This window comes from Centropristis striata, chromosome 19 (assembly GCF_030273125.1).
Source record: "Centropristis striata isolate RG_2023a ecotype Rhode Island chromosome 19, C.striata_1.0, whole genome shotgun sequence".
Lineage (NCBI taxonomy): Eukaryota > Metazoa > Chordata > Actinopteri > Perciformes > Serranidae > Centropristis > Centropristis striata.
Genome location: NC_081535.1, coordinates 7121089 through 7193177, shown reverse-complemented (window position 1 = coordinate 7193177; position 72089 = coordinate 7121089). Strand labels below are relative to the sequence as shown.

Here is a 72089-nt window from a genome sequence, read left to right as displayed (position 1 = left end):
TTGCTACAATTAAAGTGGTGCTCTTTAATTAAACCAAGACACTAAAAACTTCCAATTTTCCTGTGAAGTTAACAATTTATAAATGTTTCATTAAGTTCATTTTGGGGCCAAAGCAGTATAAAAGTCAGCTTATTCGCTTTCTTTAAATGTGTTTTTAGTTCTGCTGCTGAGAAGAGCAACTAAAACCATGAAATCTGATTATATTATCCAATTCTGACCTCCTCTCTTTTTCACAATTAAGCCTGATGTAACTTTAAAGTGCTTTTCTTCATAGACCAATTATTTCATGCACTTGCACCATCATATTTATCTCACTTCTGTCATCTTGGCTCTGCTGTCAGTTTGTGGGTTGGCCTCAGTCCCAATAGTGGAATGTATCTAAGTACATTTACTTAAGTGCAGTACTTTAGTACAATTTTGATTTAGACTATTTTTGTTTACTACATTTCAGAGGGCATTTTGTACTTCGAGTCAATACGTACCCTAAATAATGTCATATGTAATACTGTATTAGTCACACGGACCACATTTGTGTACAATCTGTTTAAAAATGTTGTTTTTTTTAAATGTCATTGTACCAGAGGCAATGAAAGGTAGCAGAGAAACATTGAGGGTGTTTTTGAATTTCATATTATCATTATCCTATATACTGTATCCTTGATCCTGTAGTTAAAACGTTAAGGTTAGGGTTACCTCTCAGCCCTATCAAGATCAGGGTTGAGGAAACATAGGGTTGGGGGAACATAGAGCTGAGGAAACATAGGGTTGGGGGAACATAGGGTTGAGGAAACATAGTGTTGAGGGAACATAGAGCTGAGGAAACACAGTGTTGAGGGAGCATAGGGTTGAGGAAACATAGGGTTGGGGGAGCATAGGGTTGAGGAAACACAGTGTTGAGGGAGCATAGGGTTGAGGAAACATAGGGTTGGGGGAGCATAGGGTTGAGGAAACATAGGGTTGGGGGAGCATAGGGTTGAGGAAACATAGGGTTGGGGGAACATAGAGCTGAGGAAACATAGTGTTGAGGGAGCATAGGGTTGAGGAAACATAGGGTTGAGGGAACATATGGCTTTGAAAGCATAGAGCTGAGGGAACATAGGCTTGAGGGTACATAGGGTTGGGGGAACATAGGACTGAGGAAACATAGTGTTGAGGGAGCATAGGGTTGAGGAAACATAGGATTGAGGGAACATAGGGTTGAGGAAACATATGGCTTAGAAAGCATAGAGCTGAAGAAAAATAGGGTTGAGGGAACAGGGTTGGGGGAACATAGATCTGAGGAAACATAGAGCTGAGGGAACATAGGGTTAAGAAACATAGAGCTGAGGAAACAGGGCTGAGGGAACATAGAGCTGAGGGAACATAGGGTTAAGAAACATAGAGCTGAGGAAACAGGGCTGAGGGAACATAGAGCTGAGAAAACATAGGGTTGAGGACACAGAGCTGAGGAAACATAGGGTTGAGGGAACATAGGGTTGTGGGAACATAGGGCTTAGAAAGCATAGAGCTGAGGAAACATAGTTTTAAGGAAACATAGGGCTGAGGAACCTGCTGAGAAAACATAGGGCTGAGGAAACATAGACATGCTCCTGTCAAACCCCTGCATAAACAACTGTATTATCAGCTGGCAAAACTCAATACGCTGAGGGCAACCATCCATTAAAGGCTCGCCTATTGTGATGCATCAAGTCCGTGTCCCATAGATAATGACCTTGCTTGTGTTATAAAGAAAATGAATACATACAGTATTCTTCAAAAGATGTTTATGTTGTGCATGTTCTGTCTCTGCCACCATTACCAACTTCATTTTAAATTCATACAACAAATCTAACAGGAAAAAGGCCTCATCTTACTGTACAGCAAAGATAAAGGTGCAATGACTGAAGGCATCTCTCTGCTCAGACTTGTACATTTTTAAACACCGTGCTAAGGGCTTTTCTCCCAGAAATGCAGAGCGGAGAAAGAGTGGAGACGCTCAGGGTGTAGATTGAGCCCATTTGCCTGTACCACGACCAGCATAATTATACAAGGTGCATTAAAACCTACTGTATCATAACTGACAGTTTTCTGGAAAGATTAGCTGTTTTTATTCCATCATCAATATTGCAACCCTTATTCTAAAAATTTGGGATGCTGTGTAATATCTAAATAATGATTAACTGGTAATCATTTTTGGCATATATTCATTTGAAAACTCTACAAAGACAATATACTTCACGTTCAAACTGATTAACTTTATTATTAATTGTAAATATTGTTTGGAATTTAAGGATGCCTCTTTTATGAATAAATATGTAGATCATAACAATATACATTCACACTTAATTTGATGCTTCAACACGTTCCAAAACTTTTAAAAAGTTGAGACAGGGGCATGTTTACCACTGTATAATAGGGGTGTGCCATATAATATCGTTCACAATAATATCTGTATATTTTTTTTATGGTTAAAAATGCATATCATGATATTGGCAACGTTCTTACTTGTTCATGTAGTGGTTAAAGTTGTTTTAATCACAAAAAGCTACTTACTCCCTGTCGGTAAACACATGCAGCTTTCAAAATAAGAGCACAGTGTGTTAACAGAATCCACCACAGAATTTACAAGAAGACTGTCAAAATAAGATGCCTTAAATAAAACATACAATAACCTTTATTCTCTTTTACAAAATGTCATTAAAATATGCCCCCGAAACCCCTAAATGGTTATTTTTATTATTTGCTCATACTCAAGAGTCAAGAGTAAATTTTTTTGTATCTGGCAACTATTGAGATTTGCACTTCAAACTACATTTTAGATTTTTAATTATTTATACAGACTTAAAAAAAATCATATTTTTTACATCTTTAGAAATATTTCCTAATATCGTCAAGAATATCGTTATCGCAAAAATAGCCTGAAATATCGTGATATTCTTTTAGGGCCATATCGCCCACCCCTACTGTATAATATGACCTTTTCTTCTAAATATACATAAAAATGTAATATTTAAATATAAATATATGGATAATATAAGAATCCTCAGGGTCCATGAATACATTAAGACTTCTAATACATAGATCTTAAAGAAGGATTTTGAAGGTGTTCTAGCAAGGACATGGTCTATTTTAAACGTACTGACAGAAGGTTTTGCTGTCTTTGCTTTGCTCAGTCTGTTCTTCCTGCCAGTCAGAGCAGCATAAACTCCCTGAACGTCTCAGACAGGGAGGTATATGACTCTTTAGACCTCTGCAAAATCTGCTAAGTGAAAGTTCAGTTGCATTGCAGTAAAGTCAGCGTGGAGGCTCAGGAAGATGGTTTTTCTCGACAACATGTCTGATATCAGCGATTAAAACCCTCTAACGACGTGCGGGGCGGCTCGTCTTTAGAGACACGTCTAGCGATCCTGCACTGGGAACAAGGGAGCAGAGTGCCCCCAAACCTTAATTATTCACCGCAGGGAGGCTATTGTCTGGCACTAAGGACAGAGACACAAGAACTAATCAGTAGGTGACAGTCCCCACAGGGCCCTTGGGAGCCAGTATCCTAGAATTTGATTTCTCCTTCAAGCTCCTTCCGTGGAAAATGTAACCTTCTGGGAAAGGCTTAATGGGGTTTTTGCTTTTGGGAGAAATCCATCATGGAAACATGACATTTACTGCACCTTTACACTTGTTAATAAAAGGTATTCACAAACAAAGCAGTTTACCTCTCTTCATGTGCTCACAGCAGAGCTGATGATCGCACAACACGCCGTGGCACAAAGGAAATAACACAATACACGGATCAAACAGCACTGAACTGCATTATGTATTGTGTAGCTATTTAGCCTCTCATGCAGTGTCAGCATTTTTCCAGCAATACAGGCGGACTCCACGTAAAACCAGCATAATACAGACGTGTGAAAGCTGCGTCTTCTGTGTCGCTGATCTGTGTTTGTGTGTCTAAATGCTGTATTCTGTTTGTGTGTATTGTTGTTGATGTAGTAGGCGAGGAGTCATGAATGCTGTTTGCTGTATACTTTTCTTAACACGAGTAAAATTGACTATATTTGTGGCCCTCACCTTGATATGAAAGTTTAATGTGAGTTTTATATGAATGCCACTTTACTGTGTTGTGTGTGGAAGGTCCCTTTAATCACTTTTTTTTTTTGTAATTTTGTGTCTTTTTTTGGTAATTTTGTCTTTTTTAAATATTTTTTTTGTCTTTTTTTAATAATTGTGGGGTTTTTTTTAAATAATTGTGTGTCTTTTTTATTGATTTTGTGTCATTTTTGGTAATTCGGTGTCTTTTTTTTTGGTCCTTTTGTTTATTTTTTTTAAGTAATTTAGTTTTTTTCTGTCATTTTGTCAGAAACTTTGTGACTTTTTTTGGTCATTTTGTGTCTTTTTTGGTCATTTTGTGTCTTTTTTTGTAATTTTGTGTCTTTTTTCGGTCATTTTGTCTCTTAAATAATTTAGTATTTTTCTGTTTTTTTTTAAATAACACAATACACGGATCGAACAGCACTGCACTGCATTATGTATTGTGTAGCTATTTAGCCTCTGATGCAGTGTCTAAATAGCTAGAAAGCTGCGTATTCTGTGTCGCTGATCTGTGTTTGTGTGTCTAAATGCTGTATTCTGTTTGTGTGTATTGTTGTTCATGAAGTAGGCGAGGAGTCATGAATGCTGTATGCTGTATACTTTTCTTAACACGAGTAAAATTGACATAAAATAAGCATTAGAAATTGAATTGCAAAGTGAACTGTTCCTATGCTTCAATACAATGGTTTTCCAGTCCGCCGTTTGTTTGACCCATCCTGCCATTTAAACTCCGCATCGCCTTCGATCATTACTAATATGTCCACAATATGGCGGCGGAGGACAGTCTAAAGCATGGGCCTCAAACTTGTGGCCCGCGGGCCAATTGCGGCCCTCGTGACGATATTTTGTGGCCCTCACCTTGATATGAAAGTTCAATGTGAGTTTTATATGAATGCCACTTTACTGTGTTGTGTGTGGAAGGTCCCTTTAATTACTTTTTTTTTGTAATATTGTGTCTTTTTAAAAAAAAAAAGTTTTGTCTTTTTTTTTAATAATTGTGTGTCTTTTTTTTATAATTTTGTGACTTTTTTGGTCATTTTGTGTCTTTTTTTGTCATTTTGTGTCTTTTTTGTAATTTTGTGTCTCTTTTTAGTAATTTTGTGTCTTTTTTAATAATTGTGTCTTTTTTAATAATTTTGTGTCTTTTTTGGTAATTCTGTGTCTTTTTTGTCATTTTGTTTATTTTTTTAAGTAATTTTTTTTTCTGTCATTTTGTGTCTTTTTTGGTCATTTTGTGTCTTTTTTTGTAATTTTGTGTCTCTTTTTAGTAATTTTGTGTCTTTTTTAAATATTTTTTTGTCTTTTTTTAATAATTGTGTGTCTTTTTTAATAATTTTGTGTCATTTTTGGTAATTCTGTGTCTTTTTTTTGGTCATTTTGTTTATTTTTTAAAGTAATTTAGTTTATTTTATGTTTTTTTTGAAATAACACAATACATGGATCAAACAGCACTGAACTGCATTATGTATTGTGTAGCTATTTAGCCTCTGATACAGTGTCAGCATTTTTCCAGCAATACACGTAAAACCAGCATAATAGAGATGTGAGCAAGCTGCGTCTTCTGTGTCGCTGATCTGTGTGTGTGTGTCTAAATGCTGTATTCTGCGTGGGTCTGTTTGTGGGTATTGTTGTTGATGAAGTAGGCGAGGAGTCATGAATGCTGTATGCTGTATACTTTTCTTAACACGAATAAAATTGACATAAAAATAAGCATTTATTGAATTTCAAAGTGAAATGTTCCTATGCTTCAATACAATGGTTTCCCCCACTGAAATGAATGAACATCTTGCAGCTGTCACATGGAATTATTACCACTTTCTGAAGGAATTAATCATGGATTCAGATAAAACTGCATTACAGAACACATCTTTATTTCACTGATGGTCACTGTGAACACTAGCTTATTAAATTTAAACAAAAGCTTTGTTCCTTTTCAAATATCTGCATATTGTCACATCAGTCGTGCGGAAGCTTGAAATCCTTCGTTTTTTCACTGTGACTTCTCTCATGTCACATTTGCTTTTGTTTGCGAGGAAAACATTCAGTATGACAAGTTACGCCTCGGAATACAAATTCTTCCATTAAAGCAGTTGTGATGTTGGCAGAGACGCTGCTACAAAATGACAAAATGTTATAGTCCAATGAGCTGCATCAACTGCAGTCAATCTGAGTGAAATAGACGTATTTGGTATCTACGACTTCATCTGTGAGAAGAAATCAAAGGAGAAACATTGGAACCAAAGGAAAACACTTTATAGAATTGCATTTTAATATAAAAATGGAGTACTTGCTTGTTTCGGTTATATCTAATACCATTAAGAATGAATTTACAGACAATCGTGTTAATCAAAGTCTATTTACCAGCTTTTACATGATGTCACAGCTGTATATGAAGGACGACATGACTGGAATAAAAAACTTCCAGACGATACAAACTGAATACCAATTGCATTAGCAGCATTCCTGATGCACTTAATTCTCCCCTGTGGATATGTATGTGCTTGTTCCACAATTAACTGATTGCTACATATACTGTGACAATTATCATGAGACATCTATAGGTTCATCATGCCTGAGTCTTCACTAATATGTCACCCAGTTACTTTAGGCAGCAGCAGAGCTAATCGGTACTTTGACAGGGTGACATGTTCAAGAGTATTAATATCTGTATGATATGTAAGATTTAGGGAGATCTATCACCTGAAATGGAAAATATTACTCCTAATAGGTTTTCTTTTGTGTATAATCACCTGAAACTAAGGGTGTTTTCATACACCTGGAACATCTTACAACATTCACTCAAACTCAACACAGTTATAACTATGGGCCAGTTTAAAACTATGGTAACCAATAACTCTGTTTTTTGTTTCTTTTTTAAGTCATTTATTTTTTTTCTGTCATTTTGGATTTTTTATTGGTTATTTTTTGGTCATTTTGTGTCTTTTTTGGTCATTTTGTGTCTTTTTTTTTGTAATTTTGTGTCTTTTTTGTTCATTTTGTGTTTTTTTTTAAATACTTTAGTTTTTTTTCTGTCATTTTGTCTTTTTTTAGTCATTTTGTGTCTTTTTTGTTCATTTTGTGTTTTTTTAAAAATACTTTAGTTTTTTTTCTGTCATTTTGTCTTTTTTTAGTAATTTTGTGTCTTTTTTTGGTCATTTTGATACTGTCTCCAGCGCCCGCCAGGTAATTTGAGTTTGAGACCCCTGCTCTAAAGCATAAATATGAGTCGTGTTTTGCTGCCTGTACAAAGGAATCCAAAAAACGGCACCTTAAGGTGGTTGTCTAAGTGCATTTGGAAATTAAATCTGATACGCTTTGTTTGTTGATGAAAACATAATCCGATCTCGATTCAATCCAACTGTCGGAAGCATTGCGCCTTTTTTGGATTAAACCAATTCCCATAGTCAGTTGGCAAATGCTACTGTGTGAATACAAACCAAAGTGTTACAATTTGGTCCCCGATTTTGCACCAGAGTAAACAAACTATAGGTGTGAAAAGACCCTAAAAATCATGTTTTTGTTAGCTTAGAAGGAGCCTTTCATATCTACAATGGGGTGTGGGTCTTCTCCCATGCACCACCATGTTTCTACATTAGCACATAACAGGCTGGGTTAAGAGAGGGCCTTTCACATTTTTATGTTACCTTAAGTTCTCTACATGCTGTCTGCAACCTCGCCACTAGATGCAACTAATTTCTACACGCTGCTTCTTTAATAGCGTTAGCTAGTTTGATAGCAGTTGACTCAAGTGTAGCTAATGTAGCTAATGCAAGCAGATAGTAAACAATTAGAATTTATATTATATCTTTAGCACATGATCAAATGTTAAGATCAACAAGGGGAACCCAAACACAGCAGACAGACCCAGTTGTTGAATTAATACGATTGTTTTAAAATCGTGATTTTCATATATGAGTGAAGCAGGTGGACAAAGGCTAATGAATGGAGAGGTAAGCCATAGTGAAGGAGTAAAGACATTGCAGTCTTCATTAAATATAATACCATTGTTGAAAGTAATGATTAGTTCAGAGATTAAGTAAATTTACCTTTCCCAGCTTTTTTTAAGCTTTTATTCATGAATTGGTCCATTTTTCTATGTACATATGAACATTGACGAACCTCAAAGTAGACTTTATGTAAAGTACTGATAAAGCATTATGAGGTCTTTTATTTGTTGATCATTTAAAATTTCTATTAAAAAAAATGTCTTTTGACTTGCAAATACAAAAATACTCAGAAATTTTCCTTTTTTAGGGGCTCACCTGCCTTGAATTGTTTCTCCTTTCATACCCAGCACTCACACTACTTAGGATGCAGGTTGAGTGTCAATGTAAAAGGGTTATCCTTTGACCTTTGACCCTGTGGATGATTCCCAGCATGGAGAGGTCTGGACCCACATGTGTAATGCGGGTTAGAGATCTAGGACTTTGCTTTTAAGACTGCACCTGGTTGCTCCTGCTGCTGTAATGCCCTCTGGCCTCGACAGGAGCTGAATTCCTGTAGATGTAGACACCTTTTCCAGAAAAGAACCGAGGAATCATTTTGTGTGTATGGGAGTATCTAGGTTACATAACTTAAAAAAAAAAAAAAAAATCATAACTTGACTTGAAAATGTCACAAGCATAGGGGAACATATTGATGAAGATGAAAATACCTAGTTTAAATTTTATATTACATTAACTGCAGGTCATAATCCCTGTTTGGATTTAAATGAAGCATAAACTTCCATCCATCCATTATTCATTATCCTGTCCAGGGTGTACCCTGGACACACAAAATTATTTAAAAAAGACACAAAATGACCAAAGAAGACACAAAATGACCAAAAAAAGACACAAAATTATTACAAAAAGACATTAAATTACCAAAAAAGACACAAAATGACAAAAAAACCCACAGAATTACCAAAAAAAGACACAAAATTACAAAAAAATACACAAAATTACCAAAATAAGACAGAATTATGAAAAAAGACACAAAATTATAAAAAAAAGACACAAACTTACCAAAAAAAGACAGAATTACGAAAAAAGACACAAAATTATAAAAAAAGACACAAAATTATATAAAAAAGACACAAAATGACCAAAAAAGACACACAATTACTAAAGAAAGACACACAATTATTACAAAAAGACATTAAATTACCAAAAAAGACACAAAATTATTTAAAAAAGACACAACATTATTTTGAGAAAGACATAAAATTACCCCCAAAAAAATAATTAAAGGGACCTTCCACACACACCACAGTAAAGTGCCATTCATATAAAACTCACATTAAACGTTCATATCAAGGTGGGGGCCACAAAATAACATCACGAGGGCCGCAATTGGCCCACGGGCCACGAGTTTGACACCCATGGTGTAGATTATCCTGCTGAACAAATCTCTAAGCATCTGAAATGTGTGTTTGAATCAGAGCAAATTTTCTGCAATGATCCAAAATCCAATGCAAAAATCCCACAGCTGAATCCTCAATGGAGCCCATGGTGATGCTACTTCTGTGTTGGCCTCCAAAAATGTGTCATTTTGTTTGCTCTCTATAAGAATCTTGGCCTCAGGCCTCAAGAATACCTATCAAAGTTGTCATTATCAGAGATCAGGCATGACGACATAATTTATGTCATTAGAAAAGTGAAACTATTTTCAAAGTTTTCTCATTTCATACAGTATGACAGCTGATCATTCTGTCTCTGTGGGAATGAATTGCTATGCTCGCTCACCTGTGAATTTATGTTTTGGAAGGAGTTGCTGTCACTTCTCTAACTGATGTTACATCTTACAAGGTGAAGAATAACCAGAAGTTACAACTCCAGAAAATGTGTACATTAGAATTTCAATGTCATAACATGATTACTTCACCACATACAGCACAAAATGTTCAGCATGATTTACACCTCCAGTTTCTTTTGCATTTAACTTGCTACACTCATGTCTTTGTCTTATCTTCCTTTGACCTTCTTATTTTATTCCCCTTTATATCTGTCCACAGTTCTCTCTTAGATTTCTGAACCTGTTTAAATCAATCGAACAAGACTTCAGGCAATATAAAGAACAAATCAGCCTTGTCAGAGGATTTCTCTCACTTTCAATTTCCTCCCTGATGTTACACGGGGTGTATCATCTATTTCAGGCCAGCTATGATATGTTTCTTTTTTCTTTCCAAAAAAGATCTATTTGAATTATCCACCGGCTTCCTGTGATTCAAAATACAAAAGTGACAGTGGGAATTAATTGACAATAATGAAATCAATGATGAAAAGAGACTTTGTTGTTCTTCCACAGATGACGGCTGATCTATAGTCTAACAGTCTATTTTCCTTTCACAGATGACGGCTGATCTATAGTCTAACCTAAATATCACTCAAACTCTTGAGTTTAAATAACCTAAACAAAGCGAGAGAAAATCTTTTTTTTTGCGTAAAAGAGTGAGACTAGAAAGTCTACAGCTTCGTGAGGCTGCAATGCCCCATTGAAAAGAAAACTAAACAGTTAGATAGATGAACCAAAGCATTCACAAATACCATGTCTGCACAAAATGCATTGTAATCCATCCAACAGTTGTGAAGCGTTTGGCTTCCAAACACAACCTGCTGGTGGGTACAGAGGAAAAATCATTTGATCACAAAATTAATTGGATTCATCCTCTAGGGAACATGAATGACTGTGCTGAAATGTGTGTCCCATCAATCTGCAGATGTAGAAACATTTCACAAGAAAACTTCTGGAGTAATTTAACCCTCTGGAGTCTCCAAAAGCACCAAAGCATGACTTCTTAAAGCAGCGTGGAGCCCTACTGTAAATTTACCTCTAAAGTTCTGACTGTAAAACTGGATGTAACCCTCTTATATGTTATATTTGCAACCTTTGATCACATTTGCAACATTTCATTTTTTTTATTGAGCATGATAGTGTTTTGAAAGTAAAAAAAAGATCCAAAATCACATTTTATGTTGGACTAAAGGGCTAAAAAAGACACAAAATGACCAATAAATTACACAAAATGACAAAAAAAAAGACATAAAAAGACAAAATGACTAAAAAAAGGACACACAATGACCAAAAAAGACACAAAATGACAAAAAAATACACAAAATGACCAAAAAAGACACATAATGAGAAGACAGAATGACCAAAAAAACAAAACACAGAAGACACAAAATGACCAAAAACCCCCACAAAATAACAAAAAGACATAAAAAAAGACACAACATTTCGCAACATTTACATTTTTTTATTGAGCATGATAGTGTTTTGAAAGTAAAAAAAAAATTCAAAGTCACATTTTATGTTGGACTAAAGGAATAAAAAAGACACAAAATGACCAAAAAATAGACACAAAATGACTTAAAAAAGACACAAAATGACCAAAAAAGACACAAAATGACCAAAAAAGACAGAATGACAAAAAAAGACACAAAATGACCAAAAAAACGACACAAAATATCTAAAAAAGACACAACAGACACAAAATGACAAAAAAAGACAATCTTAATTTAAGAAATCTTGTCAAGTGAAATTATGTGTCCATGCAGCAAGATAATTTCCCTCAGATTTAGTGTTTTTATCTTGTTTTTAGACACACCTTTTTTACAGTGTAGAAAGTGACACTACAGTGCTGTTGCTCCCTGCCTGCAGTGATGGTAAAGACTCCGACAGCATGGATATGGAAGACCTAGGAAAACTTTTACAAGAGTGTTTCAGAAAGAGGTTGAAAAAATGGTACATTCAGAGAGAAAGTAAGTAGACATTTTTTAGTAAAAGCCCGAAATATGATATATAAGTATGACCATGAAAATGAAGATAGTATGCCCCCTGTAAAACATCCAAACAATGGGTACCTTGACAATAATATTTTGTATTATATAAAGACACTGCTCTGCCCTGCCAGGCCTTGGCACCTTTGACTGTTTTTACTGTTTTGCTGCTGGTTGTTTTGAATGTACTTATTAACACTCTCATCCTATCCCCATCCCTTTAAAAGCGAAAAACAAAAGTCTTCAGTTTGTCACCTGTAATCAGTTAAGCCTGACACAAGGGAGGCTGCTTCTTGATCCTCATTGTCAGCCGCCTTTAGAACCAACAGATGCTCTGTGCCATTGTTAATGACCTGTGGATTCCTGAGTCTAGATCCTTGAGCATAGCCTTCTACGTGACGGATTGCTGTTAGCAGGTATCCTGGAGGTGTCTTTCTCCTCACGTACTGTCTAGAGACCAATTGTTCCTTCACTGAAAATTATGGGCTGCTTATTATATTTCACACATGAATCAGCGACTTGCTCTCCGTGTCTGGTAGACATCAGTACAGCACATAGCACATAGCGTTCCCAGCAGTTGCTATAGGCTACTAGCGACAGTCTACCTTTTTATGCTTTCCTCTCACGCAGCCAAGTTGGGGCCTAACTTAATTCCCCAGTTGGAAGTCTCCACACAGTATCAGCATCAGTTTCAAGAAAGCTACAAGACAAGATCACATCATGATACACTGATGATTGCAATAATGAAACACCATTCCCATGAGAGGTTCACTAGCTCTCAAATTGTCTCCATTATGGTACCAATTCCCGCTGATCCACCAAACACATCCTGCCATTCCCCCCTACAAAATGTGCTCACAGCTTCTGTCCTTGCGATGACTTAAGCAAAAATATATTTGGAAGACATTTTACTTTAAGGTATCCAATGGAGTTGTCTTGTAAACAAAAACAGTTAAATTTATATTCAATGTTTCTCTTAGAATGCACCGTGTGCATCCTTGAGGCCTAAAAAATGGGTTGAATGCATTTCCCTCCAGATAACACACTTGCAAAGCCAAGGTTTTGAATAAAAGCTGCATTGTTTGTATCCACAAATGCCAGCTGGCAGTCTTCTTCTATGGTGTTTGTTAGCAAATTGCTGTTGGCACATTACCTCCACCGACCGTTTTGAATGTGATAGTTCATTTTTGACCTTGGTAACAGAAGTTTGTCTTTTGTTGAGTTTTTACTTTGCTTTTCCAGCTGAGTAGTGAGGAAGATTTGAAAGCTATCTACCAAGTTCAGTCGCCACACAAGACAGTCTTAGAGCTCCAGATCATTTCAAGGCAGAAGTAGCAGAAGAACAGTGCAAAATAAACAATATAGCCGCCAGCAGCACTCAGCAGGGTACGAATAACTAATGGAAACTAACGTGAAATATATTACTCATGTAAATCCACACATGCTGCAGCCCGAATTTTGACTAAGATTGGATCAACGGATTTTAATATTCACTGTGACCCACAAAATCATGCAGATTTACACTTTCATGTGTCAAGAACCAAGACTGAAAAATGTAAATGTCTCTGTTGTATCCACTTTAGGCAATGAGGAGGCTACATTTGTGAAGCAAAATGAAAGTTTGTTTGTATTAAAAATGCTACTTGGCAGTTATACAGTATATCACCATATTTCAACATTATTTTGCCAGCGTTTCATAAGGAATTTTCCTTTTTACAGACTATTTCTTACTGGCTAATAGGCTGTTTCTTATCAGGGTTTACAGTACATGTGCAGCATCCAATCAAAGGAACATAAAAAATGGTTCATGTGAATATTTGATACATTATATTGCATATCACCTTCACCATATCCAAGGGATAGAATATTGCATGGTTTCTGGCTTTCAATACCCCCCCTGGATATACTTAACCAGTGAGTTTCATGAGGACCGCTTCTCTTTCCCCGAGATGTGTTTGGAGTTTGTATCTTAAAGCCAATTACCACACAGATTGCTGGACAAGTTTGATAAAAATTCCTTCCCTGAAAAAAAGAAAATCAGACTTGCCACCCTGCAGCATTCCTCTGATTTTCCCTAACTTATTAAACACAGCCATGGGAATATTAACCTCAGAAATGTTTTCACATGTTCAACAAGGAACGTGCAGAGGTTTGGAGAGGAGAGGTTTTTTTTTCATGAGCAGCAGATTTGCACGTATATAAATAATCAAGGGGTTTTTATGTATGAGACGTTGCATTTGTGTAGATACTTAAACATGCTTGTGCATAACCAGTTAAATGCCTGCATACAGATGTGTGCCTGTATGTTTATTGGGGGAGAGAGTTTGAGCACGGTGGTATTATAATTGTAGCATTCAATTAACTTTGAGAAGAGTGGTCAGTCCCCTGTGACAGTCAGAGCTCTGTTTCTATTAGACCAGGGGGTTTAGGCAAAGCTCCAGTGGGGATTAGACACAAGTTGAAGTGGAGTAAAGGAGACTTTGCCTACAATAAGTGAGGCATGTTGGCTGCAGCCTGTTTAAATCCCAAGTGCACTGGCTCCTTATGTATAGCTTTAAGTGACTACAGGGTTGGGATTTGGCAGGATTTCACGGCCTAATTAGACTTTGATTGGAGGTTTTGCAATTCAATCAGATATTGATTTAGCCCTGTGTTGATGGAAGTCGTGTAACATTTCAAAAGCTTATTAGTTGAGGTTCCACAATCCGAATGCTTTCCTAAACAGCTAAGCAAAAGTGTAGTAATGCACTGTGTAAACAGGACAATAGTCCACTCATGGATGAAATGGTTTTACTAAATGTCCGTTGAATATTTAAAGGTTGTTGAACATTAGTTGAAAATTTGTTCAACACATATGAATGGAATGCTAACTATTTGTGTGTTTAATGTTTGTATACTTATTGTTGAACACTTAAGCATGGGTTGAATGAGTAGTTCAAGTTCAACTAAATGATTCTGAGAATACGGAGGCATGTTCATGAGCTGTCCCATTTACTGTATAGATAAGCTACAGATAAACTAAGACAGTCTAATTGTTAAATCTCAACTAATACGCTGTGAAATGTTACAAAACTCTATGATTAGTGTTAAATATTAATTTACAGTGCAGTCAGAAAGTAGGTTTAATGTCTTTTTAATTGTTTTGCCACATTGTAGCTTAAATGAAAAATGTGCCAACTCAGGATATTAACATCCATATTTGAGTGAATAATCCAATCCAATCCACTTTATTTTTATAGCACAATTTTAGCAAACACAAGGTTTCCAAAGTGCTGCACAAACAATAAATAGATAACACAATACAAAGAGATGTAGAAAACGTTAGAACAGTAAAATTCAACAAGATAAAATCAATTAAAAATAGGATAAAAAAAATAAAATGTAAAATGTACTGGCCGCACAAAATACAACATGCATGTACAAATAATAACAAAAAATCATAATCATCAAATAGTGTGGGACTCATAGCACTCTGAATACACAGTTCCTCAATTTAAGGACAAGGTAATCTAAGAGCCCATTGGCCATCGGCCTGATGACAATTTAGTCTCTGGGAGTAAAAGTGAAATATTGCTGAGGTTGGGGTTATATTAGTCTGAATAGCAACTTAAATGCAAGAATGGAGTTGAGAGGCAATTTCTGGGGTCATGACTGTTTCACAAGACTTTAGCTAAGTTAGCTTAGCTTATAAAAACCTAACTCTGTCCAAATGTGTTGGGTCAATACTACTAGGACCAACCAGAATGCTTCCAATACCAAAATACGGTCCAAGTCTAGGCTGTTCTCATGAATGGTTTGTAAAATTTCATATGAAAAGTAATGAACTGGCCACACAGTGACATATCTATGCCAAGTCATCTGACTTCTATTCAGGAAAAGCCCAAACATTTTGAGTTCTATGTTGAAATACCCCTGGGTTTTTGTAGAAAAAGAATATCGACACATAAATCAATAATGAAATAACATTTAACTGCAGCCCTTCCTCAACCAAACAGATCATATATTTTATGTGGTAAAGACCAGACTGAAGGCAAGAAGCCCCTGGAACAAGCAACAAGTGAAGATGGCCGTAGAACAGGCCTGGCAGAGCTTCAACAGTATAACTGTAACAGTATAACTGTCTGCTGACAGTGGTTGTAAAGGATTTACAACCCCTTAAAGGATTAAAAATAAAGGACTCTAAGTTTATATAATAAGATAAGTCTGGTGATACTCTCAACAAAGACATATATATCTTATTCATCTGTGCCATAGACCTCCATTGTAGCCCCAAACCTAATAAAACGCATAAATAAGTTACAGTGTTACATTTTTCTTCATCTCCATGAACATTTTCTCTTGACTACACATGAAACAATATATTTTTGACACATTTTTAAAGATTAACATCTTCAATAAGGCTTGGCTTTGGTCTTTTCATGAAATCATTGAAATACTTGCAAATTCTAAATTTCAACCCTAGAGAATATTGGAGGATATTACAAACAGCCAGAATGTGTAAAAAAACATATTTTTTGAGAAAAAAATGTATGAGATTAAGGTGTCAAATCTACGAGAAAAAATGTGCAGGTTTATGAAATTTAAAGTGGTGAATCTGGGAGAAAAAAGTTGTTTTTTTCCACTTTTGTCTCGTAAATCTGCCACTTTTTTCAAGCAGATTTGCCACTTTAAATCTCTTAAATCTGCACATTTTTTTCTTGTAGAGTTTGTACCTTTATTTTCATACTTGGCCTTAATAAGCCGTCATAGTCAAGTTCTCCTCGTACAAGTACATGTGGTTCTACGGCCTCACAGAGAGAGACATGGGGACCCCATTTTGATATCTACTGAAATTACCAAATATAGTTCTTCGCCCGATAAAGGGTTAACAAAAATAACCAATGTCACCAGACTTCTTCTTTAATTTGTTCAATACCTTCTCTGATCTATAACTGGAGGACTGTGTATTGTTGTATATGGATAGCGACTTACATTAAAGCAAACAAATCAGAACTTTATTGTTCAAACTTTCTGTACATACAAATACAGACATCACTTCAACTTTTCAATTATACACAATATGCATAAAGAGACCACGGACTCTCTGGAGAAGTGTTAAGAGCTGCATAAGATTCATAACAGATGGCATTCCATTACTATTTCACCATACATCAGAAATAAGATGACCTCAAGAGGCTTACACATTTAGAGAGCACCTTCTGTTACGGACATCGAGAGCTTCATAAGGGCTTGGAAGAGGATAGTCAACAGGTGTTCATTCACTCTTATAGATACTACAGTACAGTACCGCACAATATGTGATTAAAGATGAGTGCATGCTACAAGAGAATTGGAAGGAAAGAAACATTTGATTGACAGATCTTGAGATCATCCAACTAATCCAGAAACACATGGATCATTGACCTCTATTTGACAGCCATGGAAATCATTTCAAAGACGTGAGAAAATCTTTACTTTTAACCCATTTAAGCCGGGAAAGCATTACCTCATTTCTACCATTAAAACCGGGGGCGCTGTTGCGTTATTCTACCATTAAAGCCGGGAAAGTGGATACGTCATTTTGTAGTATTTGTAATTTTTTCCACCTATTTTCAATCTCTTGACCAATGAAATGCATCAGAATACATGTGGGAGTGTCGCAATGCAACATATTGATTTAAAAAAAAACTTTATTGAAGGTTTGGACAAATAACTCAACTTCTCAAGAAAGCCACAGGTATAAGCTCTCAAAATACTTTTTGCATTTCATTTCGATCTGCTACAGAGGCTGAAAAATATATTATTTAGTAGGCGTTGACACAATTTTCAGAAAGACTTCAGGTTTTAGGGGGTTATTTTAAAAAAGCCAATAGGTTTTACAGGCATTTTTTCCAGGTGTTTTAGGCCTAAATGGGTTACTGAAGGATATTTGAAGACTCATTCCAATTCAAGATACAATAGCTTGGGAAGTTGGTTGGCAACTATCAAGCAATGGATAAAGAAAAAAGGTATTTTGAATGGTAAATTGAGCTACAAAGTCCTCCCAGATGGTCTTTTGACAAGACCAAAGTTATTTGCAGTTACTGTCAATGTGAACTGAGTTACCACTGGAGTACATTCAGTCTTAAATACCATTTCCAAGCACACAGCAACTACCGGCAGTCCTGTTAGCCCCGAAAGATGTAGCTTGCAGCAGGCCAATTAACATTTTAGAGGACAAGTGTCTGCATGAAATACTTTGGACTGAATCCAACTACACTTATCCGAGAACCACTACCGTACCAGAAATACACAACTTATAAGATTAATGGACTTCACTCAGCAATCACATGATGGTGGTAAGTAGAAGTTACTAGATATAACTATGGTTCTGTGTATCTATCTATCTATCTATCTATCTATCTATCTATCCATCCATCCATCCATCCATCCATCCGTTTTAAACTGACAAATCACACAGTTGTGGGGATAGAAGTTACTAGATATAACTCTGTGAGTACATGCACAGCCCTCTATCTATCTATCTATCTATCTATCTATCCATCTATCTATCTATCTATCCATCTATCTATCTATCTACTTGTCTGTTTTAAACTGACAAATCACACAGTCTCTGGCATCTCTTGGATAGGATTTAGGGCACGTGCTTCGTTTCAAGTATACCCATTTCTGACTGATAGCAGCTTAAATCTGTGGCACTCAATTGGGTTTAAATGATGTGGTGCTTGAGGTGGTGCTTTATTTTTTAAAGTGTTCTCCTTCCTGACGTATCTGCAGTGCGCTGCTTTCCCTGGCACCCTGCTGCTACAATCCGAACATTTTTTGGAGGGATGAATTTTAAATTGTGTCATGTCTTTTGGATTTCCAGAACTGTTTCACCAGAAATATCAAATGCAAATAAAGGAATTTTACCATCACGTGGTGACTCTACATTCAGGCTGCACAGCAGACAGCAACTTCACGTGCTGCAAAAGCACGACCTTGCACACACGTGTATTACAAGGAATAAATCACTAATGGCTGAACAATTTCACACTGTTCTTTGGGGGCTGCTGCATGAAGCTGCACAGATTGTAAAAAATCAATTCTCTCGCAGGGGGGTTCCAAATTTACTGTGATGTTTACAGATGAAGGCACGGAAAAACTGAGCGCAGGTCTGAATTCGGAATGAAGATGAATGGTTCTGTCTGCCGTTAGATCTGCAGGAGGCTGAGAGTTTCACTAAGTGTATGTAACCCCAACTATATGCCTTATGGAGTGTTGCTGGAATTAACTGTTTGAGTACAGACACACACTTTGACCAGTGATGAAACTACCTGCTGTAGGGAACCAAAACAGAACATTGATTTATTCCATGTGTACAGAGGTAGAAAATCTTTCCGGAGGTTATTAATGGGTGAAAAACTCTTCTGCTTGCAGTACTAAACATGGACTATAATAATACCAAAAATACACTGTGAGAAAGCTGCCCGTTTGATCTTCACTTAATGGCCTAAACACCACACAGCACCTAACTGGTGATCTTTTTGCCTTCAGGCTTTGCTTCAATGTGAACACCTTGCTGGGGAGTGGAATGCATGTGCGGCCTTTTAATCCTCTTTCATCTTCAACAGTTTTCTTTTGCTTTTGGCAATCATCCCTTCCAAGCTCATGAGATCTGTACTTGATAAAGCCGTTTTTAAATTCTTTTACAAAAAACATTTTCTTTCATAAATCTTGTTACACAACGGTGCTTACTTGAAAAGTGATTACACTCGAACTAACTAAAGCATTGCACGGAGATTTTGATCCGCCAGCTTTACTTGTTTCTCAAGGGTTGGACACAAAAGACTGACATTTACACTACAGACGAACAGCACGGCTCCTAAATCATGTTTTCATAATGAATAGATAATAGAGGACACAGGAATCAACCTTGTTTTTATTATATTCCTGAGGCTATTACAGCAAGAGTCTATTGTTGGAACATAAAATGGACTGAAAGATACACAACACTGTCAGATTTGTCAAAAAGAAAGTGAGAGAGTGCTGGAGATGACAGTTCAATCAAATCGTGGGTAATAGTTCATTTTATCTGTGTTCGCGTTCCTAGGGCAGTATCATGACCAGACACCTGCAACCCAGAGAAAATGCGAGCACAGTGAGGGGGCATGCAACTTCAAACAGGGCCAGGATTTGAGTTGAAGATTTCAATCGGCACTGGCATTATCCCTGCCTGCAGGCATGGATCTGTGGAACTGTTCTGTCTATCTATGGACAGACTTGGGTCTCTGCAACACAAGCCAGATAGCTCTTTGAATCTGTAAGATTTACTGTATTTTTTTTAACTTCGTTTCAGGCAGGGCACAGACATCTCTCAGCAATATGCATTTTAGTTTGGCAGACACATGGCATTTAATGGACATGAACTGATATTAAACATCTAGAATCAAATATGATTAAATGATAATGTAACAGAGTTATTTGATGATTCCACTTGCCATGGTTTAATCAACCAATACCAAAAGGTTTTATTGAAGTTCTGTATTTTCGTTGGTCAGTGGGCGTCTCCTCTGTAGATACCCTTGTACCCCCGTAGTAGGTTGAATCGCACCCAGTCATAAGCATATTTTGATTGTTTATTATAATAACATTTAACTTACATACATTGTTTATGTGATGATATATAAATGCTCCTGTGGAATCAGAATCAGAAGCCTTTATTGTCATTGCACAGGGTAGTACAACAAAATTTGCCATCAACCCGTCCAAAACGTATAAAAACACACAAACAATATGAGGTGAACAGGACAGGAAGACAGAGATGAAGAAAAAGAAATACAGCACAACGTGAGGGGAGGAAAGGAGGATAAAGCAGTGAAAAAAACCTCAGCAACATAAGCATAATATTATAATATAAGATAATAGTCAGACAGCCATCCGGTCCTGCAGCCATTTGCTGCGCTGGACGCAGACTCGCCTGACTCACTGGGGGTACAAAGCATCGGAGGCATGGGTATCAAAGCTATTTACACTGTCCGAAATACTTATCTAATGCAATGTACTGAAAGTGCTTAGGTCATGCTAGTTAGCTTAGCGTGCTAGGTGGCTAAGTTGCTTTTATCCATCTGTGATTAGAATGACTGGGTGTGTGTGCTGTGTCCAACGTGGCTGACCAGGATTATCCCTTTTTGTTCGCCAGGTACATGTTTTCATTTGCATTTGTTCCATTTTATGTCGAGCATTTTGTGTATTACGCCCGAAGTGCGTTGATTGGAGGGTAACACTTTACAATAACCATCTAAGTTATGTTTATAGATGGTTTATAAACCAAATATTAACAATTTACAAAGTACTAAAAATAGGTCTACATATTTAATCTTTATAGATGTTTTACAACCAATTTCTTAAAGCTATATAAATCATTTGGAAATCAAACAAATGCTTAATATAGTGTTAAAAATGTTATGAGTGCAACTATAAACCATTTATAAATAGTCCATTACTAACAGTATTTATTATAATTTAATTGTTTGCTAATGGTAAAGTAACTATTAGCTTACATTAATATACTATCTATTTGCCATTTATAAAGTATGGTAAAACATTAATAAATTATCTATTTACCATTTCTAAATGATAGTTATTGTAAAGTGTTACCGATTGGAGCTGTGTCAGTGCACGAGGAGCGTGCCTGTGAATGACTGGGTGTGTGTGCTGTGTCCAACATGGCTGACCAGGATTATCCCTTTCTGTCAGCCAGAATAAATCAAATGAAACAGAAAAAAGTGTGGATTCTTCACAAAACATAATGCAGAGTCTACATTGGTTACACAACATAGGAGGAGGCTGCAGTGATGGAGGGAGTTAAATGTCTAAAAGCAGGCAGCAGTGTAGCAGTGAGGTTGCAGAGTTTGGTGTTGTCGACTGAATGAGGGCCAAATGTTTATATGAAGAACACTTTCAATTATGACATGGCTTATTTAAGGCTGTGTTTGATCGACTACTACTGGGGGCAGAAGAACTCCACAACAACCTGACAGGCACACAGCCCAGGTTGTTTAAAGATCTGCCCACTTATGTATCCAGCAGCTTGATGTTCCACTTTCTTCACCAGCTGGTTGCTAACTTTGTCAGCTGTTTGGTGCTGGGAAGCCAGCCACAGTGATTTATTTTTATTTTTTTTAAATTTCATCTTGCTGCTCCTAGAAATAAGATTGATGAAAGCAGTAAAGTTGTTAAGTTTAAAAATATTAAAAATATTGTTCAAGTTGCCTTAAATGTCTATGCAAGTTATACATCTATTATATGTATTTTACTGCTGCAATTTGTATGATAGCGAAAATACAGACAGTTTAAAAACCTTAAGAAACTGTCCCTATGTTATTGGTTCAGCAGCTTTTTATGAGCGATATTTATGTATATTTTTAGTTGTCATGCTTTAGTGGCCTTAGTAATTATAATGGAAATGATGATATTGAAAGGAAAAGACAAGGCGGAAGTGAGAGTACAGAGTATAAAGATTGACACGGTCCACATTGGGTGGGTGGGATGGTGGAGCAGGGGTCAAAAATATACAAAACTTGACTCAAGAGACCGGTGTTTGAGTCCACAGTTGAACCAAAAGTTAGTTAATTAGTTTAATTTTGCAATTCAACAGCCTTGGCTACATCACATTTTGTGTGACCTACCTAACTACAGTAAGTACAGTAACAATGTCGGATCCCGCACTATTAATTTTTCACTCAACTATCTTTTTCTAAAACTAAACATGTTGTCTTTTTCTTTAAACTTATCCAATAAGTTCTGTTGCCTTAACTTAACCAACTTGCAACCCTTTCACAACATTAAACCATTAAACACGTTATAACTGCTACTGTTGCAGGACTTGTTGTGAATGTAGCTGTTGTATGTCCTTGTAGAAATGTACTTTTCAATAGCTGACCTGTATTATATGAGCTGTGCTTCCTTTTATTTGAGAGAATCTGTGACTTGGAACAGACACATCTTAAACCTACAGTACCTTGTACACACAAAATCCTGAACAAGAGTTGTATATGCTAGCAGCTCTGGCTGTACTTGGCCTAAGCTAGTGAATTACTAATGTTAGCATGCTCACAATAGCAAACAGCAAGGGCTGGGATTAGCAGGTTTGCAGGTCAAGGGATCACCAAAGACATTTAACTTGAAACTGTGGACCGATGAATATCTTTACAAATTTAATGGCTATCCAATAGTTGTCAAGACACGTCTGGATTTCTTCATTTGGGGACTCAAAATTACATAGCAATAGTTGTTGAGACATTAAGTCCTGACCAAAGATCTGGTTTAGGAATGACCAACATTGCCATACCTAAAATGAATTAATGACTTGATGTAATGATAGGAAATATTGTTTTCTCAACAACTCAACACACTGTCAGGAAACAGTTTTTAACTATGAAGTCTTGGGCTATTTTGTCCATTTTTGAATCCCTTTCATGTCTTTTCGTGTCTTTTTTGTGTCTGTTTTGTGTTTTTTTTGGTCATTATATGTCCGTTGTTGTGTCTTTTTTGGTCATTTTTAGTCCAACATAAAATGTGATTTTGAATCTTCTTTTACTTTCAAAACACATTTCATGCTCAATAAAGAATTTTAAATGTTGCAAATGTGAACAAAGGTTGCAAATATTACATATAAGAGGGTTACATCCAGTTCTATTATGTTATACAAAATATATTTGACCTTGTCTCCAGTTTTACTTGGTATATCATCATCAAACTGAAACTGGCCTCATGGAGTTTACAGCCAGAACTTTAGAGGTAAATTTACAGTAGGGCTCCACGCTGCTTTGTTTTCTAGTCTGGATGTGGTGAAGAAGTCATGATTTGGTGCTTTTGGAGACTCCAGAGGGTTAAACCAAACCTTCAAGTCTGAGATTTTAGGCAGTTTCTAGGAAATTGTGTAGCTTATTGGAAAGCACATTATTAATGAAGAAGAGCCTCTGTACAGCACTTTCTTACTATGACAACATATAAACCGCATACTATATATATACACACGTATGAATAATCTTGTATGCAGCTTGCAACTTCTCCTTTTGTACAAGAATACACAGAGGTAATGTATGTATGGCAGGATCTCATTTTAGCGTGTTATTAATATCTGCTGTCAGTTACACATTGTTAAGCAGCAATATTATTATTTCAATTTATAACTGTAGAGGCAATATGACCCATTTGTTTATTATTTATGGTGTCATTGGTTTTTTTTTTTTTAGCTTGGTTTAAATTGTAAATAATTCAATTCATGACTTCACATTTATTTGATATTCTTATTTAATCTGTAGTTTTTAAACGTGTATAGCTTTTTATAATTATTATTATTATAATCATTTGCAGTGGCACAGAATGTGCTTGAGGGAGCTGCTGTTGACATTTTTGCATGAAGTTCAAATGTTCTTGTGTGGATGGGAGACTAAATCAGAGTTCGGTCGGAGTTTAACTCAAGGGGATTATGTGCAATTATGTGCTGAAACTCTCGAGCTTCACCTGGCATTACCCGGGTCCCTGCTGGGTCAGACTTTGCTCCGACGTGAGAGGGAGAAATCTAAAAAGAGCTGATGGCGCATGAGGACTCGGTAGCCGGGATAAAATAAGAGAATCGGGGCATAATATTCTGAAATCTAAATGCAAATTGGAAAACCTCCACCACACAAATGTGTATTAGTGGTGTTAGTTTGCACGCATGTGTGTACTCCCATATGTACTTATTCAGTTGGGAGTATTGGGCGATATGTGTTTAGCAAGCCTCTGAGGGCTGGCTGGAGCGTTCTGATAAGGACTGTTAGGTGTAGTGCAGATGTGCAGTGTACTAGACTGCAGTGTGTAGTGTATTGTGTAGTTACTGGTTTGCTATTGGTGTTTTCCCCTGCCTCACCTGTCACAGTGTTATCTGAAGGGACCCAGGGAGCTCCTTAGGGGTGGGTCTCAGTAATGACAGACAATTACTTATCACAGTCCAGCAGTGGGACAGACAGCCCTCTGTTTCAAAGAGATGGTTGAGTCAAAATGAGTGGGTCTCCTGCAACAAAAGAAAGTGATGTTTTGTTTTTGAAGGATTGGGCCAGGTCTTTATTTCAGTCAACAATAGACTAAAGGCATTTTCGACTGCCAGATTTCACACAGGATCCAGTTAAGTGAATGGAATAGTTGCGATCAATATTCGCTCACAGCAGTGAAGTAAATCTGCCTGGAGCATTAGCCTCAGGTTCACCTTGATAAATATCCAAATTTGTGCTGCTAACCAATAACAAACCATCTTAATAGTGTTGACCTTAAGGCATGGTGGAGTCTAGTAATAGAACAGAAGAGGCTTTCTTTTTTTCTAATGTATGAGTACTACAGCTCTTGCATGCCAATGATTCATACACATACAAATCACATTTGAATTCTGTGTGGTCCTCCATCAGCCACTTTTTAACTATAACATATAGCTATTGCTATTGGTTATCAAATAGCAATAATCTTTGGATATACAAATAAGAGCTCCAAGCTCTAACTAAAAGCTTCTTTGTTGCTGGCATTTTTGGGTTTCTACTAGAACATCCTCCCATGCTTTAATGATCAAAAACACATTGTTTTTTCATCATACTGTCAGTCAAAGTAAACCAGTCTGAAACACTATTCAAGTGCCTGTCACTTAAAACCCATTCATTACATCATCATTGCATTGGGAATGACTGTAACTGCACTATAGTGGAACTTTCTATCTAAATAATATCTGTGACATAGCAGTCTTAGGTAATTCCTGGTGGCTTGTGTAGCGCATAATGAATGCTACAGTTACTCACTATTGCCTCTTAAGGCACAAGTAGTATAACAGGACAGACAGGCTAGGGCTAGCTGGTTAGCATGCTAATTTCAGTAGCAATCTCTGCAAAACAATACATGGATTTCTTTGATATAATGTCACTTCTTTACACTTTGTTTATAATGTTTAAATTTAATTTAAACTATTTAAAAATATCGCCATATCTTACACAATGCGTCTTTAAAGGCACAGTATCTGAAGACGGATTGTGTATATTTCTCTGTGGATTGAATATTTTGATTTTTATATAGTCACAGTTAAAATAAATCAAGATAAATCAAGCATCAGAATGAGGACTATCTGAATGTGGCATGGTTACTGATGCCAGATGGGCTGGTCTGAGTATTAAGCAGCTGGCCCTTGACAAATCTCTGAGCTCAATGGGTGAACAATGCCAAAGAGACATCTTATGTGAGTGATAATTCTTGAAGTAGAGAATGAATAAGCGATTCCTTTAACAAGATAAAATAAAAACAATGAGTGGGCTGAATAAAACACAGACAAATTGGGTTCTATCTGTCTTGCCCATTGACTCCAGCACTTGCTGCTCTCCAGGTAATAGTTCCAATAACTTTAAAATGTCTCAAATTGGCAATTGAAAGGGCCTGTGAAACACATGCAGAACCTTAAATGCTAAAGTTGTGAGTGTCATCATCTGACCAAACAGAGAAACAGAATTTTAAACAAATTAGCTGCTGAGTCAAGATAGGTTTTTGTTTTTTATTCATTTTATTTAAGCATTGACATCTATTCAGGACTAAATAAATGTAAGATTTCAGCCAAGCATTGTCCATTAGACTGGTTATTGGTTTAACAAGTACTCGCAAATACCTTTTTGAGCCATTTTGCGAATTCTGCTTAATTTGTAATACATTTACATATTTTTGAAATTTCAGAATTGATCTTATCTACATGTTAAAAATGAAAATACACTGCTTCTTAGATGGTAAGAGGTGCCCAATAGGGTCCCTTTCCAGTTAAGAAAATGCGATAAAGTGCCTACTAGGGTGCCATTCCGGTGAAGAAAAAGTAATGCAGTGCCTGCCAGCGAAGAACAATTAAGTACCCTTTAAGATGGCCTTGAAATTAAGAAAATCTAACGCAGGACTATAGGATGCTTTACATGCTAGAAAACCTGCGTGCTGGTACCACTGCATGCATCTGGTTCCCTTTTTATTTTTTCCACCCCTTCCCCTGAGAACGCCTGATCATCATAACGTACATGATGTTAATTTATACACTCTTATTGGTTAGCCTAACAAGATTTGAAGTTTGTTAAATACAGTATGTGATATCACATCTCCTACTCTATGCCCAAGAGCTCCTGGCAAGAGCCTTGGTGTGAAGCAAAATTACCATGGTAACAGCTCTCAAAGCAGCCGTTATGTAGTTATATGTGTCCATGAAGAACACTCAATTTGCCTGCATCCACTTGTTGAGCGCCAGGGGAAAAAAACAGGATAAGTAAGTGTTACTGGCAGTGGGTTGTTGGCCTGCACCCACGGTGAACATGCTGCTAACAGTACAACACTCCCTGTGGGACAGCGTTACAATAGAGGGGCATCAACATTTGATCTAACACATCTAACTGGGGGTACTTCCATTGTCCTAGTGAAATGATAAGCAAGAGAGTATCTTAACTTTTATTTTACAACATCATCTTGGCTCCTTTCCTAGAATGTGAGTGTGGTCCTTGGATAATGGAGCCATCATTACCATACAAGAGGGCCCTTCTTATGGGAATACACTGTCAGACAAACTGGATGAAGCAGTTAAAAGGAAACATTAATTTGTACTTAGAGAAGGACAGAGAACTCAGGGAGGAAAAACAGAGACATTAAGAAAACCTCTGTATGGCACTCCACTTCCAGACCTTGTATTTTCACTTGTCGCATGTTTTTCTTTACACCTTCCTCTACCTGTACTGTGAGGTGTGAGGAGAGGAAAGCATTTGTGGGAGGATTGCTGTGAGTTGTGGAATCCAAGCCTCACATTTCAAGCTAAAACTATAATTTAGACTTTTGTGATTTTCAGAGGAGTGCTCAGGAATTTTGTTCCAAAATTGACTATGAATATGCAATCTGAAGTTCCAACACACAGATGCAGTGTGGCATATATGCAGAAAATATACAGAAATGTGACAAATGTGCTGAATGACACTGACAGGAACCTATCAATCACAATCTCAACTTTGAAACCACATATATGTGGAACAAAGTTAGTTGTTAGTTTAAAAAAAAACTTCAGGTTTTAGGGGGTTATTTTAAAATTGGCCAGACGTTTTACAGGCATTTTTTCCCAGGCGTTTTAGGCCTAAATGGGTTAAAGATCCCAAAATGCATGCATGTACGCACACACGCACACACACATTCCTATATTGCCAACAGGGGACTGTCACTCTAATGTAACCAACTGGGAACCTCATTTTTGGTCATTTTGAAAAAATAAAAACAAAACAGAAATTTTTACTTTTGCGGTCTTTTATGATATTATGATATCCAACACACAGATGCAGTGTGGCATATATGCAGAAAATATACAGAAATGTGACAAATGTGCTGAATGACACTGACAGGACCCTATCAATCACAATCACAACTTTGAAACCACATATATGTGGAACAAAGTTAGTGATCCCAGTTAGAAGCTATTTTTGGGTTGATACCATTTGTTACACACATTTGGTGCTGAATTAGGCAATTTTTAGAGAAGTGAGAGAATGGAAAATAGGGATCAAAAACCCCTCCAGGATATGACATCAATACACCAAGACCTTTGGAACACCATATAAAAATCCATGCCGTGATTTAGTTAAAAAAAACTTTGGACATTTTGGAGATTTCTGTATTTTCAATGATCGGATGTCAAACACTTTTGTTCTTTAAAGTGCTGAAAACCCTCTTATTTTAAAAATACCTGGGAAAGCTATACATCTTCTGAAAGCCCTGGTTCTCTAATTTGTGGTTGTAAAAGTTCATGAAGAGGTCACAGCAGCTCATTTGTGAGCATAAGTTTCAAGAAATGCTCTCACTGCAAATAAATGGCTATTACAGTGATAAACATCATCCCATTATGAAAACTGGGCTCAATGAATCCACAAGAGTCTCTGCTTTCCAGAGATATCCAATTTGTGTAAATCGAAGCCTGTTTGTAGAACTCAATTTCATTTAGATATCATGACATCATGTATGAAAATCAGCATAAATCGACTAGCACAAAAATAGCCGAACTTTGCAGCATTATTTCGGCAACTTTCTGACAAGATATCCTGACATCCTGACATGTTCCATATGATATCAATATCTTCTCCAAAGCTGTACAGGCAGTGCATTAGTGATTGACAGCCAAGCGAAGTTTAAAAGGGCGGATTCCTGCATTAGACTGGAGGACAGATCAAACAAGCAGCAGACTTTCACCCAGAATAGCAGGCTTCGCATCCTGTGTGAAAACAAAAGTAAACCATTTTTAACTTAAGTTACGTGAATCACGGTTTTTAAACGTAACTTACGTTGTTTTTTTTTACGTAACTTGCGATAGTCACGTGACCCTTGTAACTACTTCACTTCCAGTCTTTTATAACTCATTACCAGGATGTTTTTTGCCCTAAACCTAGGTCAGTGGTTTTAGAACATATATCCACAGAAACTGCAGCCTTTTTAACGTACGCGTCGTTGTAACGTGAGCCGAGATACGTTCCTATGTGCCGTATTTTCTGGTACTGACACATTACCGCTTCTGCCGTTTAAGAACTTGTTGGGTTAAATCTTGCATCTTTGCTCACTGCATGTTTGGCTTTCATACCCTCAGCTCTGCATAAATTGCAGGTTAAACATTTTTTTCCTTAAAAGCAAGAACATGAAATCATTGTTCAACTTCATCTGTATCGTCCATATTATCAGTTATCAGTGTGAGCTGAAAATATCCATATCTCGCAGGTTTGACAACATCATATCTTCTGCCTCAGCTTGTTAAAAAAACAGGCATTACGGACACGGAGACAAGGTGTCCCTTGTCAGGAAAAAGTACACATTTAAGTGCAACCAAATGACCATTGTTCATCAGATTTTTTTTTGCCCTAAAGCTAGGACAGTGGTTTTACAACATATATCCAAAACTGCAGCCTTTTGAGCGCATGCAGACCGCACATGTGTGCTATTTTTAGAATGCGCCGTTGTACCGCGAGCTGCAATACGTTCCTACGTCCCGTATTTTCTGGTACTGACACATTACAGCTTCTGCCGTATCAGAACTTGTTGGGTTAAGTCTTCCATCTTTGCTCACTGCATGTCAGGCTTTCATACCCTCAGCTGTGCATAAATTGCAGGTTAAACAAGTTTTTCTTGAAAAGCAAGAATATGAAATCATTGTTCAACCTCATGCAAAGCAGGTTATTATCAGTTATCAGTGTGAGCTGAAAATATCCATATCTTGCAGGTTTGACAACATCATAACTTCTCCCTCAGCTTGTTCAAAAGGCATTACAGGCATTACGGACACGGAGACAAGGTGTCCCTTGTCAAGAAAAAGTAAAGAGTTAGTGCAACCAAATGACCATTGTTGTTGTTTTTCTGACAAGATTCAAGAATTTCTTCCTTCAATGCTGCTCAGAGAAAAAGGAGCACTGGCACCTGCCAGCCCTTCTGACCACAAGGATTTCACAGTTCTTGGGTGAACAACTTCAGTCGATGCCTGATGATTGAAAAGGCTTTGTAAATCTCTTTATACCCCAACCCAACCCCCACCCCCTGTACCAGGCAGGTCGCTGCCAACTCCGAGAGCAGAATATATCAGCCAGGAGGAAAAATACTTGCTTTTCCTGACAGAAAAGATCTTCTTCACAAGGGCACCCACGTCTTTTGCTATCCAGATTACTTATGTGAGGAAGAAAAGGAGGGGAATTTGAGAATCAAAAGGGATATCAAATCCAACGGGATCTGAGGAGGCCCTTTTTGTATCCTGCCAAGCTCTGGGTCACCTATAATGACAAAATACGTTCCTTCACCTCTCTGGCAGCAGCAGAGAAGCGAATCAAAGAACTTGTGAATACTTGCCCAGCTTCACCGTCCTCTCAAACCTCTTTGAATAATGACCCAGAAAAGGAGTTTGGGACAAAGGAACCTGTGTAATGAGGTCAATAGATAAGTTATTGAATATATTATTCTTTCAATCTTTAGCATAGATTATCTCAACCCTAATATTTTTCACTTCCAGTAGCATATATGCTTTAAAGTTGGTACCGTCTTGCAATTGGTGTGCAAGTTGAGGCTATACTTGATTAAATTTAACTCTATGGAGTCTTGGGCTATTTTGGCCATTTTTGAATCCTTTTCATGTCTTTTCGTGTCTTGTTTCATGTCATTTTGTGTCTGTTGTTTTGTCATTTTTGGTTATTTTGTATCTTTTTTTGGTCATTTTGTGTCTTTTTTGGTCATTTTGTGTCTTCTGGTTTTTTTTTTTGGTCATTCTGTCTTCTCATTTTGTGTTTTTTTTTTGGTCATTTTGTGTCTTTTTTTAGTCCTTTAGTCCAACATAAAATGTGATTTTGAATCTTTTTTTTAACTTTCAAAACACTATCATGCTCAATAAAGAATTTGAAATGTTGCAAATGTGAACAAAGGTGTCAAATATAACATATAAGAGGGTTACATCCAGTTCTATCATTTTATACTAAATATATTTGAGCTTGTCTCCAGTTTTACTTGGTATATCATCATCAAACTGAAACTGGCCTCATGGAGTTTACAGACAGAATTTTAGAGGTACATTTACAGTAGGGCTCCACGCTGCTTTGTTTTCTAGTTTGGATGTCATAATGCAGTCATAATTTTGAGCTTTTGGAGACTAGAGGGTTAAGGTCATTGAAGAATGGAAGACTATTAACAAATAAATATTTTGAAGATCATAGGGATCGTACCATGTAACTGCAAACATCTTTCCAGCCAGGGACCTTCACTGTCCTCACATGCAATGGCAAGAAAAAATAATAAAGGATCTTGAGCAAGAGCGCAATTTCTTACGTGAGCAAATTATGGGAAGGAAGAAATCATGTGAATCATGTGATTTGGGAGCAACTTTTATCTGCAAAATGAAGAGAAGAAAGACGTAAAACTACGACCTCCAGCAATGATCTGTGCACGCCTCGGCCAAGTGTGTATAGGGCTTTCTCTGGGTTTGATTTCAAGTGTCTGATCCAGAAATCCTAAGAAAAAAACTAAAAAACTATCTATAATATTCTTATAGAAGATTTTTTTTTTCCTGAAGAAATTGAAGCTGAGACTCCTGTGGATTCAATGAGCCCAGTGATGATGTTCATAATCAGTCGTAGGCAGTTCATTGCAGTGACGGCATTTCTCCAACTCCAACTCAATGTGCAAAATGAGCGACTGTGACCTTTAGCTTTATCGAAGGCTCATGAAACTTTTTCGACCACAACCACCTACTGAGACAAATCTGAAAATTTGGCTGATTCAAGAGTAGGATGCCTGCAAAGAGCACAAATTCCTCAACAGTTGTGGAGAAAGAGGAAAAAAAACTCAGATAATTTCCCAGCTTGTCTTCACTCTAAGTGTGATGTAATCCACTCTAACTCTGAGCATTCCATCCAATACACAACCAATATCAACTCTGAAACCTTCTGAAAAAAAAAATCACAAAACTTAAACTGTGATTTCATGAAAACTGTGTGACTGATCAAAATGCCCATTTGGCCCAGTATAGGCCGGAGGCTTGTGACCCACTTAAACTATAAATCGTTTTCCTACATTAAAGTACAGCGATTTGGCACAGCCCCAAAGTGCAAATACTAAGCAAACTATTTCAGATTATTCTGCACATATTGGTGAGGATTCCCTTTGCCTCTGTAACTAATATCAAAATATCTGTTCCATAAATTCTGTATCTTGTCCAGGTGGATCATAAATGTTCAGTGTCACCGCTTTATTCTCTACATTTCCTATTACTAACAAATATCTCCCTTCTCTGTATTTTACATTTCAAGTTTAAATGGGATGTTCTTTTTAATGAGGATAGCAACTCCTCTTCTAGCTATACTGTGGAATGATGCAAATATCTGAGTTTTTTTCAAACTTACCATATTCCTCGCTATCAAATGTGTTTAATGTAATAATATAATAGCTCCAATTTTTTTCAGGTGTTTTATAGGACCTTAAGATTTATGAAAACTTGACACACAGTACTACGCTTCAAATGAATCTTCAGGTTCCCAGTTTTCAGATTATGTACAGCTTCTATGTGGCATCTACTGTTGACCTGCTATCTCCCCTTAAAGACCCCCTGTCCCAACTAAAAAAAAATAGATATATGGGAGAAGTGGAGTGGAAGAAGCATATCATTTTGTCTGATTTGGTGAAATGTGTCTGCTCAATGTCCTTCAGTCCTGTTTACAAGCCTGAACTCTGTGACATGAGAAATTAGCGCTGGCCAGGAATTGAACCTGGGTCAACTGCTTGGAAAGCAGCTATGTTTACCACTACACCACCAACGCATATGATCTGTACAGAACACTGATTAAGACTCAATGGAGAGCTTTTTCACCATCCAAACAAGACGGTCCCATACAGCAATAGTTGTAGGGACCAGTGCTCTTCTTCCTCTTCCGGACGCAATTTCGTCCTGCTACTAGTCCTACAACTTGAAGAGTTGCAGGACAAATTATATATCAAAATGTGCGGTTTGATCGGGATGGAAGTGCTATTACTTTCCTCTCAGAATACGAATTTTTCACGACGTAAGACGCGAAAAACTGCCCTAAATTTTGCATTGAAATTAATGGGACGGCCGAAAAAAATTTGCGAAAAAGAACAATAATTGGAGATTTTTAAACGTCTACTTCTCCGGCATAATTTCACCTAGAGACTCCATTTAAACATTAAACAGTAGACACAAGTCTTGTGTATCGGTGTATTAATCCACGTTTCGATAGGTCATATCGTTTTTTTATCAATCCCTGTTCAATGACCATGATCATTTTTGGAGAAATTCTAGGATTATAATGGGTATGTATTGCATGGAATGTTCGTGTCACAGTGTGTGACATCATCGCCAGAGTGTAAAAAAAATCATGAGCCCACCAGTGATCATGTCACATGTTGATTACAAAACAGTGTGTAAAATACCATTTGGAACATGTTTTATTATGTAAATTCATTTTATTTTTTCAGTTTCAGTGTTATTTGAACCATTACATCATAATTTCACAATATTATACCCTCTCTATTAACCCGGGCTTGGGACCGGCATTGATGCTGCACTAGCGTGTCTCATCAGAGGCTAGATTGGTTTATTGTTGTTTATTTTTTATAATTTTGCCGGTGTTAAATTATGGGAGAAACCTGAGCAACCAGGAGAAAACGCTACATGAGATCGTCACTGACTCATTTTGATCGTTTTTTCAAAATATATACTATATATTTACAGGAAAACCTGAGCGATCCAGGAGAAAACCCTACACTGACTCATTTTAATCAACGTTTTTTCGAAATATATACAATATATTTACAGGAAAACCTGAGCGATCCAGGAGAAAACCCTACGTTTTTCCGAAATATATAGCCTACTATATATTTGGTGGAGTGGGGGGAGAGGAGTTTTTTTTAATAAATATATACATTTGGCCAATTCAGAGTGTTAAATTAGCCTGTATATTTACGGGAAACCCTGAGCACCAGGTGAAAACCCAACATGAGATTGTCAAAGAGGGGGAGAGGAGTTTTTTTTATTAATATATACATTGGGCCAATTCAGAGTGTTAAATTAGCCTATATACTTTTGGGAAACCTTGAGCACCAGGTGAAAACCCAACATGAGATAGCACACTGATCCTGATCAAACCGCACCTTTTTATTTATAATTTGTCCTGCAACACTTCAAGTTGTACTAGTCCTACAACTTGAAGAGTTGCAGGACAAATGATATTTCAAAAAGTGCGGTTTGATCGGGACCGTTGTGCTATTACATTTCTCTTTCTCTCTACTTTTTTCTCTTTCTTTCTACTCCCTCTTAGAAGAACTTTCTGTACCACTTCTTTTTCTTTTTGCCGATCTGGCTCTCTAAATCTTCCAGCTGGGTTCTCATGGAGCTCTCGTTCTGCTGCCACTCCTGCTCCTTGTCCTGCAGCTTCTGAAGGAAGGAAGACTTTTCATCCTTCCACTGGATTTGATGATTGTCCAGCTGCTGCTCAGCCCGCTTCAGAGCAGCCATGAGGTTCTTATTTTCTTCTTGCTTCACCTCCAACTGGGCAAGTTGTGTGGCTTCTGTTATTGCCAACTGTGCTGTGAGGGAAGTCTTGTCCTCCTGCCACTGGAGTTGTCCAATCTTCAGCTGCTTCTCAACCTCTTTAAGAGCAGCCACAACGGTGTTGTTGTCCTGTTTCTTCTCGTCCAGTTGAGATACATAGGATGCTCTGGTCTTCTCGCTCTCCTCGAGCTGATCTTCTAGCTTTTTCTTCAGTGCAGCGACAGTATTAATGTGTTTCTCTGCCTGCATCTTCAACTGGGCGTGATGTGTGGCCTGGGATTTTTCCAGCTGTGCCAGAAGGGAAGTCCTTTCCTCCTTCCACTGAAGATGTCCAATTTCCAGCTGCTTCCCAACCTGTTTAAGAACATCCTCAATGGTAGTGTTGTCCCTTTTTCCCTCGTCCAGCTGTGCTACGAGGGAAGACTTGTCTTGCTCAGCTTCCTTCAGTGAAGCCATGAGGTGACTATACTTGTCTTTCTCAGCTTGCTGCTGAGCCCTCTCATACAGCAGAGTGTTCTCCAATTCCATCTCCATTTTGGTTTTTTCCACAGCAATCAGCCTCTTTTCAGCACGGAGCTCGTCGTTCTTTGCCTCCAATTCGTTTTGGAGGGCCTCCTTCTCTGCTTTCAGTTGCTTTGCAGACCGGAGCCATTCTTCAAGCTTTTTCTTCATTTCAGTCATGGTGTTCTTGTTTTCCTTGGTCTGCATCTCTATCTGGGCGAGATGGTTGGCCTGGGATAATTCCAGCTGTGCCATGAGAGAAGACTTGTCTTGTTCTGCCTCCTTCAGTGAAGCCATGAGATGACTATTCTGGTCTTTCTCGGCTTGAAGCTGAGCCATCTTATTCAACAGATCGCTCTCCAATCTGTTTTGAAGCTGCTTTGCAGACCGAAGCTCCAACTTCAGAGTCTCAACTTCAGCCTCGAGCTTCCTGTTTTCGTCTACCTCGCCGTTCAGTTGAGCCAGACAGGAGGTTGAGGGGTTCTGTGTCTCCTTCCAAATAGACTCTTTTTCCTGCTCAAAGCGATGACGTTCAGTCTCCAGCAGATGTTGTGTTTTTTTCAGGTCTGCAGCAAACCTTGTAGTCTCAGCTTTCTGTTCTTCTAATTGGGCTTGATGGAAATCCTGCATTTCTTTCTGTTTTTGGAGAGTTTGAGCCTTCTCCTTTTCCAAATAGCTATCCAACTCCACGTTGTTTTTTGCCGCAGCCTGAAGCTGCTTTGCAGATTGAAGCTCCAACTTCAGAGTCTCCACTTCAGCCTTGAGCATCCTGTTCTCGTCTTCCTTGCCGTTCAATTGAGCCACACAGGAGTTTACGTAGATCTGTGTGTTCTGCAGGATGGTGTGTTTTTCCATCTCATAGCGATTACATTCAGTCCCCAGCAGATCTTGTGTTTGTTTCAGGGCTGCTGCAAACCTGTTAGTCTCTGCTCTCTGTTCTTCCAATTTGGCTTGATGGAAATCCTGGATTTCTTTATGTTTTTGGAGAGTTTCCACCATCTGTCTACACTCATGGTGTAGCTTCTGAGTTTCAGCCTTCTCAATTTCAAAATGTCTCTTCAGCTCAAAGTTCACGTTTGGCAGAGCCTGAAGCTGCTTTGCTGACTGAAGCTCCAACTTCAGAGCCTTCTTCGCATGTTCTTCAGCTTCCATCTCCAGCCGGGTAAGATGTTGTTTTGCCTCCTCCAGTGAAGCCATGAGATGACTATTCTTGTCTTTCTCCGCTTGCAGCTGAGCCCTCTCTTTCCACGGATTGCTCTTCATTCGCAACTCCAAGTAGTTTTTTTCCATAGCCTGCTGCTGCTGCTTTGCAGACTGAAGCTCCAACTTGAGAGCCTTTACTTCTTCTGCCGTCTTTGCGTCTTCTTCGGCTTGCATCTCCAGCCCATGTTGTTTAGCCTCTTCATGTGAGGCCATGAGGTGACTATTCTTGTCTTTCTTGGCTTGAAGCTGAGCCCTCTTTTTCCGCGGATTGTTCTCCAATCGCAACTCCGAGTTGTTTTTTTCCACAGCCTGCTGCTGCTGCTTTGCAGACCGAAGCTTCAACTTGAGAGCCTTCATTTCTTCTCTCATCTTCTCGTGTTCTTCAGCTTGGGCAAGATGAGTGGCCTTGGATTTTTCCAGCTGTGCCACGAGAGAAGACTTGTCTTTCTCAGCGTCCTCCAGTGAAGCCATGAGATGACTATTCTTGTCTTTCTCCGCTTGCAGCTGAGCCCTTTCTTTCCACGGATTGCTCTTCATTCGCAACTCCAAGTAGTTTTTTTGCATAGCCTGCTGCTGCTGCTTTGCAGACTGAAGCTCCAACTTGAGAGCTTTTACTTCTTCTCCCTTCTTTGCGTGTTTTTTAGCTTGCATCTCCAGCTGGGCAACATGTTGTTTAGCCTCTTCATGTGAAGCCATGAGGTGACTATTCTTGTCTTTCTCGGCTTGAAGCTGAGCCCTCTTTTTCCACGGATTGTTCTCCAATCGCAACTCCGAATTGTTTTTTTCCACAGCCTGCTGCTGCTGCTTTTCAAACTGAAGCTGATCTTTATGGGCCTCAATCTCAGCTTTCTTCTGCTCCAGCTCTGCTTGTAGATCTTCGGTGTTGGAGGTCTGATGTTTGAGATCCTTTTGTCCCTGAAACTGATCCATGTAATTGGCCAGCGAGTTTTTCTGGATGTCCACGGGGCTGTGGTAGAATTTAATTGGGGAGTCATACTCCATGTTCTCCAGCATTGCTACCTGGTCGATTATAACCGGTCCCCCCCGTCTTTGTTTTCTCTTACCTGGCATTGTCAAAGTAACCTGTCTTATTTTCTTCTAAAGTGTACTTTGGAATAACAATAAAGTGATCTTGGAAAAATCTTCTAATACTCTCGGAACCAAACTGTTGAAACTGATTGAGTCGAACTGTGCTTGGACTGAAAATTCTGTCTGGTATACACAGATTTAGATCCAGCATCCTGTGACATCGTGTGATGACATCATGAGTTCTTATCCTCATCAAAGCATTAAAGAACCAGAATCCTGGTGACATCAGATGATGACATCATGAGTTCTTATCCTCATTAACAATACCCCCCCCCCCCCCATGCATAAAACATTTTCGGGCACAAGCCCTGAAAATGTCATGTAAATGTGATGAAATGTGTGATATATCTTCATAACAATCTGATCTTTGTCTCATCTATCCTCTATTTGATCAAAGCTCAACCAAAAATATTTACTTTGGAGGACGACGAAAAGGATGAAGATGATATCATTCCCCCATCTTCTCCAGACATCAGTGAGTCCTCGGACAGTGATGTTGTCATCCAAAGACGGAAGAACACACAACACATAACATGCATAACAGCTCATGTGAGTGGTAAGAATGGCATAACTTGAAGCACCTGCCCTGTTAGCAACAAGTGTTCATGAAAAGTAATTTAAAAAACAAGTTTAAGTAATAAAAGTGTTGGAAGAGCTGTTAAATATATGTTCTGAAGTAATTATGAAAATAAATCTGAAAACACATCAGTTCTCGATTATGAATATACTAGAAATTTGATCATGAATAAAAATTGAATGTCCGAAGTAAAAAATGTGGCTTTCATCAAGAATTCAGCTCCATGTTTTGCAGCATTCACATTATTATTATTCAACATTCAACATCAAATGTATTGCTAGAAATATTTGTCTCTCAGAAGTAAACATAATTCTGAACTGTAAGACTTACCTTCTAAACAGATCTTATAGAGTATCGTTTTTGTATTGAATTCTGAACCACACATTGTGTGTGGAATCATATCAGGAGATGATCAGATTGTCCCATTCCTAGAATATGCTTCATACTTTTATCAAAAGAGAAGTGACCAGTTTGAGCAATTCCAGCTGACCTTAAGACATTGTTTGATCTCATTTCTGGTGTTCTTTTGTTTTTATTTTATGTGTTTTTCAGTGAAAGGGTCAGCTGAGGTTATCAGAAGATAAAAAAGTCTTGAAGGCCAAAAGCAAACTCCTCCCTTTGTTGATGAAATATTAAAATGCAAGTGAGCTTCTTTGTTCAGTTAAAATTCTGTTATGTTATTGAGCAAGTTCAGGCTGTGAAAAGGCTGTGAGAGTACAATGTTTGTCAGTCAGTTCATTACATTTGTTGTAAGCTTTAACAAATGTAGTTTTGCTGATAAAGAGCGATAAAGTTTATATTGAGCTCTGCAGCTTTTATATTTTTTGACTGTGCTTTTTTTTTTACTAAATATTGTACAGTATTTTATATTGTGCTGTTTTTTGTTTTATTCAGGTACTATTTGTTGTCAGCCTTGATAATAAATGAGGTATTTGTATTTGTGCTGTCTTTGTTATTCAACCACCAAAGACAGATCCATTTATTCAATGGTGTAACCCATCACTTGTTCACTGCAGTAGCTATGTGCTATAACATATTAACTAAGTGTGAAAAGGAGGCAACTTTAGATAAGGGAACATGTGTTGGCTAATAAGTGTCCAACTATTAGTGAATTAGTAATGATCAAGATGTCACTTTAGTATGGGGAACATATTCTAAGGAACAAAGACTTAATTTAGAGTTATTTGGACTCTATTAACACTTGTGGTTTTGTGTTTTCTTATGTAAGAACAGACCATATTCATTAAGTGGAGAATAACTATTCTTGTGGTACTACCACCTTATAAAGTCCATACAAAGTAAAGCATATTAAGATCTTAACTCATATACAACTTCCTTACTTACTTCTTATAAGCAATAATTCAGAGGTTATTGAGGGAAAACTCTTAGTTAATGGATTACTGATTGTATAATAACGCCATACAGAATAAGGCATTAATAAGTACTTAACAATGACTAATTAAGAGCCAATATGTTACTAATTTGCATGCTAATAAGCAGCTAATTAATGTTGAATACGTGTACCCTAATATAAAGTGTTCCCAAATAAAAAAAACAGAAATTTTTACTTTTTACTGGCGGTCTTTTATGATATTACTGCAAATATGCTTTTTATTTTGTTTTAATTGCCAAACAAAATAATTCCTTTCAAACCTCTTCAAATAATGACCCAGAAAAAGAGTTTGGGACAAAGGAACCTGTCTAATGAGGTCACCAGATAAGTCATTAGGGGACCTTTAGCTTTATCGAAGGTTCATGAAACTTTTCGACCACAACCACCTACTCAGCCAAATCTGAAAATCTGGCTGATTCAAGAGTAGGATGCCTGCGAAGAGCACAAATTCCTCTACAATCTGTACTAGAAGTTATTTATAAAAAGTGAAAGTTGTGGAGAAGGAGGACAGGTTGTTTGAAGAAAATTCAGATAATTTCCCAGCTTGTCTTCACTCTAAGTGTGATGTCATCCACTCTAACTCTGAACATTCCATCCAATACACAACCAATATAAACTCTGCAACCTTCTAAAAAAAATCACAAAACTTAAACTTTGATTTCATGAAAACTGTGTGACTGATCAAAATGCCCATTTGGCCCAGTATAGGTCGGAGGCTTGTGACCCATTTAAACTATAAATAGTTTTCCTACATTAAAGTATAGCGATTTGGCACAGCCCCAAAGTGAGGTGTTTCTGAACCCTTTTCATCTCGATCTACTAATTTCAACAGGACTTTTGTGAAACGTTGTGGAAAATACAAAGCAAACTATTTCAGATTATTGTGCACTTTTTGGTGAGGATTCCCTTTGCCTCTGTAACTAATATCAAAATATCTGTTCCATAAATTCTGTATCTTGTCCAGGTGGATTATAAATGTTCAGTGTCACCGCTTTATTCTCTACATTTCCTATTACTAACAAATATCTCCCTTCCCTGTCTTTTACATTTCAAGTTTAAATGGGATGTTCTTTTTAATGAGGATAGCAACTCCTCTTCTAGCTATACTGTGGAATGATGCAAATATCTGAGTTTTTTTCAAACTTACGATATTCCTCGCTATCAAATGTGTTTAATGTAATAATATAATAGCTCCAATTTTTTTCAGGTGTTTTATAGGACCTTAAGATTTATGAAAACTTGACACACAGTACTACGCTTCAAATGAATCTTCAGGTTCCCAGTTTTCAGATTATGTACAGCTTCTATGTGGCATCTACTGTTGACCTGCTATCTCCCCTTAAAGACCCCCTGTCCCAACTAAAAAAAAATAGATATATGGGAGAAGTGGAGTGGAAGAAGCATATCATTTTGTCTGATTTGGTGAAATGTGTCTGCTCAATGTCCTTCAGTCCTGTTTACAAGCCTGAACTCTGTGACATGAGAAATTAGCGCTGGCCAGGAATTGAACCTGGGTCAACTGCTTGGAAAGCAGCTATGTTTACCACTACACCACCAACGCATATGATCTGTACAGAACACTGATTAAGACTCAATGGAGAGCTTTTTCACCATCCAAACAAGACGGTCCCATACAGCAATAGTTGTAGGGACCAGTGCTCTTCTTCCTCTTCCGGACGCAATTTCGTCCTGCTACTAGTCCTACAACTTGAAGAGTTGCAGGACAAATTATATATCAAAACGTGCGGTTTGATCGGGATGGAAGTGCTATTACTTTCCTCTCAGAATACGAATTTTTCACGACGTAAGACGCGAAAAACTGCCCTAAATTTTGCATTGAAATTAACGGGACGGCCAAAAAAAATTTGCGAAAAAGAACAATAATTGGGGATTTTTAAACGTCTACTTCTCCGGCATAATTTCACCTAGAGACTCCATTTAAACATTAAACAGTAGACACAAGTCTTGTGTATCGGTGTATTAATCCACGTTTCGATAGGTCATATCGTTTTTTTATCAATCCCTGTTCAATGACCATGATCATTTTTGGAGAAATTCTAGGATTATAATGGGTATGTATTGCATGGAATGTTCGTGTGACAGTGTGTGACATCATCGCCAGAGTGTAAAAAAAATCATGAGCCCATCAGTGATGAGGGTCACATGTTGATTACAAAACAGTGTGTAAAATACCATTTGGAACATGTTTTATTATGTAAATTCATTTTATTTTTTCAGTTTCAGTGTTATTTGAACCATTACATCATAATTTCACAATATTATACCCTCTCTATTAACCCGGGCTTGGGACCGGCATTGATGCTGCACTAGCGTGTCTCATCAGAGGCTAGATTGGTTTATTGTTGTTTATTTTTTATAATTTTGCCGGTGTTAAATTATGGGAGAAACCTGAGCAACCAGGAGAAAACGCTACATGAGATCGTCACTGACTCATTTTGATCGTTTTTTCAAAATATATACTATATATTTACAGGAAAACCTGAGCGATCCAGGAGAAAACCCTACACTGACTCATTTTAATCAACGTTTTTTCGAAATATATACAATATATTTACAGGAAAACCTGAGCGATCCAGGAGAAAACCCTACGTTTTTCCGAAATATATAGCCTACTATATATTTGGTGGAGTGGGGGGAGAGGAGTTTTTTTTAATAAATATATACATTTGGCCAATTCAGAGTGTTAAATTAGCCTGTATATTTACGGGAAACCCTGAGCACCAGGTGAAAACCCAACATGAGATTGTCAAAGAGGGGGAGAGGAGTTTTTTTTATTAATATATACATTGGGCCAATTCAGAGTGTTAAATTAGCCTATATATTTTTGGGAAACCTTGAGCACCAGGTGAAAACCCAACATGAGATAGCACACTGATCCCGATCAAACCGCACCTTTTTATATATAATTTGTCCTGCAACACTTCAAGTTGTACTAGTCCTACAACTTGAAGAGTTGCAGGACAAATGATATTTCAAAATGTGCGGTTTGATCGGGACCGTTGTGCTATTACATTTCTCTTTCTCTCTACTTTTTTCTCTTTCTTTCTACTCCCTCTTAGAAGAACTTTCTGTACCACTTCTTTTTCTTTTTGCCGATCTGGCTCTCTAGATCTTCCAGCTGGGTTCTCATGGAGCTCTCGTTCTGCTGCCACTCCTGCTCCTTGTCCTGCAGCTTCTGAAGGAAGGAAGACTTTTCATCCTTCCACTGGATTTGATGATTGTCCAGCTGCTGCTCAGCCCGCTTCAGAGCAGCCATGAGGTTCTTATTTTCTTCTTGCTTCACCTCCAACTGGGCAAGTTGTGTGGCTTCTGTTATTGCCAACTGTGCTGTGAGGGAAGTCTTGTCCTCCTGCCACTGGAGTTGTCCAATCTTCAGCTGCTTCTCAACCTCTTTAAGAGCAGCCACAACGGTGTTGTTGTCCTGTTTCTTCTCGTCCAGTTGAGATACATAGGATGCTCTGGTCTTCTCGCTCTCCTCTAGCTGATCTTCTAGCTTTTTCTTCAGTGCAGCGACAGTATTAATGTGTTTCTCTGCCTGCATCTTCAACTGGGCGTGATGTGTGGCCTGGGATTTTTCCAGCTGTGCCAGAAGGGAAGTCCTTTCCTCCTTCCACTGAAGATGTCCAATTTCCAGCTGCTTCCCAACCTGTTTAAGAACATCCTCAATGGTAGTGTTGTCCCTTTTTCCCTCGTCCAGCTGTGCTACGAGGGAAGACTTGTCTTGCTCAGCTTCCTTCAGTGAAGCCATGAGGTGACTATACTTGTCTTTCTCAGCTTGCATCTGAGCCCTCTCATACAGCAGAATGTTCTCCAATTCCATCTCCATTTTGTTTTTTTCCACAGCAATCAGCCTCTTTTCAGCACGGAGCTCGTCGTTCTTTGCCTCCAATTCGTTTTGGAGGGCCTCCTTCTCTGCTTTCAGTTGCTTTGCAGACCGATGCCATTCTTCAAGCTTTTTCTTCATTTCAGTCATGGTGTTCTTGTTTTCCTTGGTCTGCATCTCTATCTGGGCGAGATGGTTGGCCTGGGATAATTCCAGCTGTGCCATGAGAGAAGACTTGTCTTGTTCTGCCTCCTTCAGTGAAGCCATGAGATGACTATTCTGGTCTTTCTCGGCTTGAAGCTGAGCCATCTTATTCAACAGATCGCTCTCCAATCTGTTTTGAAGCTGCTTTGCAGACCGAAGCTCCAACTTCAGAGTCTCAACTTCAGCCTCGAGCTTCCTGTTTTCGTCTACCTGGCCGTTCAGTTGAGCCAGACAGGAGGTTGAGGGGTTCTGTGTCTCCTTCCAAATAGACTCTTTTTCCTGCTCAAAGCGATGACGTTCAGTCTCCAGCAGATGTTGTGTTTTTTTCAGGGCTGCTGCAAACCTGTTAGTCTCTGCTCTCTGTTCTTCCAATTTGGCTTGATGGAAATCCTGGATTTCTTTATGTTTTTGGAGAGTTTCCACCATCTGTCTACACTCATGGTGTAGCTTCTGAGTTTCAGCTTTCTCAATTTCAAAATGTCTCTTCAGCTCAAAGTTCACGTTTGGCAGAGCCTGAAGCTGCTTTGCTGACTGAAGCTCCAACTTCAGAGCCTTCTTCGCATGTTCTTCAGCTTCCATCTCCAGCCGGGTAAGATGTTGTTTTGCCTCCTCCAGTGAAGCCATGAGATGACTATTCTTGTCTTTCTCCGCTTGCAGCTGAGCCCTCTCTTTCCACGGATTGCTCTTCATTCGCAACTCCAAGTAGTTTTTTTCCATAGCCTGCTGCTGCTGCTTTGCAGACTGAAGCTCCAACTTGAGAGCCTTTACTTCTTCTGCCGTCTTTGCGTCTTCTTCGGCTTGCATCTCCAGCCCATGTTGTTTAGCCTCTTCATGTGAGGCCATGAGGTGACTATTCTTGTCTTTCTTGGCTTGAAGCTGAGCCCTCTTTTTCCGCGGATTGTTCTCCAATCGCAACTCCGAGTTGTTTTTTTCCACAGCCTGCTGCTGCTGCTTTGCAGACCGAAGCTTCAACTTGAGAGCCTTCATTTCTTCTCTCATCTTCTCGTGTTCTTCAGCTTGGGCAAGATGAGTGGCCTTGGATTTTTCCAGCTGTGCCACGAGAGAAGACTTGTCTTTCTCAGCGTCCTCCAGTGAAGCCATGAGATGACTATTCTTGTCTTTCTCCGCTTGCAGCTGAGCCCTTTCTTTCCACGGATTGCTCTTCATTCGCAACTCCAAGTAGTTTTTTTGCATAGCCTGCTGCTGCTGCTTTGCAGACTGAAGCTCCAACTTGAGAGCTTTTACTTCTTCTCCCTTCTTTGCGTGTTTTTTAGCTTGCATCTCCAGCTGGGCAACATGTTGTTTAGCCTCTTCATGTGAAGCCATGAGGTGACTATTCTTGTCTTTCTCGGCTTGAAGCTGAGCCCTCTTTTTCCACGGATTGTTCTCCAATCGCAACTCCGAATTGTTTTTTTCCACAGCCTGCTGCTGCTGCTTTTCAAACTGAAGCTGATCTTTATGGGCCTCAATCTCAGCTTTCTTCTGCTCCAGCTCTGCTTGTAGATCTTCGGTGTTGGAGGTCTGATGTTTGAGATCCTTTTGTCCCTGAAACTGATCCATGTAATTGGCCAGCGAGTTTTTCTGGATGTCCACGGGGCTGTGGTAGAATTTAATTGGGGAGTCATACTCCATGTTCTCCAGCATTGCTACCTGGTCGATTATAACCGGTCCCCCCCGTCTTTGTTTTCTCTTACCTGGCATTGTCAAAGTAACCTGTCTTATTTTCTTCTAAAGTGTACTTTGGAATAACAATAAAGTGATCTTGGAAAAATCTTCTAATACTCTCGGAACCAAACTGTTGAAACTGATTGAGTCGAACTGTGCTTGGACTGAAAATTCTGTCTGGTATACACAGATTTAGATCCAGCATCCTGTGACATCGTGTGATGACATCATGAGTTCTTATCCTCATCAAAGCATTAAAGAACCAGAATCCTGGTGACATCAGATGATGACATCATGAGTTCTAATCCTCATTAACAACCCCCCCCCCCCCCATGCATAAAACATTTTCGGGCACAAGCCCTGAAAATGTCATGTAAATGTGATGAAATGTGTGATATATCTTCATAACAATCTGATCTTTGTCTCATCTATCCTCTATTTGATCAAAGCTCAACCAAAAATATTTACTTTGGAGGACGACGAAAAGGATGAAGATGATATCATTCCCCCATCTTCTCCAGACATCAGTGAGTCCTCGGACAGTGATGTTGTCATCCAAAGACAGAAGAACACACAACACATAACATGCATAAAAGCTCATGTGAGTGGTAAGAATGGCATAACTTGAAGCACCTGCCCTGTTAGCAACAAGTGTTCATGAAAAGTAATTTAAAAAACAAGTTTAAGTAATAAAAGTGTTGGAAGAGCTGTTAAATATATGTTCTGAAGTAATTATGAAAATAAATCTGAAAACACATCATCAGTTCTCGATTATGAATATACTAGAAATTTGATCATGAATAAAACTTGAATGTCTAATGTAAAAAATGTGGCTTTCATCAAGAATTCAGCTCCATGTTTTGCAGCATTCACATTATTATTATTCAACATCAAATGTATTGCTAGAAATATTTGTCTCTCAGAAGTAAACATAATTCTGAACTGTAAGACTTACCTTCTAAACAGATCTTATAGAGTATCGTTTTTGTATTGAATTCTGAACCACACATTGTGTGTGGAATCATATCAGGAGATGATCAGATTGTCCCATTCCTAGAATATGCTTCATACTTTTATCAAAAGAGAAGTGACCAGTTTGAGCAATTCCAGCTGACCTTAAGACATTGTTTGATCTCATTTCTGGTGTTCTTTTGTTTTTATTTTATGTGTTTTTCAGTGAAAGGGTCAGCTGAGGTTATCAGAAGATAAAAAAGTCTTGAAGGCCAAAAGCAAACTCCTCCCTTTGTTGATGAAATATTAAAATGCAAGTGAGCTTCTTTGTTCAGTTAAAATTCTGTTATGTTATTGAGCAAGTTCAGGCTGTGAAAAGGCTGTGAGAGTACAATGTTTGTCAGTCAGTTCATTACATTTGTTGTAAGCTTTAACAAATGTAGTTTTGCTGATAAAGAGCGATAAAGTTTATATTGAGCTCTGCAGCTTTTATATTTTTTGACTGTGCTTTTTTTTTTACTAAATATTGTACAGTATTTTATATTGTGCTGTTTTTTGTTTTATTCAGGTACTATTTGTTGTCAGCCTTGATAATAAATGAGGTATTTGTATTTGTGCTGTCTTTGTTATTCAACCACCAAAGACAGATCCATTTATTCAATGGTGTAACCCATCACTTGTTCACTGCAGTAGCTATGTGCTATAACATATTAACTAAGTGTGAAAAGGAGGCAACTTTAGATAAGGGAACATGTGTTGGCTAATAAGTGTCCAACTATTAGTGAATTAGTAATGATCAAGATGTCACTTTAGTATGGGGAACATATTCTAAGGAACAAAGACTTAATTTAGAGTTATTTGGACTCTATTAACACTTGTGGTTTTGTGTTTTCTTATGTAAGAACAGACCATATTCATTAAGTGGAGAATAACTATTCTTGTGGTACTACCACCTTATAAAGTCCATACAAAGTAAAGCATATTAAGATCTTAACTCATATACAACTTCCTTACTTACTTCTTATAAGCAATAATTCAGAGGTTATTGAGGGAAAACTCTTAGTTAATGGATTACTGATTGTATAATAACGCCATACAGAATAAGGCATTAATAAGTACTTAACAATGACTAATTAAGAGCCAATATGTTACTAATTTGCATGCTAATAAGCAGCTAATTAATGTTGAATACGTGTACCCTAATATAAAGTGTTCCCAAATAAAAAAAACAGAAATTTTTACTTTTTACTGGCGGTCTTTTATGATATTACTGCAAATATGCTTTTTATTTTGTTTTAATTGCCAAACAAAATAATTCCTTTCAAACCTCTTCAAATAATGACCCAGAAAAAGAGTTTGGGACAAAGGAACCTGTCTAATGAGGTCACCAGATAAGTCATTAGGGGACCTTTAGCTTTATCGAAGGTTCATGAAACTTTTCGACCACAACCACCTACTCAGCCAAATCTGAAAATCTGGCTGATTCAAGAGTAGGATGCCTGCGAAGAGCACAAATTCCTCTACAATCTGTACTAGAAGTTATTTATAAAAAGTGAAAGTTGTGGAGAAGGAGGACAGGTTGTTTGAAGAAAATTCAGATAATTTCCCAGCTTGTCTTCACTCTAAGTGTGATGTCATCCACTCTAACTCTGAACATTCCATCCAATACACAACCAATATAAACTCTGCAACCTTCTAAAAAAAATCACAAAACTTAAACTTTGATTTCATGAAAACTGTGTGACTGATCAAAATGCCCATTTGGCCCAGTATAGGTCGGAGGCTTGTGACCCATTTAAACTATAAATAGTTTTCCTACATTAAAGTATAGCGATTTGGCACAGCCCCAAAGTGAGGTGTTTCTGAACCCTTTTCATCTCGATCTACTAATTTCAACAGGACTTTTGTGAAACGTTGTGGAAAATACAAAGCAAACTATTTCAGATTATTGTGCACTTTTTGGTGAGGATTCCCTTTGCCTCTGTAACTAATATCAAAATATCTGTTCCATAAATTCTGTATCTTGTCCAGGTGGATTATAAATGTTCAGTGTCACCGCTTTATTCTCTACATTTCCTATTACTAACAAATATCTCCCTTCCCTGTCTTTTACATTTCAAGTTTAAATGGGATGTTCTTTTTAATGAGGATAGCAACTCCTCTTCTAGCTATACTGTGGAATGATGCAAATATCTGAGTTTTTTTCAAACTTACGATATTCCTCGCTATCAAATGTGTTTAATGTAATAATATAATAGCTCCAATTTTTTTCAGGTGTTTTATAGGACCTTAAGATTTATGAAAACTTGACACACAGTACTACGCTTCAAATGAATCTTCAGGTTCCCAGTTTTCAGATTATGTACAGCTTCTATGTGGCATCTACTGTTGACCTGCTATCTCCCCTTAAAGACCCCCTGTCCCAACTAAAAAAAAATAGATATATGGGAGAAGTGGAGTGGAAGAAGCATATCATTTTGTCTGATTTGGTGAAATGTGTCTGCTCAATGTCCTTCAGTCCTGTTTACAAGCCTGAACTCTGTGACATGAGAAATTAGCGCTGGCCAGGAATTGAACCTGGGTCAACTGCTTGGAAAGCAGCTATGTTTACCACTACACCACCAACGCATATGATCTGTACAGAACACTGATTAAGACTCAATGGAGAGCTTTTTCACCATCCAAACAAGACGGTCCCATACAGCAATAGTTGTAGGGACCAGTGCTCTTCTTCCTCTTCCGGACGCAATTTCGTCCTGCTACTAGTCCTACAACTTGAAGAGTTGCAGGACAAATTATATATCAAAACGTGCGGTTTGATCGGGATGGAAGTGCTATTACTTTCCTCTCAGAATACGAATTTTTCACGACGTAAGACGCGAAAAACTGCCCTAAATTTTGCATTGAAATTAACGGGACGGCCAAAAAAAATTTGCGAAAAAGAACAATAATTGGGGATTTTTAAACGTCTACTTCTCCGGCATAATTTCACCTAGAGACTCCATTTAAACATTAAACAGTAGACACAAGTCTTGTGTATCGGTGTATTAATCCACGTTTCGATAGGTCATATCGTTTTTTTATCAATCCCTGTTCAATGACCATGATCATTTTTGGAGAAATTCTAGGATTATAATGGGTATGTATTGCATGGAATGTTCGTGTCACAGTGTGTGACATCATCGCCAGAGTGTAAAAAAAATCATGAGCCCATCAGTGATGAGGGTCACATGTTGATTACAAAACAGTGTGTAAAATACCATTTGGAACATGTTTTATTATGTAAATTCATTTTATTTTTTCAGTTTCAGTGTTATTTGAACCATTACATCATAATTTCACAATATTATACCCTCTCTATTAACCCGGGCTTGGGACCGGCATTGATGCTGCACTAGCGTGTCTCATCAGAGGCTAGATTGGTTTATTGTTGTTTATTTTTTATAATTTTGCCGGTGTTAAATTATGGGAGAAACCTGAGCAACCAGGAGAAAACGCTACATGAGATCGTCACTGACTCATTTTGATGGTTTTTTCAAAATATATACTATATATTTACAGGAAAACCTGAGCGATCCAGGAGAAAACCCTACACTGACTCATTTTAATCAACGTTTTTTCGAAATATATACAATATATTTACAGGAAAACCTGAGCGATCCAGGAGAAAACCCTACGTTTTTCCGAAATATATAGCCTACTATATATTTGGTGGAGTGGGGGGAGAGGAGTTTTTTTTAATAAATATATACATTTGGCCAATTCAGAGTGTTAAATTAGCCTGTATATTTACGGGAAACCCTGAGCACCAGGTGAAAACCCAACATGAGATTGTCAAAGAGGGGGAGAGGAGTTTTTTTTATTAATATATACATTGGGCCAATTCAGTGTGTTAAATTAGCCTATATATTTTTGGGAAACCTTGAGCACCAGGTGAAAACCCAACATGAGATAGCACACTGATCCCGATCAAACCGCACCTTTTTATATATAATTTGTCCTGCAACACTTCAAGTTGTACTAGTCCTACAACTTGAAGAGTTGCAGGACAAATGATATTTCAAAATGTGCGGTTTGATCGGGACCGTTGTGCTATTACATTTCTCTTTCTCTCTACTTTTTTCTTTTTCTTTCTTTCCTCTTAGAAGAACTTTCTGTACCACTTCTTTTTCTTTTTGCCGATCTGGCTCTCTAAATCTTCCAGCTGGGTTCTCATGGAGCTCTCGTTCTGCTGCCACTCCTGCTCCTTGTCCTGCAGCTTCTGAAGGAAGGAAGACTTTTCATCCTTCCACTGGATTTGATGATTGTCCAGCTGCTGCTCAGCCCGCTTCAGAGCAGCCATGAGGTTCTTATTTTCTTCTTGCTTCACCTCCAACTGGGCAAGTTGTGTGGCTTCTGTTATTGCCAACTGTGCTGTGAGGGAAGTCTTGTCCTCCTGCCACTGGAGTTGTCCAATCTTCAGCTGCTTCTCAACCTCTTTAAGAGCAGCCACAACGGTGTTGTTGTCCTGTTTCTTCTCGTCCAGTTGAGATACATAGGATGCTCTGGTCTTCTCGCTCTCCTCTAGCTGATCTTCTAGCTTTTTCTTCAGTGCAGCGACAGTATTAATGTGTTTCTCTGCCTGCATCTTCAACTGGGCGTGATGTGTGGCCTGGGATTTTTCCAGCTGTGCCAGAAGGGAAGTCCTTTCCTCCTTCCACTGAAGATGTCCAATTTCCAGCTGCTTCCCAACCTGTTTAAGAACATCCTCAATGGTAGTGTTGTCCCTTTTTCCCTCGTCCAGCTGTGCTACGAGGGAAGACTTGTCTTGCTCAGCTTCCTTCAGTGAAGCCATGAGGTGACTATACTTGTCTTTCTCAGCTTGCATCTGAGCCCTCTCATACAGCAGAATGTTCTCCAATTCCATCTCCACTTTGGTTTTTTCCACAGCAATCAGCCTCTTTTCAGCACGGAGCTCGTCGTTCTTTGCCTCCAATTCGTTTTGGAGGGCCTCCTTCTCTGCTTTCAGTTGCTTTGCAGACCGGAGCCATTCTTCATGCTTTTTCTTCATTTCAGTCATGGTGTTCTTGTTTTCCTTGGTCTGCATCTCTATCTGGGCGAGATGGTTGGCCTGGGATAATTCCAGCTGTGCCATGAGAGAAGACTTGTCTTGTTCTGCCTCCTTCAGTGAAGCCATGAGATGACTATTCTGGTCTTTCTCGGCTTGAAGCTGAGCCATCTTATTCAACAGATCGCTCTCCAATCTGTTTTGAAGCTGCTTTGCAGACCGAAGCTCCAACTTCAGAGTCTCAACTTCAGCCTCGAGCTTCCTGTTTTCGTCTACCTGGCCGTTCAGTTGAGCCAGACAGGAGGTTGAGGGGTTCTGTGTCTCCTTCCAAATAGACTCTTTTTCCTGCTCAAAGCGATGACGTTCAGTCTCCAGCAGATGTTGTGTTTTTTTCAGGTCTGCAGCAAACCTTGTAGTCTCAGCTTTCTGTTCTTCTAATTGGGCTTGATGGAAATCCTGCATTTCTTTCTGTTTTTGGAGAGTTTGAGCCTTCTCCTTTTCCAAATAGCTGTCCAACTCCACGTTGTTTTTTGCCGCAGCCTGAAGCTGCTTTGCAGATTGAAGCTCCAACTTCAGAGTCTCCACTTCAGCCTTGAGCATCCTGTTCTCGTCTTCCTTGCCGTTCAATTGAGCCACACAGGAGTTTACGTAGATCTGTGTGTTCTGCAGGATGGTGTGTTTTTCAATCTCATAGCGATTACATTCAGTCCCCAGCAGATCTTGTGTTTGTTTCAGGGCTGCTGCAAACCTGTTAGTCTCTGCTCTCTGTTCTTCCAATTTGGCTTGATGGAAATCCTGGATTTCTTTATGTTTTTGGAGAGTTTCCACCATCTGTCTACACTCATGGTGTAGCTTCTGAGTTTCAGCCTTCTCAATTTCAAAATGTCTCTTCAGCTCAAAGTTCACGTTTGGCAGAGCCTGAAGCTGCTTTGCTGACTGAAGCTCCAACTTCAGAGCCTTCTTCGCATGTTCTTCAGCTTCCATCTCCAGCCGGGTAAGATGTTGTTTTGCCTCCTCCAGTGAAGCCATGAGATGACTATTCTTGTCTTTCTCCGCTTGCAGCTGAGCCCTCTCTTTCCACGGATTGCTCTTCATTCGCAACTCCAAGTAGTTTTTTTCCATAGCCTGCTGCTGCTGCTTTGCAGACTGAAGCTCCAACTTGAGAGCCTTTACTTCTTCTGCCGTCTTTGCGTCTTCTTCGGCTTGCATCTCCAGCCCATGTTGTTTAGCCTCTTCATGTGAGGCCATGAGGTGACTATTCTTGTCTTTCTTGGCTTGAAGCTGAGCCCTCTTTTTCCGCGGATTGTTCTCCAATCGCAACTCCGAGTTGTTTTTTTCCACAGCCTGCTGCTGCTGCTTTGCAGACCGAAGCTTCAACTTGAGAGCCTTCATTTCTTCTCTCATCTTCTCGTGTTCTTCAGCTTGGGCAAGATGAGTGGCCTTGGATTTTTCCAGCTGTGCCACGAGAGAAGACTTGTCTTTCTCAGCGTCCTCCAGTGAAGCCATGAGATGACTATTCTTGTCTTTCTCCGCTTGCAGCTGAGCCCTTTCTTTCCACGGATTGCTCTTCATTCGCAACTCCAAGTAGTTTTTTTGCATAGCCTGCTGCTGCTGCTTTGCAGACTGAAGCTCCAACTTGAGAGCTTTTACTTCTTCTCCCTTCTTTGCGTGTTTTTTAGCTTGCATCTCCAGCTGGGCAACATGTTGTTTAGCCTCTTCATGTGAAGCCATGAGGTGACTATTCTTGTCTTTCTCGGCTTGAAGCTGAGCCCTCTTTTTCCACGGATTGTTCTCCAATCGCAACTCCGAATTGTTTTTTTCCACAGCCTGCTGCTGCTGCTTTTCAAACTGAAGCTGATCTTTATGGGCCTCAATCTCAGCTTTCTTCTGCTCCAGCTCTGCTTGTAGATCTTCGGTGTTGGAGGTCTGATGTTTGAGATCCTTTTGTCCCTGAAACTGATCCATGTAATTGGCCAGCGAGTTTTTCTGGATGTCCACGGGGCTGTGGTAGAATTTAATTGGGGAGTCATACTCCATGTTCTCCAGCATTGCTACCTGGTCGATTATAACCGGTCCCCCCCGTCTTTGTTTTCTCTTACCTGGCATTGTCAAAGTAACCTGTCTTATTTTCTTCTAAAGTGTACTTTGGAATAACAATAAAGTGATCTTGGAAAAATCTTCTAATACTCTCGGAACCAAACTGTTGAAACTGATTGAGTCGAACTGTTCTTGGACTGAAAATTCTGTCTGGTATACACAGATTTAGATCCAGCATCCTGTGACATCGTGTGATGACATCATGAGTTCTTATCCTCATCAAAGCATTAAAGAACCAGAATCCTGGTGACATCAGATGATGACATCATGAGTTCTTATCCTCATTAACAACCCCCCCCCCCCCCCCCCATGCATAAAACATTTTCGGGCACAAGCCCTGAAAATGTCATGTAAATGTGATGAAATGTGTGATATATCTTCATAACAATCTGATCTTTGTCTCATCTATCCTCTATTTGATCAAAGCTCAACCAAAAATATTTACTTTGGAGGACGACGAAAAGGATGAAGATGATATCATTCCCCCATCTTCTCCAGACATCAGTGAGTCCTCGGACAGTGATGTTGTCATCCAAAGACGGAAGAACACACAACACATAACATGCATAAAAGCTCATGTGAGTGGTAAGAATGGCATAACTTGAAGCACCTGCCCTGTTAGCAATAAGTGTTCATGAAAAGTAATTTAAAAAACAAGTTTAAGTAATAAAAGTGTTGGAAGAGCTGTTAAATATATGTTCTGAAGTAATTATGAAAATAAATCTGAAAACACATAATCAGTTCTCGATTATGAATATACTAGAAATTTGATGATTAATAAAAATTGAATGTCTAAAGTAAAAAATGTGGCTTTCATCAAGAATTCAGCTCCATGTTTTGCAGCATTCACATTATTATTCAACATCAAATGTATTGCTAGAAATATTTGTCTCTCAGAAGTAAACATAATTCTGAACTGTAAGACTTACCTTCTAAACAGATCTTATAGAGTATCGTTTTTGTATTGAATTCTGAACCACACATTGGCCCTCATTTATCAAACGAGCGTACGTCAGAAAGTGTGCGTAAAGTGGGCGTAAGATGATTTCTACGCAAGCCTCGGCATTTATCAATTTGGACGTGAGCGGACGGTACGATCAGATCTCACGTCTGCTCTCAGCTCGTGTACGCAAATCTGAGTCAGCGTGAAGTCCACACGTCTGAGTCGGAGAATTAATCTTAGACTATAGTATCGATGCCTGGAGCTGATAAAACTCTGTGGTGTTTTGATTTTTAATAGTGGCAAAGCAAAACATGTTTAGACTACATAATTTATCATTAAAACATAATCCATAAATAAATAAACCCTGCGATCGTGAAATTCTTTAAACAGAATACCAGCCGAGGATATTTAATGTTGTTGTCTTCTGCTGTTTACTGTTATCCAGCTCCGACACCGGAGCGTCAGCGTCTCCTTCACCAGCGGGTCTGCCCGAATAGAAACATTTCCAATCAGCGCTGCGACACGCTTCTCTGACTAGGACATCATTATTAGTAAATGTAAAGAGGTCAATAATATCTCTCCATCATAATAATAGCAATATTCGGATATTATATAGATTATTAGGCTTTATATATCACGATGTAATTACTCAAACCTCGCCGGGAGTTTAATAGTCCGCTACTCTGCTGACAGCACCACTGATTTCCTTCTTTTTCACTTTTTATGCTGCCAAACAAAACCAGTTTGTTGTGTTGCTGCTGTTGGACGTCAGCGTTTCACTTTCTGACTGAGAAATTCCTCTTCTTTTAGAATTAAAACTTACTTTAAAACATTGTTTACCTCCTTCAACAAAAAAGCTGAAAACTTCTAAGTCCGTGCTCCAAATGTAAAATAATCACTGGACTTGTTTGAGTTTATAACTATAAGTACTTTTATTTTATAAACCTCCGTCGCTGCGTATTTCTGTAATATGTCTATATTGCCCCTATTGTTAATTGTAACGGTGCACTTTGCTAATAAAGCTGACTTTAGAAGGTGAAAAAATCCTCTTTTTGGCCGTATTGCGTCCTTCGGTGTCGTAAACTCTGAAGGCGAGTCTTCTGAATCGGGTATATATTAGGGCGTGGTATTTAAATGACGCTTGTTTCGAGCCGCCACATTTATCAACAGCCGATCATTCTTACGCTGTGATTGGCGAGATACGATCGTTTGATAAATCACACGTGGACCCTGTCGTAAGACGAAATATACACTCGGATCTGCGCTCGTTTCTACGCTCGCTTGATAAATGAGGGCCAATGTGTGTGGAATCATATCAGGAGATGAGTACAATGTTTGTCAGTCAGTTCATTACATTTGTTGTAAGCTTTAACAAATGTAGTTTTGCTGATAAAGAGCTATAAAGTTTATATTGAGCTCTGCAGCTTTTATATTTTTTGATTGTGCTTTTTTTTTTACTAAATATTGTACAGTATTTTATATTGTGCTGTTTTTTGTTTTATTCAGGTACTATTTGTTGTCAGCCTTGATAATAAATGAGGTATTTGTATTTGTGCTGTCTTTGTTATTCAACCACCAAAGACAGATCCATTTATTCAATGGTGTAACCCATCACTTGTTCACTGCAGTAGCTATGTGCTATAATATATTAACTAAGTGTGAAAAGGAGGCAACTTTAGATAAGGGAACATGTGTTGGCTAATAAGTGTCCAACTATTAGTGAATTAGTAATGATCAAGATGTCACTTTAGTATGGGGAACATATTCTAAGGAACAAAGACTTAATTTAGAGTTATTTGGACTCTATTAACACTTGTGGTTTTGTGTTTTCTTATGTAAGAACAGACCATATTCATTAAGTGTTATTAAGGAAGAATAACTATTCTTGTGGTACTATCACCTTATAAAGTCCACACAAAGTAAAGCTTAAGTCTTGTGTATCGGTGTATTTATCCACGTTTTGATAGGTCATATAGTTTTTTATCAATCCCTGTTCAATGACCATGATCATTTTTGGAGAAATTCTGAGATTATAATGAGTATGCATTGCACGGAATGTTCGTGTCACAGTGTGTGACATCGCCAGAGTGTAGAGGGAGAGAAAAAATTGTCAAAAAATACATTTGAAAACTTCGCTCCAGGCCGCAAATTCTCATTCACAATCCTCTGGTAAAGCTGTCAGAGTTATAGTTTGGGCGTAGGATGCACAGATGCGCCACCAACAGCCTCATTGGCTCCCATTTTAAAAACACAGGAAGATTTCTGAAAAAGGGAGATGTAACGTTTTTTTTTTTAGATCGCTCTAACAAAGCTATTTTTTAATTTTTCTTAAAAAAAACATGTAGACATTCAGGAAGAACTCAGGATGCTCAAAGTGAAGTCGGATCAATGATAGGTATTATGGTTTTGCCAAAAATGCTTTCTGTTCGAGGCCAAAAATTCCAGTCTTTCCACCTCTGTTCCGGAACATTCGGCAGTTGGTGACAGTTAATTGTGTTGATTGCTCTGCTCTGATTGCCTTTGATCTTTGATGTGATTAGTTACAGATACACGCACACACACATGCTCGTAAGCGCGCACACTCCTAAAGATACACATACTTCAAACACACACGCACGTACGCACATACACACACACACACACACACACACAAACAGATAACATTATGTGATTTTAATTACACACACAACTGTGTGCGTAAGCGCGCGCACTCCTCCAGATACACGTTAGACACACAGACACATTTGGAGGTTAAAGGGCATAGGTTGCTGTATAAATACATACTTGAAAAGGAATGTTTGTTGTAGGTGTGCTCCTTGTATATTATATGGTATTTTAACATTACTAGTATTAATTGTTTGAAATCTCTGAAGAATCTCATCATAGTGTACACCGGCAGTAGCCCCCGTGGCCCTTTCAGAATTTCCCCAGAGGAAATTATCTAGTTGACTATATTATTCTTTCAATCTTTAGCATAGTTCATCTACACCTTAATTCTTAACACTTCCAGTAGCATATTTGCTTTGAAATGAGTACCGTCTTGCAATAGGTTTACAAGTTGAGGCTATACTTTGTTAATATTCTTCCATTCTTCAAGGATCTTATATTTAACCAATAAATCTATTGGAGATCATAGGGATCATTACTTAGTGTTAAAAGAGATCTGTACAGCCCTAAAGAGAAACATTAAATAAAGCTTATTCAATCCTCTAATTCTTTAAAACGAGCCACAAGAAATATATTGCTTCTTCAGTGCCCTGCCTTTCAGCTTAGGAATCTCCATTAGCATACCTTTGTGGAAGAATGATTATTTTCCTTCTGTTCATGGGGCACCAAACACTTAAACAGATTTGATGAAATAATATGAGCTCTTTAGAAGCAGCGGAGGTTATAAAACAAACAGCACACAACAGGTGTGTTCTACCACTTCAGCAAAACAAAGCAAGCTGGAAGATTCTGGGAAAAAAGGGAAAGCTTTTTCACTGATTAACTGATCAAGTAACTGAACAACACCAGCAGCAATATATCTCCTCCTTTAATATATCTCTTCCTCTTTCATCCATTACAGCTTACACCCACTCCTGTGCACCGTGTGCGGCACAGTGGTAGAGGGGCTGCCTCTCTCTTCCAACTGACACTCTTCCATTTTTCACACCGGGAGGATCCCTCCGTTTAAGAGAATGCGATGGAGATGGCTGCGGGTCGATTGAGGACACAGCGGGGGCCCCTCGGGTTAAAGTGCCATGATCAATCACAGGATTATGGATCAAAGAGCCGAGTTGGATTCTGACTGTGAAATAGGGATCACTCCTGCATGAGCAACACAATGACAACCCCAGTTCGACACAATATTTTGGATTTCAATCACTCACTGAGGTTGTTTGCATGCACGGCACATACACGGTGCACACAGATTACAGGTAGGATCTGAATAGAGAGTGTGGGGTGCAAAGATTACAGCATTAGCATTTCTGACATTCTGCACAGTTGCTACTAAATCATTTTAGGCATTATGTGAATTAATGCTTTGCATTTGTCTCGCATGTCTCTCTAAAGAAATCTCTCGTCCTATTGTTTGGCACGCTGCCCAACTGGAGGGAAGGCACACAATTCTTCCAAAAGCTATATCCTCATTTGGTATTTTGATGAAGCTAGGGGAGAGAACAAAATCTCCCGCTGGGTTGAGATATGGTGGCTGCCACAGCCGTAGCACAAGATTCTTCTAATTTTCACACATATCAAACCATTCATTTATCCCTGCATGCCCTGTATGGAAGCAACTGTTTTCATTTTTGTTTATGTGTTATATCAAGCGTTCCTTGCTGCTTGGTGGTTTAACAACTTCAGCTGAAGCATATTTTTTTAAAGTTTATTTTCTTTTTGTGTTCAACAAACTGTAACACCGAGATGCTGGAAGACCTTTTAGAGTCCCGTTGGAAGTTATGTACAGAGGTTTTTGTTTTTTAATCTAATCCTGTTTTGATGCTAACCATATTAACCCATTTAAGCCGGGAAAGCATTACTGCATTTCTACCATTAAAACCGGAGGCGCTCTTGGGTTATTCTACCATTAAAGCCGGGAAAGCTGATAGGTCGTTTTGTAGTATTTGTAGTTTTTTCCACGTATTTTCGGTCTCTTGGCCAGTGAAATGCATCAGAATACATGTGGGAGTGCGGCAATGCATCATGGGACTTTTCCAGAACTGAAATCATGGCGGAAGACGACTATAGTGGAGGGAGCTCAGATATAACAGCTATCAGCTCTCAAATACTTTTTGAATTTCATTTCTATCTGCTACAGAGGCTGAAAAATCAATTATTTAGTAGGAAGAGTTGACACTTCTGTTGAATTTCCAGAAAAACTTCAGGTTTTAGGGGGTGATTTGAAAATCGCCCAGAGATTTTACAGGCATTTTTTCCAGCCGTTTAGGCCTAAATGGGTTAACTAACTAACTACATTGATGGTTTATCGGGCAGTAAGCAATATGCAGTAAGTGTTCACATCCTTTACTTGTGGATTTTCAACCAGCTATATCTTTTCAGTATGGGTTGAACAAGTCACAAGTAAGTTTTTGCACCCAGGTCCCAAATCAAGGCTTAAATCCTAAACTTTGAGTTGAGTCCTAAAAAAAATCATACTATGGTCTTACCACATGTAAAGCCTTTTTAACAATAAAGTAAGTTTTATATGTTCAAACCCAATTATCTTGGTACAATTTTTCCAACTGGTGCTCAGTAATGTTATTTCTTTATGGTTCTCTGCCGTTACTTGATTGGATGCTGTCAGATTGATTCAAACAAAGTGAATCTGGTGCACACTTTTTAAATAACATACTTTTTCATCTTTGGACTTGGGGGATGATAGCAACTATTTTCATGTAAAAAGGCTCAAATCCAAGTGACGTCACAAGTTATTGGTGTTAAAGGCCAAGTCGAGTTGCAATTTTTATTTTTTTATTTGGTCAAATGCACAAGCATTAGCGAGAAAATGTACTCAAAGTAACATAAGTAAAAGTACTTGATATGCAGATTGGCCCCAGTGGGTGGTGTACTTTTATATTATTGGATCATTATCATTGGTGTATTAATGAATTTGGTTAAGGGGGAGCTAATTTTTACTGCTTCATATACTTGTTTTTAATACAATCTGTAGCAATGGATTGTTAAATGTTAAGAATCAAATGTTTACTATGTATTCATTTTAAATGTAACAATAGATCTTAAATAAACATCCTAAAGTGACAAGTACAGTTTTCTCTCTGAAACATAGAGAAGTCTAAAGTAACATAACAGGGAAATACTCAAGAAAAGTACAATTGTGCCAAAGTACAGGACTAAATATAAATACTAATTCCACCACTGGCACTGCTAAAACATGTTGCACAGCAACCCCTGTGGCTGAACACACCCAGTGTTAAACTGCAGGACTGCAGCTGCTGCTGCTAATGTGTTGCTGCTCACATGCTGCTATGGTGACATGGCTGACAAGGTGTAAAATGTATACCATGTAACTGCAAACATCTTTCCAGCCAGGGACCTTCGCTGTCTTCACATGAAGTCTACCTCGAGTGTCAGCCCAGTAATAAAGGAAGCAAGAAGCCAAGAAAAAAGAAGAGTTTTTTTAAATATATCATACGTTGGGCATACAGTGATAACATCACAGACCCTGAGGCCTTAGATTATTGTTTAACTCTCTATGGTACGCAATATTATGCCAGTTAGGAAAAAAATTTGTTGGGTTTTTTTTGTCTTAAAATAGACTACATAAACATAATCTGAAGAAATTTTAGTTTTTTTTTATTAGTTTTTTTTTTTTAAGTTTTTGGGGTTTGTTGTCCATAGGCAACATTGTACCATAACGGTGAAAAATAAAGTTTTTAAAATGAATTTTGACATAATTTATTTAATAAACATGTGTAAAAGATTCAGTAGCTTCAACAGGGTACAATACATAACATTTAAAATTTAAAAACATTATAAAAGGAACTTTTTTAACCGGTTTCTTGTCCTTTGAACCAACTACCCATTGAAATTAATGTCTTGAACAGTCTAAGTTCAGTTGCATTTTAACAAGTTTCCCTTATTTAATTAGAAAATAAATTGCATGAAACTATCGAAAACGAAGGATTACTCACCTGTGAGTAGGAATATATTTTTTTCCAGATGGAAAAGGGTCAGGAAATTTGTTTTGACGTTTTGAGTGATTTTTGTGGCGCAAAATGGCAAAGCTGTTTCCTTTGGAAAAGTCTGCAAAATAGGGTTTCATTATGGCCTCCTGGAGGTCATGTGACAAATTAAAGCATTGCTATTGGTTCCCTATACTCTTCCCTCTTTTTTAAAGAGGGAAATGGGTATGTTGCCTGAGGGTCACACCGTACTATAGAGGGTTAAAGATCCCTAAATCCATTCACGCACGCACAAACACACACACACACACACACACACACATACACACACACACACATTCCCATATTGCCAACAGGGGACTGTCACTCTAATGTAACCAACTGGGGACTTCATTCTCTGGTCACTTTGAAAAGATACAAATAAAACAGATTTTTTACTTTTAAGGGCTTTTGCTATAATATTACTGCAAATGTGCTTTTTTATTTTACTTTTATATTGCCATGAGTGGACTTTCAGTTTTAAATGATCTCCACTTATCAAAGAGGGGACATCCATTGACTGCAGTGAAACAGATTGCATTTACTCTTTCATCTAATGACTGTTTGTTTCCCGCTTTTTTATTTAAAAAAAAGGATAATTCAACTTTAATGCTATCGATATTTAAAAATGTGTAGCCACAACAGATATATATTATTAAAAAGTAACATTTTAAAGATACACACATGAATATTTGAAAGGTGAATTTCAACTCTCAATAAACTCAATGTGACAATAAAAGGATTACAACTTTAATATGTGTTATGTAAGTTTTCCTCTTCTTCCTCCATCTTTTACACCCTTTACTGCTCCTCCTACAGTTTTGTTATGACACACTCCAACATACAGCTGCCTGAGGACACCTGTTCTTTAGAGGAACATTACTCGTGACAGGTAGGCTGCACACACAGATTAGCTTTACAGCTGTTTCTGGCTATACATAGCACGTACAGTGTTGTGTAACAGCGTGGAGGAGAAGCAGGCAGCAGTGTATATACTGTATAGTGTGAGTTTTGGACACTAACCATGTGTCAGTGGTAAAGAAAATGAGTAGGGGAAGTAGAGATACATGAGATAGTGTATATTTTCTACATTATTGATTTTTTTTTTCTTGAAGAAAATGGATTTTAAGCACCAGTCCACTGCTACTCTAAGTACCTCCACTGGGTCATATGAGCTTTTACTTCACTTACAAGCTGTACTTCTCCAAATTCTTTGGCAGCAAATACTTAGAGATGATTGCTGACCAGACAAATTTGTACTCCTGTCAACTCATCACATGCACCATTAAAACCAACAGCTATGAAATGAAATCATTAATGAAGCCAATCATGTTGGTACAGTAAACGGCTGGCCCTCTGACACCAGGAATGCAAAAGCAGCAGATTGAAGATGCTTCACTTGTAAGATAACTTGACCTGTGACTCCAGCCACTATTCCCTGCTCAAAATAAGTCCTGCACTTGACTATGCGAGGGGCAAGTACATGTAAATTGAAATGTTTTAATGGGTAAGTTTATGACGTTCTCACATCCAAAGTTTTTACTAGGTGCGACTACTTTTTTTGCATTTTGCAAAACCAATCATAAACAGACTTTGTTGTGTCCTCTGATAACTTTTCACACCTCCCAGGCTGTTAACTGTGCTAACAGAGACTGTGGGTCTCAGTGTATCGTTTGGCAGACACATTCAGGGGTTGTAAACTGGAAGAAGATTGTCACTTCCTCAGAGGATGAAGAGAAAGCTATAGCTTTCTTGTTGACAATTTTAGAACAAGTGTTGATACCAGATCCATGTTCAAAAACAGCTCGACGTGTATGTAGTTTTCTCGTGGAGCTGTAAATTTGGAAGACAAAGCTGCGGGTGTAAATATGGAAGTGGAAGCTGATGATCTGCAACAATGGGGTGTGAACCCAGGATCCTATATATGAGAAGCAAGAGTAGTAATTATTGAGCTTCTGCTGTTTTTCCAAGAATATTGCTCCTACAATCTCACACAGTGAGGAAAACCCAAAAACAATAGTCTCCACTGGCTATAAATTCCTATGGATCCACTTGTGTTTTATAGACTTGCTCACTTTTTTCTGGTGCATTGCTGTCAAATAATACAAATACAGTGTTGGAGTAGACATAACTTGGAAGTACAAAGGTTCACTGGAGGACATGGGTATCTATAATGGCAATCCATCCAATAATTGTTGATAAAATTCATTCCAAACCATAAATCTCAAAGTCATGGGGGTGGCAGGGGAAAAGTCAGGGGCTCACCAAAGTCTTTAGGGGTCATTGTCTGGCCATCATGGATCTGGACCAAATGACATGGCTCTCCTTCCAAAATATGTCCATATTTTAGTCTGAACCAAGTGCTGGACTACCCAACCAACTCACTGTTGAGCATTTAAAACCACCCTCTACCCAGGAAATAGCGACAGTTTCAATGATTTTTAAATAAAATTACTTTCTTGTGCTTTATGAGGTACATATCCCTAGTTGCTCCCAGTTTGGAGAAGCTGGCAGAGCTACTGGCACAGAAGCAAAGCATTGTACTGCTGTGGATGGTGGCAGCATTAAAATGTGTTTTAGACACCTAAAAAATCCATTTCACGTTAAGTGTATGCTATATGTAGAATTTGACATTGGCTTCAGAAAGATCGTCAAGTAATTATTCCACATAGAATGGAATCTCGTTGTTACTTTCATGATCACTTATTATTATATTTTTTCAGCAGACTAATAGAGTGGCGGCACAATTGCGCAAGGGTTCTCTGATGCAACCGGTTGCCAAAATAAATAAGCATTGTACGTTCCTACAAACCACAGATAATGTTCAGTCTCTACATCTCAGAAACACAAACATGTTGAAAACAAAAGTTTCTGAGCAGCTGCTACTCTTTTTTTTTTTTTTTTTACTCCTCTGACATTTTATTTGTTATATTTATATTGTTATATTTGTATTATATTTTGTTATTGTTACCTATTTTATTCATTGTTTTTCTTCCTTTTTTATTTATTTTTATTTATTTATTTCCCACATAAAGCACTCACATGACAAACCACAGAAAAGGGGAAAAAATAAACAAATAGCACAGCACGCAGACAAGGAATACACCAAAAAATAAAAAAATCTGGAAAAATAAGCTGCTACTCTTTCTAATTGTGACATGTGATGACCCCACCACATTGTAAACGTGACATAACAATCGGACATGGTTTGGTTGGTTGGACTAAAACTAAAACTCTGAACTAAAACCGGACTAAAAATTTGAACTAAAATTTGCTCAATATTAATTTCATCTCTTTATAAAATGCAGTAAATTATCTGTTTTTAAGCTGCTACTAGTAAGAATACATGTTATGATGAGATATATCTATATATCTATATTTATCTGGAGTAACTCAAATATAGTAGTAATAAATAGTAAAAACTCCAATCATTATCTCCCTTTTCCATTTTTGTAAACAACATACATTCAAACCACAAAAACAATATAGAACATGTATGTTATGCAGTAAACCAGCAATTTATTAACTTTATGCAAAAAGCAATAAGTGTTTTCACAAGGTAAAAAGGTAACTCTGCAGGTGTGTATGCATACGTGCACATACATAAATCACCCTTCAAAATAAGAGCACTGCTGTTGTATCGATTTCTAATTTCAGGGTGACCTCACACGGGCCAGACAGGGACAGCCAACGGGCCGGATGTGGCCCCCGGGACGCCTAATGCCCATGTAGCCCTGGACTAAACTAAATGTTGCATATCAATGTATCTGTGGTATGTCCGGGCAAGGTAAAGTGGTGAAAAGTTTCTAGATTCTAGAAATTCTAGGATATTCTTTTTGAAAGTGGCTTAAGTACATTTTCATGTTGTCCTATGGACACCAGGATATTTCTTTGCTCCTGTGTCAGTGCTCCTGCCTGCTCCTTTCAAACTAGGTCATCTACTCTAGGTAATACACTGACTATGGATAAATACAACCACACTTCAAATCTGAGCTATTCCTTTAAGGCTTCAGTCAGGCCGAACATGTGTTCAGTAGGGACATTGCGGTCCTGAACAAATGTATTCTGCAGGTTTACTTTTCTAAAGATAAAACCAAGTGGCCTTGGATTTATTGTACAATGGACTTTGCAGAGTTCCTACTCTGAAGTACATGCTGAAAACTATTTGGACAAGTAGCTCAAACACAAACACTTTTTCTACAACCTGAAAGGCAGTTCATCAGTGGCATTAATTTCCACTTGCAAATGTGTACAAAGCTGCTGTGTTGGCCCATTGAAATATGCAGAGGTGCAAATCATTTGACTTTATAATGGTATGAGTAAAATTCATGTGAGGAGTTCATCACCTATTGTTTGTAAAAAAATAAATTAAAAAAGACATAATGGCTTATAAATGTAAAAACAATGAAGGTGCAACAATTCCACAGTTTTTATTATCGTGCGATGTTGACCAAAATAATAATTAATTAGTGCAGCAGGTCAGGGGAGGTCTTTTTTCCTTTTGTCTTTTTTTTTAATCATGACTTTATGATTGCATGTGTGAACTTTTAATTAGGTCCACTTTGCTGAAGAAAAAAAAGGCTCCTTTTTGTTTTCCACAATCTTTGAGTGTGAATGCTCAACATTTTTTCAGACACATTTGAGGGAGTCTGGCTTATAGTTTTTCAGTGTTTTTAAAAAATATATTATTATGTTGTTGGTTTTGACAACTTAAAAATAATTTAGGGAGGTGTCATTTGTCACCTGTGACTTGTCACCTTAAACACCCAATCACCTGCTAATTACATGTGCTGTTTGAAAAATTAATTTGCACTTGCTCACATGTTATGGAGTAAAATGACACGTAGATTACAGTCACTGGCAACAGGAAACAGTGTGACTTTATATCTTTGTCTTTGTATAAAAAAAAGGATGAGAGGCGTACATGTTGGATGATTGGCTTGGTGCATTATGCACCAAGCTTTTGGCATCAAACTGGTCTTTAAATCCTGTGTTGAGAGTTTATTTTTCTGAAAATATTTAACCACAATCTTTTCCTAAATTCAATCATTCTGTCTTTTCCCTGGCCAATGCTCGCTCTGGGTGCTGGTGGCATGGAGGGAGGCGAGCTGCATGTGCTCCTGTGGCACAGAGCCTGGATCAGTAAAGTCTCACTTTGAGGGGGCATCACAAGTCTGGGCTTTACTTGACAAGGGCCATTGGCATGTTTTTAGCCGTCTATGAAAAGACCCAAAATGTACTCCATGATTAAGTCATGATTCTGTACTAAACTTTTTAAACCAAACAAGCGGTTGATCACTTTAACAATAATCACTACAGGGGCTTTCACTATAAGAAAATTAATAAATAAATAAATGGGCCAGCAAGCGGACGTGCAAGTCCAACTAAAACATGTATCATTGATTTTTATTTCATTTGTTTAACTGCAATGTGATTGATACTCGCATTAGCCGGTTAGCGTTAGCAGGTTATCGTTAGCTTCCAAACCTGTGAAGTCCAGGAGATTTCACTGTGGTTTGTTGCTGTCTGAACTCATGAATGCTAGTTGGTGCTCCAGTATAATCGGTCCGCCTGAAACTCATCCGGTGAGAAGCGTTCCGCAGTGCAAAAATAAAGTGCGATTAGTATGCGTCAATCTTTTTATTGGTTAATTTTTGTGTCATTAATTATTCTTAATGTAGCACCCTGCCCTATGAACTGAGGAATCACCTTAAATATTAGGGTGGGCTCTGGGTTCTTATTTTTGCTTGTGTGGTGCCGTATTAAACTGAATAAAATGTAACTAACTCTTTTTTCTTGTCAGAGTTAAGGTAAGTGTATAAGTTATTTGGTGCCTCCACTTAGTAGAACTTAAAATGAAATAGAATGTAAAATCCTACTAAGAATAAACAAATTGCTTCAACTGTAACTTGTTTCTTTTATATTGAAAAGTATTAAACCACATTATTTCACATGTGGTACATGTTGACAATATCTTAATTACAGGAAAATACTCTCAAAATCAGTATCACTTATTATTCCCTGAATGCAATACTCTTTTCACATTTAACATAAACCCTTGTGTGCACACAACCCAAAAAAAACAAACGTGCAGGCCTTGTGAGCGGTGAGGTCTAAAACTTGGTGACCGCTTCACTTAAACAAGCAAAATAAATGCAATAAGTCGATCCAATGTATTTGAACTGTTTGTACTCACAGTCTGTCCTCAGTCAGTTTGTATGCTGCTTATCAGGAATGGAGATGAGGGGATGAATGTTGTGAATGCATGAGGAGGGAGAGAGAAAAGAAGAATCCGGGACCGCTGACTGGTCACGCCCACTGCCATTAGCCGCCACTCGCCGTCAAGGATGAACAAAAAGGTCCAAGATGTGTGTCCTGGCCTGGATCTCTGACGAGCATACATACACGGCTCTAAATCACTCATATTCATAGTTTCTGTGAGTTCCGTGAGCTCATTCCGAGTTCACATAATATACTATAATATATAATATATATAATATAATATACATAATATAACACACATTAAACACATAGAGCAGGGGTGTCAAACTCTGGCCCGCAGTGTAATTTTATTTGGCCCGCAAGGCAATACCAAATTATTATATTATTATTGTACAATAAAAGCTGACCCGCCGGTATTATACGGCGCATTTACTGCTAATACTACAAATCCCACAATGCCCTGCTGTTGTTTTGGCGCGTCAATCAGGACAGGACCCAGAAACGCGCTCCTCTGTGACATCATAGCAACCTCGTCATAGCAACGTCTTAGGTCGTCATAGCAACCTCAAGCTAGCGCTGTCTCCGAGCTACCCCTTCCCAAAAATGGCGAAAAGAAAGGCAGAAAACCGGAGCTTTTTGGACAGGTGGGAGGCAGAATATCTGTTTACATATGTAAAAGACAGACCGGTTTGTCTTGTATGTGGAGCCAACGTGGCTATAACTAAGGAGTACAACATTAGACGACACTTTGAGACAAAACCCCACGACAAGTACAAGGACATGGACATAACTGAAAGGAGCAAGAAAGTAGATTGATTGTTGATGTTTTTTATTTGAAATTTGATTTTGCATGTCTGCACTATTTAGTTATATATTGTATTTTTATAAGCGTTGCTGGTTCCATATTTAATGTTAAAGCAAAACATGTTTGGTATATATTAAAAGGTTAATTTGTTCTATGTTGGCCCACAATTTTATTGAAGTTTTAAATTTTGGCCCATTGTGTATTTGAGTTTGACACCCCTGACATAGAGTAACGTTAGGCTACTACATTCACATGTGTGTAAAATCACTATTAGCATGTTAGCACGAGCTAAACGCTCATCACGGTTAGCATTCATCATCACAAACAGTAGTAAAACAGTTCGTATTTACCACAAACATACATGAATAACATTTACCTTCAGTACACCTTAGCATGCCCTGTTCCGCTGGTAAACTCTGCGTTTAACACTGGAAATAAAAGGCAATACTCTGCACACACACTACATCGCATGCGTCTTTCCCTCTCGTGTGTAACCCGCCTCTCTCTGTTGTCGTTCCCGTAAGTCTCGGTTGTCCCACCCCCTTAGCCTGTTTGATTGGATGAGAGGTTTTCGTAACTATGGAAACCGAGAAAACTGACAGGTAGAATAAGGATACGTGACAAATGAGTACATCAGATGCCTATACTGCCCTACAAAGTCTAACTGCAGTAACTACGCAAAAGGTAAAACTGAGAAAAACTGCTTTAAAGTTTTTTAACTTGTTTTAACTGGCCAGCCAAATGGGTCATAGGTAGATATATAGAGATGTAGATATAGAGATACATAGAGATGTATTAATGATGTCATTTTTATGCTCAAAAATCATGATGATTTATTTGACCTTTGACCCCCAAAATTTAGTTACTGCATTGCTATAAAAGGTATTTTAGACTTAATATTACAAAGAAATGTTATATTTTAGTCTTAATATAATTTTATCTCACTTTTTTACTTCATCACTATCTAGATAATAATTGCCTTTCAAACAAACTTATTATTTATTATTTTATGTTTAAATTAGTATATATATCCAAATCAGACCATGGTAAGTTACAATTACTGCTTGGTTTTGAGTTAGATTTTGTGGTTTTTATATAATTATTTCTCTGAAATGAAGCAAAATTGAAATCTAAAACTTTTTCACAAGATAAAACAGACATCAAGGAGTTCATTTTTAGTTATAACTCAATTTTGACCAAAAATTTAGTTACTGCAGTTAGACTTTGTAGGGCAGTATACACTGTAATAAACAACATCAACTATTAACATGTCATCCACACATAATATCATAGTTATTTATAACCTTTTGCATAAAATATGAACTGACATGGATTTTTGTAATATCTCAATCACCAAGAAATGCATTTTAATGAAATTAACTTATAAACATAACTTATTTATTACTTATGTATCTTTTTAGATGTTTTCAATCTAGACAGGGCTACATTAATTAACGTGTTAAAGTCCCGGCCCTAGTAAAAATACAACTAATGGTCCATCAAGCTTCACTTGGACATCACTAACATCTATTGGCAGGAGCATATTATTATACATTCCTATAAAGCGTGTTTTAAGTTGCTGAACATTAACATACGTAGTATAACATAATATTTCTCATGAAACCTTCACCAGACAACATACACATCTGTCTCATAAATCATGCTCGCACTGTCTACATACTATAACAACAACATATGGGTTTGAGTGGTTGACCTTTCCAGTGCACCTGCCTTTAATAAAGCACTAATTAGGAGTCCCATTAGGATTGGAAAGCTGGCCAATTAATGCATAATTGCAAACAAAGATTCACTCTTTGCTGAAGGCAATCAGCATCTTTGTGGGAGACATATGTCCCCTTAGGACAGAGAAAAATCAAGTTGCATTATTAGAGCGGTTAAATGACATAATTGTAATTGGTCTGTATCTGATATATATATTGTAATTTTAAGATACCTGCGGTTATAGAACTGCTTGAGATTTGACAAAAGAAATGCTGAAATATATCCAACGATTAACTACCAGTTAAAGTAAACAAAACATCTTAAAGGCAAAAGGATTTAGTTTGATCCTCACAGCACTCCATTACTGTTTTGAATAGCTCAGTTTACAGCTTATAATCCCCTTCCTGTCTCCTGGGCAGTGGTATGACTGTCTCACAAGCTCTTGAGCTCACAGTATGGCACAATGAGCTCCTTCCACTTGGGTGAGCAGCTGATAGTCTTGGAATGAAAGGTTTAAGAGTCATTAGTAAGGTTTTTATATGTCTGTGCCACTTTTAATTACTTCACAGCTCATAGTAATGCCCAGTGTGGAGGAAGGGGGACGACGAAGAATAAGATGCCCTTTAATTGATATTTCGAGGGGCCCTACCTTTTTTTTCTTCTAGTGTGGAGAGCAGTACATGGAGCCAGATGAGGCTCACATTTGTATTATGGGTTGTTCATCAATCTGATAAGCCTAACAAAATACCTTATTTCCTGGATTGCCACGGGCTGCTGTTATTGTCATGATTGTATGTTTTGTTTTCAACCAAATGAGCTGAAGTGGTATCATCCACTATGAGACTGTAATATAAATGAGGAAACACAAAAAGGTCCCCGTTCAATGTGTAAATTATGATGAGCTTATCTATGCAGCTTAATGAACTGCGCACACGCTGACATTCTGGAGGCCATTTCAGCCAATTAACAGGGAATCAGCTCAGAGCAGAATGGAAAACAACCTGCTGCATCCGGAGAAAAATTCTGCTCCATCCCAAAACTGGAACAGATAACCCAGCCCATTATTTACCTCCTTCCTAATATGCGAACATTGGCAGGATAGCATTTTCTTTTTCATTAGCCCTGGTGAATCCCCGAACTCCTTCTCTTACCTCAGAGGACAAAAATGAACAAAAGAAGAAAATGTCAAAAACCTGCTTATTATTTGAATAAATATTCTGAATATTATTTTCCATTGACAGATATACATTAATTTCAAATTACTCTTTGTTTGCCAGTTTGTTTAAAAAAAAAATATATATATATATATTACATAATATTACCAAAAAATTAAACAGATACATTGATTAATCAAAATGAATGTTGTAAAAATAGTCTAAAAATAGAAGATAAAAATGAAAATTCCTAATAGCATTAAATATATAAATATACTACAAAAGCCCTGAGAGACAAATTTATTTATTTTTTTTTATGAATAATTTCTTGCCTAATGGGCATTAGAATGTCCCGTACTTAAGAGCTAATATCAAAATAGCTTTAAATGAAAAATACATACATATATATATATAGCTATTTTGACGAGATATTCTAAGGCCCATCAGGCAAGAAATTATTCATAATAAAAAATAAAAAAAATGTGTCTCTCAGGGCTTTCGTAGTATATTTAATGCTATTAGGAATTTTCATTTTTATCTTTTATTTTTTTGACTATTTTTACAACATTCATTTTGATTAATAAATGTATCTGTTTAATGTTTTGGTAATGTAACAAAAATTTAATTTAATTGATTTCTGTATACAAGCTACTAAGAGGATTGGCGTTGTCTGTGATGCACTGCAGTGCTCCATAATACAGCTGCAACAACTAATGGAAATCAGGAGAAAAGCATGTATTTGCCCCATAGGGAAAAACATAAGAAAGTGGCTCAATCTGACAGAAAAAATACAATCTGAAGAGAATTTGAGAACCATATAATATAATAGAATGCATGATATCATGCTGTTATAGCTACAGGTTTAAAATTGTGTAAGGATGCACAAGGGTTAAATAAATGTCTACATGCAGTTGGTTGTTTGCTCTCGTCATTAAATCTGAATATATTAAAGAGTCGTCTTTTTCTGCAGCATATACTGTATAGTCATAATAACAGGGATGGCCCAAATCTCTCAACATGTCTCAGGAGAAACCAGCAATGAGCCGCATGAATCAAATTTATGTTGCAATTTCACTGATAGCTGATTCTGTATCTTGTTTGAGTATTTATACTACAC

The 72089-nt window shown here is 37.9% G+C and overlaps 3 protein-coding genes and 3 non-coding genes across 6 annotated transcripts; all 6 read right to left on the bottom strand.

Moving 5' to 3' along the window:
• Window positions 1-33067: 33067 nt before the first annotated feature.
• Window positions 33068-33139, bottom strand: trnag-ucc (transfer RNA glycine (anticodon UCC)). The gene has a single exon. It is a non-coding gene; the product is annotated as a tRNA-Gly (tRNA).
• A 1514-nt stretch (window positions 33140-34653) lies between these two features.
• On the bottom strand, window positions 34654-37903 carry LOC131992910 (early endosome antigen 1-like). The gene has a single exon (XM_059358620.1). It carries the CDS (start codon window positions 37663-37665, stop codon window positions 34654-34656), a length of 3012 nt encoding a protein of 1003 aa, XP_059214603.1. The 5' UTR covers window positions 37666-37903.
• A 3239-nt stretch (window positions 37904-41142) lies between these two features.
• Window positions 41143-41214, bottom strand: trnag-ucc (transfer RNA glycine (anticodon UCC)). Its single transcript has one exon. It is a non-coding gene; the product is annotated as a tRNA-Gly (tRNA).
• Window positions 41215-42729: 1515 nt separating this feature from the next.
• On the bottom strand, window positions 42730-45640 carry LOC131992909 (myosin-9-like). Its single transcript, XM_059358619.1, has one exon. It carries the CDS (start codon window positions 45400-45402, stop codon window positions 42730-42732), a length of 2673 nt encoding a protein of 890 aa, XP_059214602.1. The 5' UTR covers window positions 45403-45640.
• Window positions 45641-48873: 3233 nt separating this feature from the next.
• Window positions 48874-48945, bottom strand: trnag-ucc (transfer RNA glycine (anticodon UCC)). Its single transcript has one exon. It is a non-coding gene; the product is annotated as a tRNA-Gly (tRNA).
• A 1513-nt stretch (window positions 48946-50458) lies between these two features.
• Window positions 50459-53497, bottom strand: LOC131992908 (early endosome antigen 1-like). Its single transcript, XM_059358618.1, has one exon. It carries the CDS (start codon window positions 53468-53470, stop codon window positions 50459-50461), a length of 3012 nt encoding a protein of 1003 aa, XP_059214601.1. The 5' UTR covers window positions 53471-53497.
• Window positions 53498-72089: the final 18592 nt, after the last annotated feature.

What these genes read in the sequence shown, in the direction of transcription:
- LOC131992910 (XM_059358620.1), bottom strand. Translation starts at nt 37,665, where the DNA reads ATGCCAGGTAAGAGAAAACAAAGACGGGGGGGACCGGTTATAATCGAC.
- LOC131992908 (XM_059358618.1), bottom strand. Translation starts at nt 53,470, where the DNA reads ATGCCAGGTAAGAGAAAACAAAGACGGGGGGGACCGGTTATAATCGAC.
- LOC131992909 (XM_059358619.1), bottom strand. Translation starts at nt 45,402, where the DNA reads ATGCCAGGTAAGAGAAAACAAAGACGGGGGGGACCGGTTATAATCGAC.